The 72,089-nt window shown below is 36.3% G+C and overlaps 1 long non-coding RNA gene across 1 annotated transcript; it reads right to left on the bottom strand.

Annotated features, from left to right (window-relative positions):
• Nucleotides 1–18,462: 18,462 nt before the first annotated feature.
• Nucleotides 18,463–45,504, bottom strand: LOC145663638 (uncharacterized). The gene is made up of 3 exons (XR_014127202.1): nt 45,357–45,504; nt 26,205–26,312; nt 18,463–18,571 (listed from the first exon to the last, which is right to left on the bottom strand). It is a non-coding gene; the product is annotated as an uncharacterized LOC145663638 (long non-coding RNA).
• Between the last annotated feature and the right edge of the window lie 26,585 nt (nt 45,505–72,089).

Genomic DNA, 72,089 nt, shown 5'->3' with positions numbered 1-72,089 from the left:
TTACAATCCGGTTCCAAAACGCATCTGGGGTGTTCTTGGTCCATGCTTGACTTGACCTATATATAAAAAAATGTTCAATACGCAGCGGTGCCCCCCCCCTTATGTCCATGACGCACCCCCCAATTGTCTATCCGTAGGTGTTCTTCCATGAAAAAAATCTTCTTTTCGATTAATTTTTACACCCCCTCAAACATATTTATACAGATTTTAAACCCCCCAAATATTTCAATGACGCAGTTTGCGTCATAGCCCCCCTCTGTGGGCACCCCTGCAATACGTGTTATATGAGCTTAATAAGCGTTTAAACACAACACTACTCTATGGTACCGATTCGTACCATAAATCCCCGAAGGGTTAAACACTAGGCCTACTAAGCAAATACTTTCGAAGTGACGACTGTATCGAAATGATCAAAGATTGCTGTGACATGCTCATACGCTACAAGTCTTTCCTGACTAGTTTTCTACCCCTTCCTGTTAACAAATTTTCTTCAATTTTCTTTTTTATCTGAAAGAAAATGAAACAACAAAGAAAAATGTTTATTTTTATTCCGTCCCTTTTTTGTTCAGTAGGTTGAGGGAAAGTTGCTACTAGCACTAGCTGCCGAGTATTTATTGAAATCAATCGGTCTTTTCTTTGATGTCAATTGAGGCTACAAATGAGCAGTACTAATTCGAGGTTCACTGTTGTAGTGGTATTGGGAACGACGATGAATGCTTCAAACTAGACCGACGATAGGTCATATGTTTTGTTATTTTTGTGGAGGCCAACGATTTCTTGGCGCAAATACATTCATTTAATTTCCCCTTAACTCTTAAAGTAAAGACCACATTTTTTCGGAACCTCCTTCCGTGATTAGAAAGGAACTGGTTCCATCCCATATTGCCTTGCTCAAATTGTATTCAATCGACAGACTTTGAATTTGGAATTTGGAAGGTAGGACAACGCGTGTGACATCTTGAGGAATCACTGCATGTTCAAAGCGCTGTTTCCCATTATAGAAGAGATTCTCAGAAAATTTGATTCCCACGCAGCAAAAACGCAAATATTTTAAAAGAATTTAGACATCGTTCGCGGTAACAGTTTGACGACCAGCTGTTTAGTGAGATTTTTTTTTTTTTTTTAAATAAATGAAGTACATGAAAAGCAGTTGTTTGTTACAATGAAGTGAGTATACTATTGATCGAATGTAGCGTATACCCGCGTACTTCCTAAATTTTTAGGTGGCTATACGATAGCTTCCAAAAATTAGAGGTGGGTATACGCCGTATACCAGCGTATATCCTCCATTACATCCCTGCAAATACCACTGTCAGATGGTGCCTACCACCAGACGCAGCGTATTACATGGATATGAGTAACACCACTCTTACTTTCTGTACCGGCTGATTCACTTCCGCTTGTCTTGTCTGATTGAAAGTTTTTCTTAACTTTATGTTTGCTTATAACTTATGTTTGCTCTTTGAGTGTCCCCCGTGGATGAGTGGGTACGCTCTTCGCCTGGTGATCAAGGAGTCCCGGGTTGGATTCCTACTAGGAGCACAAGTGGTTCGGATCCCACTTTAAACCGTAGATTCCGTCCTGGGACGTCGTTATCATCCCATGGGAGGCAATGACAAATTATCATGACGTTCCCCTTGCCCAGGGACCTACGGGTAAAGACCTGCTTTCGGACAGAATACTGTGAATTATCTGTCATCATAATTATACTTTATGAAGTTAGTAACAATGTTTTATAACATTACAAGACCTCATTTTCGAATAATGTGTCGGGTTCTTTATGTATTTCAATACATCGCATTATTGTGACACTTTCTTCCATTACCACTTTCTCACAAAATTTTCAATGAGTTGGTAACACTATGATTCACATGAGCTTCTACATGTTTTAGACTCAATCGTTAATCACATTTACTACATTGAGCATTTCAATTTTTCCGTTTCTTCTCATACCTTGTCTAGAAAATTGGTCCATTCTTCGTGAACTGTCGCCGCCACTACTTGACTGCTTGGTTTTTCATGGTAACGATTATCACCACTGGACTCAGCGACCTGAAATCAGTTGACTTTAGAAATTTCATCCAATTTCTCCTATTTAAGTTCGCTGGTGTCCCTTGATAGTGTTCTATAATACTTATCATTTTATCTCTTATGCCTCTATTCCAATAGGAAGTGATACAAATCAACAACTTCCGCTTTTAATATTGATCGCTATAGAACAAAAATCGTAATAGATAGCAAGCATCTATGTTTTTGTGATCAATTAAGCGTCCCAAAAATATATTTGATCTCTATTCTAATCTGCCTACTAAAACATGAAGTGACAAAAATCAACCACTTCCGATTTTAACGTTAATCGCCATGAAGTAAAATCGGTAATTGATAGGGATGGTACCGAGACCGAGACGAATTTTATATAACCGAGACAAGACCGAGACCGAGACGGACCTCTAAAAATCGAGACGAGACTTAGGTCAGTCTCGAAAGTCTCGGTCTCGTCTCGAATATTGATAGATATTAAAATTGCCTTTACAAAAAATTAGTTTCGTTGCTGTTTCAGACAGATAGGGGACGGCTGACAGATGTACAGTGGCGTATTTAGGGGGTGGCTATCGGGCTCGAGCCCCTCCTGAAATAAATTTTTGATCATTTTTTGCATTGCACGTTCAACACAAATGTTTCTTACCCGTTCCTCAAGCCTGTCCCGAAACAAAATCCATTGCTGATCTATAACCTCTCTCTCTCTCTCTCTTTATATATATATATATATATATATATATATATATATATATATATATATATACGAGGGCTATCCAGAAAGTAGATTACGTTTTGGAATAAAAAATCAACAAAGTATAGGAAACAAATTTTATTATATACAGATGAAAGCCACACACAAATACTACTTTTCGACATAGTCACCATTCAAATTAAGGCATTTATCGTAGCGATGTACGAGCTTGGAAATTCCTTCGTCGAAAAATTCGGCCGCCTGCGACTTCAACCACTTCGTTACCTCTTCTTGCAGCTGTTCGTCGTCATCAAAACGCTGCATAGCCAGCCACTTCTTCATTGCTGGGAATACGTGGAAGTCGCTCGGTGCCAGGTCGGGACTGTACGGCGGATGAGGAAACAACTCCCACTGAAAAGATTCAAGAACTTCACGCGTGACATTTGCCGTGTGGGGCCGGGCGTTGTCGTGAATCAACAAGATCTTAGAGCTCAACATTCCTCTGCGCTTGTTTTGAATTGCTCTTCTGAGGTTTAGCAGAGTTTGGCAATACCTTTGAGCGTTTATTGTAGTGCCTCTTTCCAGGAAGTCCACCAAAATCACACCTTTTCTGTCCCAAAAAACAGTCGCCATCATCTTCCTTGCCGACATTGTTTGCATGCATTTCTTGGGTTTTTGGGGAGAACCTGTGTGCCCCCACTGCATTGATTGCAATTTCGTTTCACAGTTCACGTGTTTCACCCATGTTTCGTCACCAGTAACGATGCGATCGAGTAAAGAGTCACCATCCTTATTGTAGGCGTCCAAAAAGTGCAACGCTGCAGCCATTCGCTGATTTTTGTGGTCCTCTGTCAAGATTTTTGGAATCCATCTTGCACAAAACTTGTGGTAACCAAGCTTTTCGCTGATGATTTCGTGCAACAAACTTCGCGAAATTTGTGGAAAACTCAAAGAAAGTTCCGTTATTGTGAACTTTCGATTTTCACGGACTTTAACATCGACTTTTTCGACAAGTTCGGCAGTCACTTTGCTGGGTCTCCCACTTCGATCTTCGTCGTGAACATTGGTTCGGCCATTTTTAAATCTTATGACCCACTGTCGCACTCCACCTTCCGTGATAATGTTGTCCCCATACACTTCACACAGCTGCCGATAGATTTCTATCGGTTTATAGTTTTTTGCTGTCAGAAACCTTATTACTGCACGCACCTCGCAGCTCGCGGGATTTTCAATTAACGCAGACATTTCAAACCGTCACAGTATCTTAACGGAGCACAGCACGAACCTCTCACTGGCACGGCTAGATGCCGACTGAGCTGCGCAACGCTCTGACCCCAAGATGGCCGCGCTAGCCCCGCCCCTAGCGGACACAGACGAAAACGTAATCTACTTTCTGGATAGCCCTCGTATATATATATATATATATATATATATATATATATATATATATATATATATATATATATATATATATATAAGGGGGAATATGCTATCTTGATCATCTGCTATAACGGAGAATCCAAAAGAGGTAGAAAAGCAAAACTTTGCATGAAGCAGCTATAAGGAGGGGGACATCTTTGCATGTACAGTATTGAGCAGAAATACCCAACAGTCTTGCCAACCCAGTATAAAGTTATATTTTTTCAAATCGTACTACGTCAGGTTATTACGTAATTCAAATCAACATATTAAACGAAAACTTAAAATACCACATTTATTATTCAGTGTTGCAAACTAAGGATGTTATAGTTTCATAAACATCCAAAACTTGGAAGGCTCTATTGCACATATAACACAACGGAGATGTACAGGACAATGCACATCGGAAGTACCTTTGCATTGGATACTATGGTTATGGTATGACTTCTTTTGAATGAATAGCAAGGAAGTTAAATGGGTTTGATCTTTCCGAAAGATTTTATTTCGAAACATGCTTAGGTAAGTATCATATCTATTTACTTGTGTGATTAGCAATTGGCAAACAAATAATTTTACCGTTTACAGCATTTCAATATCTCAAACCGATCCGGAGATATGATAAACATTGATAAAGTTCGCAACACTAATGAAAATGGCGTATTTCTGGGAAAATATTTAAAATCATTGTTGTTTTCTTTCTTTTTTACAGCATTGCAGGAATAACATTTAGTAGCAGTAATTACAAGTTCTCACAATTACATGATTTAAGCAGTGTTGTAAACTTCAGCAATGCTTTTCATATCTCCGGAATAGTTTAAAATATCAAAATGCTGTAAACGGCAAGATGATTTGGCTGCCAATTGCTAACCATACTAGTAACTAGATATGATAGTTATCTAGGCATGCTTTCGAAATAAAATCTTTCGAAAAAAAATGTTTCAAGCCCTTGTAACTTTGTTACTATTCACTTAAAACAAGTCATACCCTACAAATGTCCTCATGTCATATATATACAAAAATCATCCTTGCCAACACTGGCACTGTGACTACACATGTAACATCGTACACGTCTAGTGATACTGTACTTCCATAGTACAATTCATTTTCCCGACACGGATCGTTGATACATTGACATTTTGATCGGCCATATTGGGTTCAATACGTCAACTTCCGCGAAATTTCAAACCAATAGATGTGTAGTGTTCATACATATATCAATCTGCAAATCAGTAAGTCAATCTGCCCATGGGAAGTGGATGAGAGCTTGCTTGCAAAAGTCGATTGGCATGACCTTCGGGCGGCCATATTGGATTTAACCTTTGCTGTCGGCCAAGCATACTTCACCAGTATTCCATCGTGGCCCTCCTCTATCTAAATATATGCGTAGTTTGCGGGTCCCCGATTCTTGGGAGAGAACCTTTACTTGTGAGTTCAATAGTTTTATACTTGTTTATTTATATTCATTAATATTAATTATCTATGTTCGGTATGCCGCCCAACTTTATACACTCGACTGAATGGTCACGAGACCTTCTCTCGCGAACTTTGTTAAAACGAAAACATCATTATTGAAGGCTATAAGCACCCTTCTGATATCAAACTGGCATTACATACACATACCACTATGCGTTTTATCAATATCTGTTATTACTGTTGTTGAAGTTCAGCATTAATGCTTCTCAGCTCTGAGACGTGGACCTGCAATTGGAGATGAAATTCGAACCAACGTAATTCGTTCAAATTTCAGTTCTTTCGAATCGGGAATCGTAATCAGGACCCCGTGCGTGAAAGGCATGCGCACTGGCCACTAGACCAGCAGGAAGAGTTATTTCCATCTATAGGAATTGCCAACGTTATTTTATGGTGCTTTCATTTTCCTTTAATTATCAGTTTTGTTCGAAAAACCTAATTATTTATAATAATCGATTCATTTCCCCCTGTATGCATTAACTTTTACAGTTCAAAACAATTCTTACAATTGCAAGATAATGAGAATTTACATTTTTAATTTTAAATTTATTCAATTAATTTTGAAATTGACTCTTAATTTTAAACGTTACCTTTTTCTGTATGTTAAGATTTAATTTAATGCATTTTTTTTTACAGAGCTGAGTGAATATAAATAGTAATGATGATGGGTACTGTATGGTTTCTGGATATTTAACAAATTAATTCATAGATGGTGTTATTGTTAAAACTTATGTAAATGTGCGATCTCAGTTAAATTCTATTCTTCATCCCCTGTAAAAACCACTAAATAGGCCGTTGTCAACCATGTTGAGCACCTTCGCCATCCTTGTTCTTTGGCCAATTGATTTACTGTATCTGAGGAATTCTTTTCTATTTTCTTTCAAGTAAACTAAAGTTTTAATGAATGTGATTTTACCGATTTCTTCTTTAAGTCGAATGAAATGTTTCTTTTGCTCTTTCAAACTGAATTTGCGTTACATTATTACTCAAATTAAATTTGATAATTAACTATTTAAATCTTAAATTACAAAATATAAGTTTACAAAGAAACATTCAAATAGATTTGAAGGGGAAACTAAGTCAAACTGCTAAAAATTTCTTTTATTTCAAAGAAAATAAACCACAAGCAATTCGATGGACTAAAAACAGACAGCGCGGGTATTCAAACATCACTAAATATGCCAGAAACATACTGACGAAAATAAAAGAAACATATTGAATTAAGGGCAAAGACATTTATTTCTAAAATATAAGTATATATTTGAGCATTGGTGATGTTCGTGAAATCCAAATTTTGACTTCCTCATTCTGTTAACGATACACTTTTCCATTCACTAGTACTTCTCTGATACTCTTCCCTCTCTTTGGATACCATTCAACTTGGACATTAAATTATGAATCCCTTCCAGCATGATTTATCTTCTCCATTGAAGGATTTTTTCTGCCTTGGGCATTGATCCTTTTACTTTCATCCACTACTTCTTTTTATTATTATTGTTTCCAGTATTCCTTTTTATTAGGCCAGCCATAAAACTATTCGTCCACCAACTTCAATGGGGTGGCTGAAAGAATGGCTGGGTGGGGGGAAGACAGACAAGGGAGCACGAAAACTTCAGGAGAGACATCTGGGCCATAGGACATCGGGTCAGATGAAAATGTAGGCATCAGACTAAGTGTTAGGGCGCTGCTGAAAATGCCATAAGCTATGTAGAAATATACATAACATATGGAGAGCCAGATAAGGTATGTGTCGTGTAAGTGTAATTGTTCATATAACTATCAATCATAGGAGAGGGTACACAAAAGTAATCGGAATTACAACACAGCATGGATACGTTTTGTAATTACAGAATGTGCCACTGGACATTGTAGCTTGTAATTCCCTAGCCAATGTCAGGAGTGGCGTCAGCCTGCAAGTGGTTCCTGCTTAGTGCTCGGTGTCCTGTGATTGTTGTGATGTATGACCACAAGGAATAAGGGGATGTCTGAAATAGTTTTTGTTGGTAACAATTTACGGCCGAGACTGCAGTTATCCGTCAGTAAGCACTTAAGAATAATTCTTTGTGTACATCACAAGTTTAGCATGATTTTCCCCTTTCAAAAATGGCAATATATGAATTGAATACATGTTTTCTTCGAAAAGTATTTGATTTCTTTTTTCGTTAACAAATATATAAGGAACACTCAATAAATAATGAGGTAGAATATATTGCATAAAAACTATGGTATTTAGAAAAATTGGCACAAGCCAGACAAGTGGTTGCTGATGTTAGGAAAAGTATTAAATTATTCTTCCGTTTCGCTCACTAAAAGGCGTTACGTGTCCAGCAAGGAATAAGAAACGATGATAACCGAACAGTAGCCATGTCGTCATTTCTTGTTTAAAGCTATGCATAATGGAGGCGTCAAAAGAAGAGCAGCATGATGTTGTGTGCTTTTAGATAGTGGAAGGTGTCTTAGGTGAAATCCATCGTCGAATGGAAAGAATGATCAAGTCAACCATTAGAGGTGCAATCCAGCACACTTTAGTGCCCGTCCAAAGTCCGGATAAATAGCGAGGGTTAGCGTCAGGAAGGGCTTCCGCTGAGAAAGAAATAATTATAGCATACTTTAATTTTGCTTCGAAAAATGCTAGAGCGTTTCCCGTAAGGGACACGCAATGGCCCGTTGTGAGAAATGAGCGAAAGATACCGAGTAATGGGCGATCTCTATTACAGAAGATAGTCCAGATATCATTCGGAACCTTAAATGTGGGGACAATTACTGGAAAAGAAAACAAATGGTATACATCTAATAACAAGAAGAATGGCTAAATAGAACCATTATGTTAGAAAATAAAGTGGAGAAAAAATAAAGCGAAGAACTTAGGAAGTGGATATAAACTACCGTATAGTGAAACAAATCAACAAGGTAGAAATGGGATGCGAATCGTCCTGAGTAGTGAATAACTTGATATGTAGTCAGTGTAAATAGGAGGAGTGATAGAACAATAGATGTCAAAGTGTATCTTGAAGAAATGTTTAACTCCCGCAAGTTGGATGCGAAGAAAAAGAAAAGGACGCTCTCTCGAATGATTGGAAAGAAAATTAATTAGTATATCAACGGAAGAAAGAGAATTCTGGGTGGATGCCCTAACGTGCATATTGATAATAGAGTAGGAGTTATATTATATGTATTCAAGTTTCCAGAAAGATTGGAATGTCAGAGAAAATAATAGAGAATTGGAAAGAATATTAAGTTCTGCATTGGCATTTGATTATGCTTTGTAACTCGTTCTTCTAAACGAATACAAAGCAATTAGTTACATATAAAATTCGAACAAGGAAAAGCTAAATAAATTTTCTCTCCTGCAGAAGGCAACACTCGAAAGAGATTTTTAAAAAATGCAAAAGTAAAAGAGAATTTTAAATGCAAAAGAAAGGGATTTTAAAAATGCAAAAATGAGAGAAAACTTTTACAGATAATCAGGGCATGGCACAAACAATAAAATATTTCTCTCAATATTATGCAAATAAGATACGAAAAAGGAGAAGTACTACATGAAGAGCATAAAACCAAAAGATGTTTGGAAAACTACTATAGAAAGCTGTTAAATGAAGAAAAGTTAGAGAGAAATAATGGAGAACTGTGTATCAAAGCAAGGAGTTACAGATAACATAAATAAATGAGTAATAGAATATTAACGGTAGCATAATGAAAAATAGGCAAAACAACTGGGCCGGATGAAATACCTTTGGAAGTATGGAAATGCTTGGGCGAAGAAGGAATAGATCTATTGTTAAATCTGATGCAAGAGTTATTTGCCGAAGAAAGAATATCCAAAGAATGAAGAGATCATATAGTACTACTAATTTTAAGAAGGATGATATCCAAAATAGCAATAATTATAGAGCTAATGTCCCAGGAACAATTCGAATTTCGGATTCATGCCAGGTCGGGGAACAACAGATGCCATTTTTGCAATTAGATAAATAATGGGAAAATATCAAGAAAATAAGAAATAGATATATATGTAGTGTTTATCGACCTGGAGAAAGCTTATGACAAAGTATCATATCAAAAGATCTGAAGACTCATGAGAAGTAGCGTACCAGGAAAAAAATGATCGCCTCGTCCTTGATATATATGAAGAAGCTTAGAACAAGGATCAAGGGCAGCGTAATCTACACAGATTGGATACCTGTCAATCGAATTATATCAAGGATCTTCCTTCAGCCCATACATTTTCAATCTGGTTACGGATGTCCTATGTGAAAAGTATCAAAGACACACCACATTAGTGTATGCCGTTTGTAGTATGCAATATTGTTTTGTATAATACCAAGAGAAAAGAGTCAGAAGAGAAACTAGAAAAGTGGAGAAGACTTTGAGGAACAGGATTAGAAATTAGTAGGAAGAAAACTCAATATATGAACTTTGGAGGAGATAGAGAAGATACCGTACTGATGGAAGGACAGAGCATAAAGTAAGTAAGTACATTTAAGTATTTAGGTTCCATGGTGAATAAGCATGGGAATTTAGATGCGGAAATAGAGCACAGAATTAAGGTGGGATGGATGAAATGGTAGATCTTAGGTTTCTTTGTGATCAAAGAGTAACTGTCAAAGGAAAAGGAAGAGCCTACAAGACCGCAATGAAATCTGCATGCTGTACGGAGTAACTTGGGAAATCAAGAAGACACAAGAGTAGAAACTAGACGGTAGACGTGGACAAAATAAAAATGCTCAGATGGATGTATGATGTTACCAGATTGGATTAGAAGCTAAAGAATATAAGAGAACGTTAAATTGAATGATGTGTCGAAGGAAGTGTGAGAGAAGATTAAAAATAGTATGGTGATGTTATGAGAAAAATGGTAATTATTTCGCAAGAGTGTGGGGAAGATGGAAGTAGAAGGCAAAAGAGGAAGAGGAAGACGAAAAAGATGGACAAACTATGTGACTACCTACTTGGAAGAAAAGAGGTTAATCTATATATATAAAAGAGAACGTACAAATCCTTTGTTAGCTCATCACGCTAATACGGCTGAACCAATTTCTTTCATTTTTGGGGGGTTATTAAGATTTGGACCCTAGATGGTTTTTATCATATCACTTTAATTTTCAATTACCAGTGTCTTGAGATAATTGACCATTCAAGTGTCCATAACGTAGAAATCTTTTGTTAGCTCATCATAGCTAAATCTAACCGTATTTATATGCAACCCACATGACCGTGTCACTCGGCGGGTTAACATAAATGACAGGCGATATAATGTTAACATTTACTGCAATCTTCTATGGTTTTTATCATATCACTTGAAAGCGAAAAAGTAAAAATTATCTAAGTAACAAAGTTTATTGCGTTCCGGGGTGACCCCAGCGAAGCGGGGTGAACGCTGCTAGTAGTGCATATGTTTGGGACCGATCAAGATGGCTGCAAATCATAAAATATGTCAACCCAGTATAAGTGGGAAAAGAGATTAAAAGAAAGCTGTATGTTATTGTCAAGAGAAGATGCGACGGACAACCTGCCCGTAATCCCGGAAAACGCGTTACAACGCTGCTCCCAGTAATTTAAGATCCGTTTAGAGAAATATTTGGCAGCCCAAGGAGAACTACGTTGAATACACAATGAATAAAATACGGATATCTTTTCAACAAACCTCGTACCTGCCACTACCTAATAATCTTGAAATAAAAAGTCATTGAAAAAAATTCTATAGGCTATTAAGTAGATAGTCAAAAGACTACTGAACAAATTTGCCATGGAGTGCCTGCCAGAGAATTCTATAAGATGTTGGATTAAGACGGGAGTCAGTCACAGTTGGGTTTCTGATGCTTATACAGGCATAGAAAGAGCTCAATTTGTTTGAAATCTTCAGTTGAACCGGGAAACACTTGCAAACTTGTGATTTATTCAAAGAATTCTGCTTACTGGATAACACAGCTCGGCTGCAGTTTTCTCCAACAAAAAGTAAAATTTCAATCACTCTCTTCACTACTCGTAATTATACATCATAATAATTACTGGACGCTATAAGCAGGAACACATACAAAGCAGCACCAAAAATAAACAACTCCAGCCCCACACAGAGATGACGCAACTCGGCTAGTGACGTGCGTTCCATAACTATAAAGCGCGTACATATTGTGTTGCAATTCTGGATAGTTTGGGTATTCCCTCTTACTTGCGATCTAAAGAGTTAGAGTGCGCGTAGTTGGAAATATCAGTGTAATGTATTTGTGTAAATGTATGCTAAAAAAAGACCACTGTGGCTCAGTGGTAGGGAACGCTCACCTCAGGCACAGGAGTACCTAGTTCAATTCCAAATCCCGCCATATAAGTGTTGTGGTAGACAGACAACGTGCGCATGGATTTCTCGGGTTGTTCCCGTTTTCTATCATTTTCATGGTTCCACCATTATCTTCCGTCTTATTATCACCTTCTCCCTTAGCCTCGGTGCATAGTTATGAGACGTTAAACTAATAAATAATTATAATAAAATAAATAAATAAATAAACTGTAGAAAACGTTTCTCTGTATGAATAATATTTACTGTGTTTGGTACGAGAGATTCCGATTCTGTTATCGGTGGGAGATCATGTGATTTCGATTCTTTGTTAAGCTATAGATCCACATTTCATATAGTATCAGTCATTTAAAGAAAGAAAGAAAAGAAAAATTGAGAACAATAAAATGCTTCTATATGTATATAACACAAACGTTTGTTCATGGAAGATGTGTCAATATGCGTAGTACACAAGTAGATGTGTAGAGACATATGAAATCAAAATCATGATATATGAGATGATTGAGGCATTGATCGACTTGGGGCGGTGTGAATCGGTACGGCGTACTGGTAATAAATTAGAAAACAATAAATCTTAGTAGTTATAAAAATTTAAAAACAAACTCCACAATGTTGAAGTATATGAAAGATATATTTATGCATTTAATCATATCTTCACTACTTTATTTCCAATACGACTACTGAATTATGGTGAATGTTGGAGTAAAGAAAACGAATAGAACATTGGGAATGAATGAGGATCGGGAAAGGAAAGTATAATGGAAATTTGAGGATAAAAAGAACTGGAAAATAAATTATAGAAGAGCAATTTTCGAAGGAAGTGAACCAATAGAAGACAACACCAAGTAGCGAATTCTTTAGGGGTGAAAGTTGCAGATAAAGGAGAGTGAAGAAAATAATTATAGGTATAATAAAGTATATGATTAAAAAAGGGGGAGAATTGAACATTAAAAATATAGGAATAACATAGCAAGTTTGGTGACGAGTGTAATTACGGTTGTCACTTTGTTTCCGAAGTTCAAATCAGGGTCAAAATGGTTACGAATTAAATCATGATTTGTGGGATTTGGTGGGTGGAGATGAACAATAATTTACACCATTTCTGTCTGTTGAGTAAATTGATTGATATCGTTGTACCGTTTTAGGAATGTTAGAAGTCGAGTGGAGAAAGAAATGCGGAGACAATGAAGTAGATTTTCTTAATAATAATATTAACTATTTGTAGATACGATTAAAATGATGTTTATGTTTGATAATAGTTGGCAATAAATGTAAAGTACACTAAAAAATCAAAATATTTTATTTGGAAGTCCTTAGGAATCAGTTAACAAGTATCTTCTAATAATTTTGATTTTTATCAGTGAATATAGTTGTCTACAAGTGACATAATGGACGTTTCTATCGCAGTGTCAAATGTGTGTGTGTGTTGAATTTTTTTATTTTTTGAGTTGAGCGTCCCTTTCAGCAGCGAAGCTATATGAGATGTGGATCTACAGCTTAACAAGGGATTCGAACCACATATGCTCTAGCCGAGTATTGGACTCGGTTCTCCCGCGCCAAAATATGTATTTGTCAATATATATGAGTGTGTGTGTGTGAGAGAGAGAGTTTGTATGGGTGTCTGGAGTCCTAGCAGTGTAGATGGGGTGCGTGTAGTTTAATATATTTATACGTATGTACTTGTGTATGCGTGCATGGAAGTGGTGTCGTACGTGTATATGTCTGCGTATAGATGTGTGTGTGTTCAGAGTAAAACCTTTCTGCCTCTTAATTGGGATATCTCTAGACTTGACTGGCATTGACTCTGTAAGACATCCCACGCACCCAATCCGACGCCACCCAAGAGAAAAAAAAAAGATCAATATGTAAAGCGCAGATTTAAAAAAAAAGACGTAACTACATCCAACCGTCTGCCCAGCGGCCCAAACGCCCTCCTTCCACTGCCTGTTCCCCTGTCTGTTAATCCAACCACCATCAATCTTTACCTTTGACCCTTTCAAGTCTCTGAAGATTGATGGTACACTATCCCCACCCACCCATTGATCCAACCACCCCATTTAATTGAAGCTACGTACCATAAAATCGATTCTGCATACCCTTTGTGATCTGAAAATTGAAAACAAGGAGATTTAGTGCAAATAGACTAACTGCAAAGTAAGGACAGTATTTCGTTACCAATTACAAACTATCATCAGAAGGGTCAAAGAACTAATGCTAATGTAGTATTTCAAACGTGCTGGAGAAAACTAAAACTCGTTGTAAGAAAAGTGAGGGTGAAAGATATATATATATATATTTTTTCCCAAACAAATCTTGTTCATACTAGAAGAGTAAATGACAGGATGTTTTAAAACATCTGTAGTTTCAATACATGGGCAATTCACTATATTCACTAGACCTTGCCCTTTATGATGATTACATATTTAGTAACATAGATTTTGTTTTTTTCAAAGAACTCAAACGTAATAAGTACAAAGAGCAATTTTAAGTGTGTCAGATCTTTTTTTTTTTAAGTTATTAAGCAACGACGCCCTAAGGACGTTGAACTTTGTAATAAATATGCGGAATAAATAAATAAATAAATAAAATTTGGTGTATGTGAGTAATTCTCTTCTTCGTTACATCTCAATTTCTTTCGCACTCTCTAATACGTATTTTGCTTTAACATTTTGTTTTGAATATTTGATATATGTATATTTAAATATATATATATATATATATATATATATATATATATATATATATATATATATATATATATATATATATATATATATAAAATAAAAAAAACATCTAATTTAGTTCAAAGTTGATCAGCTCATGAAAGTGAACCATCACGTAATTGAGATGTTGAATTCAGACTTTTCACGGGAAGATTTCGTAAATTGAGAGTAACAGAACCTACTTCAGAAGTCAGGGGCAGTAGTAATACAGTATTATGAATGTATTTCTTTTTTGACGTTTAAAACCTTTAGAACAGAGAAGATGATGAGAAATTATGATTATGATGATAAAATCAACTGTAATATTTCACAGAATTGAACTAATGACTTCTACCACAGTATACAAAAGTATGCTAGGACGTACTTAGTAATATTAGTTAACATATTGACTTACATGCAAAGTATGTTAAACTAAAGGAAAAAAGATATGCCTCAGCTCAGAATAACATTTATATTTTCTGGCAGCACTGAATGAATGTTTTATACAAAGAAAACTTGTTTCTGACTGAAGTGGTTCACAGAATGTACTCTGTATCACACGGTCCGCAGAATTTATCAAGTCCTCTGGTTCTCAAATACGTAATGAGCTGTTTAGCCCGGTGCAAAGAGTGTATAAGATAGCACAATTTCTGGATGACTTTAAAAACTGTTACGCAAAAAAAAAAAAAAAAAAAAAAAAAAGCCATTTAATTTGAAGATTTAGAACTCTGTTCTTAGTAATTCAGGCAATCGTTCTACGGGGAATCACAGGAAAAGTAGAATCTATCCTTACAGATGATCAATTTGGATCCTGAAGAGGAGGAGTTAGTTGAAGCTGAGCAAGAGATGGAAGCTGCGCTTAATATAATGGATCTAGTACTCAAAAAGTATAGTATGAAGATCAATCGCTCTAAGACAAAAATAATGGCAGCAAATAAAAACAAAACAAAGGCAAGATATTTGATTGGTGGAGAGAAGTTAAAAAATGTATCTACTTTCACGTACCTCGGTTGTAAGATAACACTGCATGGAAGATTTAAGGAGAGATTGCTATCGAATAAACCAAGCTAATGCCACCTTAAACAGCAAATGGAATATACTTATTCCTAGAATATTTATACGAGGATTCGCAAGCGCTTGCTAACTATCTTTGTCTAGAAGCGAGAGCTGGACGCCTGGCCAAACAAATAAAAAACGCGTAACTGCCTATGAAATCTGGCGGTACAAACGTGTTTTGAAAATTCCTAGAGTGGACAAAGAAATAAACCAAGAAGTACTGAAAATAATCAAAGAGAAAACAACTTTCTTGTTAAAAGTGTTGTAAAAAGTAGAGATATTTGGATGGAGCAAACATACGAGGGCTGATCAACCAAGACTGAGAATGATTATTGTACCGCAGTTTCCATTGTTACCGAATGCCGGCACGTTTGATAGTTGAAAGAATTGTGTTTCATATATACTCTCACTAGGTGGCAGCATAGTCGTATCCGTAGGTTGGGAGTAATCCACTGTGTTTTAGACACTGCTTTCATTTCGCCTCACAACGTGCTGTCTACATGCATACAATGAAGGTTATACGAGAAGAACAGTATGGAGTAATAAAAGCTTGTTTTCGCTTCAACCATACAGCTTCTGAAACATATGAAAAGCTCAAGCAAGCTTACGGTGAAAGTGCATTACCTAGAGCAACAGTGCTTCGGTAGCTCAAAGAATTCAAAGAAGGACGAGTTTCATGTGTTAAGCAAGGTGAACCTGGTGTTTCAGTCTGTGCTGTGACAGAAAGAAACATCAATTCCGCTGCTGTGATTGTCCTTGAGGATCGAGGGATAACATTACGTAAACTAAGTAAAGTGTTTGAAATTTCATATGGCAGTATGTTTATTTATTTATTTATTTATTTATTTATTAAATAATGCAAGATCATCTCCATATGTCTTGTATTTGTGCCCGTTGAGTATCATGACTATTCACTCCGGAACAAGCTTGCTTGAGCTTTTCGTATATTTCAGGAGAATATGGTCAAGCGAAAACAAAACGTTATTGCTCCATACTGTTCTTCTCGTGCAACCTTATTGTATACATATACAGAGCACGTTGTGAGGTGAAATAGAAGCAGTGTCTAAAACACAGCGGATTACTCCCAACCTAATGATACGAGAATGCTGGCACCTAGTGAGAGTATATATGAAACACAACTCTTATCAACTATCAAACATGCTGGCATTCGGCAACAAAGTTAACTGCGTTACAATAATCAGTTTCAGTCTTTGTTTATCAGCCCTCGTATCTTACGTCATGATGAGCTAATAAAAAGTTGCTAGACTAACTTATGGACGGAAAAAATGCTAGGGAAAGGCCTAGCTTCCAGTATATACACTAGGTAATGGAGGATGCCAGTTGCAAACCAGCAAACACTGTAGAGACTTGTAGACGACTGTGCATTATAGATTGCTCCACTCCTATCATTTGATTAAATACTAAGATGATAATTCATTTAATATATTACTCGAGGTGTTTTCCATTAGACGAACTGTATTTCAGAAAGAAAATGAAATAAAAAATTGCTGATAGATTGAAGTGAATGAGTTTGGAAAAATGTGGTGAGAAAGTAGAAGAAAATGGGAGAATCCACTGGCATAATGTAATCAACGTTCACACATATGGCTCATAGCTGAAGTGCGACACTTCCAATCAGAAGAGAGCACTATACCACCGAGTTGCTATCCTCACAATTATGTGGAAGAAAAGAAAACTAGAACTTAAAATATAAAGCAAAATTAATTACTGACTAAAACTAGAAAATCTGTATTTCTTTTGTTTCCCCATAGGTAAATTCGTTAAGGCATGAGAACCTATTTTACAATCAACCAAAAAATTTCAAACAAGGTTAATTCTTTGCAATGTTATAAATCATATTTAAGCACTTAAATATGGAAACAACGCCAATATGCTGTTTTAAAGATGATACAAATAAAATTTAAAATGTAAATACTTCATTCTTACCAGATGTCATGAGAGACATACACATACTTACATATATTTGTATTGGGTTGGTGCAATAGAAATATCCATTAACGTGTAATTATCAAAGGAAAAAAATACCTGGTTAGAGTTTGATTTTAGCTTCAGCAACACATTCATGATGAGATGATGAGACAAATCTGGAGTCTACGATGCGAAGTTTTCCACTGTACGTTGCACTGCTCGCTGATTAGGAACGTTCACTGCAAAGAAATGATCAAGATGCCGGAAGAGGCGGTAGTCGGTAGAAGAAATGAAAGTAGAATATGGTGGCTCGTGTGGTTCGAATTCCAAGTTAAGTTGCAGGTCCATCCCTCATATAGCCACGATGCTGGCAGAGACGCTAAACCCCAATGCAACCAATTAATAATATAGCTAAATGGATTGTAACCACTACTTTTTCTTTCTAACGTTTCAACCCACGAAGTATTATGGCTAACTAGATGGATTTTAGTCGGTGTGTGGCCAGTCCTTCGCATCCCTTCTTTGTTGTCATTCTGTATAGACTGGAGTTCGTTACCGCTTAATCCAATGACCCCAATTGTTTCATTATGGTGGGAAAATACCAGAATTCTATGCATTCGAGGAATCGAACCCGAGACCACATTTTATGAAGTACATGCGAGATGGCACTTTGGTTAGATGGGAGTATGGCAAATTACTAAACCGTTAATCGTACTGTATAAAGCACTGAAATCTACGAGAATATTTGTATTATTTTAAAAGTATACATAAAAATTATGCTCCTTGTAATCGAAAACAAGGTTCCACGTTTAGTGAGAGTAGAAGGAATGTCTATAATTATACAAAAATATAGAGAAAACTTACTTTCTTGAGAGGGAAGAGATACATCTTGCTCTTCTTTATGTAGAATTTCAAGATAATTGGCCAGATGATGTAACCATAGTTTCTTCTTTGGCAGAATATTTCTGACACCTGAAAACAATGAACGATGTTAAAGTTTTGTTCACTTTAATAGATGATTCAATGTTATATACTTCAATTGTTTATGTTATGTGTGATAGTTAATTTATTTATTATCAGTACTTAAGTTGGAATTAAATATTCTCAATATCTACAGAGTGATCACAAAGTTTTGTTACTCCCTATCACGTGTCCATATATTCATAGATGATCACATTGTATTAATGTGGGATCACGGCAGAGGACAACTTCGAAGTAGTATGACTATTCTTTACTATTTATTCCAAAGTGTCTGTATGTACACCATCGTTTTCATAACAGAGTATGATTCTCCTTCATGTACGATGTGAAATTTCCCTCAACATTGTTGGTGTGATGGCAGTAAATGCATGTCGGACGGCATCCGTAAGTTCATCAACTGTCTCGTAATGTGTAGCATCAACCTTTTGTTTAACGAACTTCCGTAATGAATTGTCTTAAGATGAGAAATCAAGACTTCGTGGTGGCCACTACACGGGTACAGGCAAATGTTCAGAACTACATCCAATCCATTTACCAGGAAATACCTAATTGATATATTCTCTAACGGCAATAGGATAATGGGCTGGTGCTCCATCCTGCTGGAACTATACACGACCGAGCAACCCCCGATCTTGCAGATATGGAATACACCAATCACGTAACATGGTGAGATACGCAATGCAATTCACAGCACCGTCAAATAAATATGAACCTACGAAGTGAGTTGCAGGCATTGCAGCCCAGATCATATGTGGTGGCTTGTGTTCAAGTTCTTCATTTTAAAAAAATGTGGGCTTTCTTTACTCCAGAAATAAACGTTTATGGCTTTCGCACTACGATATATTGCACACACGTCCGAGAAAACAGTTTTTCCTTTGAAAGAAGAGCTGTAAAGACATCAAGCATTCGCTCACAAGGCTGTTGACTTTTTTGCATGTCACTATCACTTATTTCGTTTACAAATCAAATCCTTTCACTGCAAATCCTTCGTCGTATGATTTCGCAATGTCGAGTATGGAATTCCAATTTCTGTGATCGCTTACAAATGGACTTTTCTGCAAACATTCGACAGACACTCCAGCCTCCACACAAGTTACCAGTCGTGTTAGTGGCCGTCCTTAGTTCGGCTTATCTCTTACGCAACCAGTTGCAAAAAGCTTTTCCTTCCACCGTGAAATTGTTGGTTTTGAAGGGAAATTGTTCTGACACCTTACAGTGATATCATGCTGAATATATCTCATTAATTCTCCTGTTTGGGGTCGTTCATGAGCCCAAGTGCGTCCGTCCATTCCTCCATGATGTAAGTGGACTCATCAGCCATGATTTAGATGTATATCAGCACATGCCACAATAAGAACTAACAATTCATTAACATCTATGTAATGCATAGGGGATAACGGGACTTTGTGATCACTCTGTACTATTTAGAAATCAACAGTTAGCGTTTGTCAACGTGTATTTTATAGTAATTATTTTCATTGGAATCGGATACATCTCTCACTTGTGTAGGAGAATGGGAAAAATGTTGATGAGAAAAAACACTTTTGAGAAGGGTACGTCATAATTCTTTCTCATGGAAATTAGCATTTCCCTCATAGTAGAACAGTATCAAAACAATGACTTTGTAATGGGGCGGGCCACTCTCAGTGATTAAACGTTATGCGCAGCATGCTCCTCTACAACTCACATCTCCTACGAAATCGCATCCAAAGAGGACCTTACTGAAACACAAGATCTGTGGTAGAGAAGATCCATCCTCAACGTATCCGTCAATAATACGCCTGTGAGAATTCATTACCTCAACGTATTATAGTCAATTACATATGGCCCAATCACAGTGAGTCGTACGATCCATCACATATTGAGGCTGTAATCTGTCTGCAAGTCAGGTGCATGCATTAACATTACAAAACGAAAGAGAAAGGGCACAAACCCGTATCTATGGGGACCTGGGAGGCCGTACCCCCACTAAATTTTTACTGGTCCCCTCAAAATTTTATTGTAGGCTTGTAAATGAACTATATGGTGATGAACTATATGGTTGGATCGGCCCTCCCCTAACTTCTACCGCCTCCCCTACATTTTTGGGCTGGTTACGGACCTGCAAAGGCAGGAAGCTGTACGAGCGCCACCTGTCTGGTAAAACTGGAAATTGGTTGTGACAATACAGGAAATATATATTTACTTAAACGACTGTGTAAAAGGTCGGCCATCATCAACAGAGGCATTCGTCAAAGAGAGACCTGTGTAACTTGGTGCGTCAATGCAAACAACGTTTTCGAAAGGTATTTTGAGTGTTACTTTCTTTTGCTATAGAGTAAAGGGCGAAACAAAAGTCAAAATCAATGCTGTTTATTACCAACATATCCTATCCCCAATTTACACAGAGAAATACTACCATTGTATGGCGACAACATCCATCGTGTGGAACTGCACCAGGACCAAGCCTCCCGCAGGGAGAGGGGTAAACGCTAGATAAAAGCAACATTGCAAATACTATCTGCTTCTCCAAACATCTCATCTAATTACTGGCAAGATCCAGCGATGATCACACAGAAATCGGTATATCAGAGAAGTTATAGCGTTGGCCTGTGCTATTGTTGACAGATTTTAAGGAAACTTTTTCTGGTGAATACAAGATGGGTGCAAAGAGATTAATAACTTTTAATTTTTTTCTCCTAAATTCTTTCTTTTGGTTGCCTAACAGTTTGCACCAAATGGGATGAATTCATACTTTCCGGGTAAGACAAATCGATTTAACAAAGTCTGGGAAAAGTCATTTCCAAGGAATTTGGTGAGAATTCGGAACTGCGGTAAATTTCAATTTGCTCAGCGAGTTTCCTAAGTCATAAGTCAAATGGACAAATGTAATGTTCAACTTTTGTAATGTTCAACTTCCATGTTGTCCAGAAAAGAAAGAGAATGATACTACTGCAAAGTAATGTTTAGATGTAACATTATACTCACTAACCTCCATTGGATTTAAACAAGGCATGGACAGCAGTTCCAACGTAGAAGCTGGATATAAAGTCGACAATCAGTAACACAATTGCAGATGTTGGATGTTTCGGCTCTTTGAAGATGTAGTAACAGGTATCTGCTGCTTATTACACGGAAATATTGACTGTAATAATCTCAGATGCGCCAGAATGAGTAACTAAGTCTTGATGTGGTTAAAAACCGTTGAATAAGAAAACATAAGCGCTGAAATATTATAGTTTCCTTCTTGGAGTAATCTGTGGGAATTGTTCGATGGCTCTACAGTCATTGAGTAAGAAACTTTGAACTTTACACTCTTCTTTGGAAGAACACTGATTACTAGTTAAAACTTGAAGTTCTTTGTTGCTTCTCATTTTAAATCTTAATAATTTCTGAGTCTTCTTCTTCTTCTTCTTCTTTTTTTTGTGTGTGTACACTGTTCACATTCAACTAGTCGTAAAATATTTTGTACAAAATCTTGTGTCTTGACGTAAGCGTGTTATGACCTTTTCATCTCGAATTTTGCTGTTTACATAATTTGTAATTGACTGAGCATACATTTTTCCATCTTCAACAATGTATGTCCATAGAAGAACCAAGAAACATATTGTGGTGACGAAGGCTATATCACTTGTATATTCTTTCAATATCACTTTGTTTCTATTCTTCTGCTTATTTATACGTATTGACTTTTTTCCCACTTTGTACCGGTATTTATTGACAAACTTGATTTCGTAAAAAAATATATATTGATGTGTGATAGAATCACTTTATACAGTTTGATTGACTACTGTATATTTAAAACCTAATACACTCCTTTGAAATTACAGGAACAACTGTTTTTGCGAATAATAGTTTTATATTGAATGCTTTTCTCCAAAATTTAGCTCCATTATAATCTTCTTCTGATTAACATATCACAAAATTTCTGGACGTCGTCTTAAATAGAACCAAGATTAAAGAAAAAATACATTGGAAGTACATAAGATCACTGTATTCTAAAAGCGAAGAATTATTATATCTACTTATACTCCACATATATGTCCGTTATATTGTTCATGATCATGTCGAAAACGTCTGCTTTATTGAACTATATTTTTCAATATCTCATACCAAACTCTTCCAATAATTTGAAGTTATACTGTGTATTAATCCCTTAATCCAATCGAAGTATTTCTTGAAGACGTAATTAAGGACTATGTGTACACAGTTTCCCTTTGAATCACAAGTCATCTCTGCAGGTTTTGTACTTATGGCACAAAGGATATCAGTTTTTATTTAATTCCATACTACTGAGAATGTAATCAAGTTAAGTTTAGATCCATTATTCCTTAAAAACACATGCAACTTCTTCTTCCGTCTTGATTCCTTAAGGAATTTTCATTTATTTTTGGATCAAAACAAAGACCTTTAATTGGTAGATCTGACGAATGAGAATCTGCCTGTAAACACAAAAAGCTTTAAAGAACCTACACATCTTAAAATATTAGATATTTCAATCATTGTCTATCAATCAATGGTACCATCATATTTTGGAAGGAATTGAGTTACTAGCTGGGGTTATTCTTTAGTTTATTATACTTAAGATTACATGGCTCACTAATAAGTATAACATAAACGTGGTTCTGTCGATGACTATGCAACAGAGATATTTTTCTTATCTAGAATACCCCTTGACAAGAAAACACGCTTGCTGCTAATATTTGAGAAACTCTTCACAAATTCAAGTTCCTAAAATTTAACATCATTTGGTTGAATTATTTTGTATATTCATAATTTCAGGCTAAGTATCTAATGAAAACGAACAACAGCAATAATTTACATTTAGCAAGTTAATGTTATGCGAAATGTCTGATAGCAAGACAGAAAGCATGAATCGCCCACCAAAAATCTCTTGCATTCAAATACAGTAGTCGGAAGTAAATACAAAGTTATCAAAGTGCACTAATTAATTATAAACAAATATTAGTGTCATAATTTTAAAAGGAGATTAAAACCTCTGTTTGCAGGATAAAAGTTTCTTTAAGTTACGACACCCAGTATTGTAGTTGCGCTAGTACGTAGCATGGAAAAAATAGAAAAACCAAGATTATTCCTCCTGTTGGCCTGGGCACCCGCAGCGGGAGACAATTGTCCCCTCTGGATTTTTTAAAGGGGTTCGGTTCTTCGTAATACATGTAAAAATATATTAGATATGGTTATCCTTACAGTTTAATATTTAATATATTTACTTTAGTTAATAAAGCTATATAATGTGTTTGTATACAATAATAATTGTTTTACATGAAATGCCATATGCATCAAGGTGTTTATATTCACGACTTTGCTTGTGTCACTCTCTTGCCTCCCCCTGCATCTCGGAAAAAGTCCTGCAGGCGCTCTTGTCTCTCGATAATCTCCATTTCCTAGTTACTTTATACTATATACAATAGATAGACATATGTATGCCTCACTTGGGAAAATATAACAGAAGTGTAGCAAAAATTACCATACTAATTCCGCAGAAGTAGAAACTGTTTTAGATCGTACAGTAGAAGATTGATTCCCCAAATAGAAACGAAATTTGAGCAGAGAATTCTATTATAGAAGACTGTTATTTGTGAACATATATTGAATGTGAAGTTGAAAGATTTTCTTTTGCTTCGGAGTCTCTCTTGTTTTAGTTTTCCAAAAGGAGTTTGATGAAATTATTGGAACGTAAGACTCCGAAAGAAGGAAACAATAAAACAATACAATGATAACGTTACTAAAGACTCCCAGATTAGACTCAGACGAAATAATGTGTGGGAGAAGTTGCTAGGGACAGAGGCATTGCACCTACAGTCCTCCTGAAATTCCTAGGCAATTCTTTCTTCTTCCAGTGAAGTCATTTTCCGAAGGATGATTTGTATTTTATGAAATAATTATACACAGCATCAAAACAAGTTAACCGGAAGGTAATTCATGTTTTTCGTGTATAAAAGTAATTTCTGTATTCGATATTTGGAACTATTTTTCTTGCCGCACAAAACTTAAAGTAACAAGCAAATATCTAGGTATTTAAGATGGTCTGTAGTCAATCTTGTTTCCTAGAGGAGGCAGAAGTGAACACTGAGGGGACAATGATAAAGGCATTAAGAAACCCACAAAACTATTTATTATTTTTTTTATTTATGAAATCTATAACAAAGAGCTGTAGCTCCTTTTACGAGTGATATACAAATGACAAATATTATGGTATAAAACTCCAAGACTACGATGGTTGCTGTGAGATATTTGCTAGTCTAGCACGAAGTAAGTAAAATGCACTAAACGGAATATAAGTTGATAAATAAAATTGCAAGAATTTCTTATCTTGTGAGCCATTTTAAAAAGTTCTCTACAAGTTCTGTTTCAAAGGGAGCAAGAAATAATTTAGAGCAGACAGTGCCCGCTATAGCCTCTCCCCTGCTACGGGTCTGATTTAAGACTCCACCCATTGTTTCTACATGTTTGGGCACATGGAAGAAATTTGTGATGTGCGATTCCGAACAGAAAAAAAAAAAAAAAAAAAAAAAAACAGGACTTTCACCGGGATCGGGCTTGCCTGGCCTTTTTGGGTCTTGTAGATCCAGGTGACATCCAATGGGATGACTTAGCTCGATTTTCCGTACCTGTAAACCCATGATTCATCCTGCATGTTGATACTGGTCAGAATTGTCGGATGATTGGTGACTGTTTTCTTGGGTAGCGACTACTAATGGTAACATGAATGTTCTTCTGGTTCTATATGGCAATGTATTTCGCCAATATACGTCTAAATCTTCGTGCGTGGTAAAATTTGGAAGCAATGGAAATATTTAACTTACCCACAGTTTCACGGATAGTCAGTCTCCGACCGACTCTCTCATATTGAAAGTGCGTACGCTAATCATATAACCAAGGAGCTTTGCACTGATTCGAACTTCATCAAACTCGGTACATGACTTTATATAGACTCAATGCTGAAAAGAGACATTAAACTAGAAATAAATTCTATTAGTTAGAATCATGTGAATTGAAATTTTGTATTCATGTTTTCGATTTGCTAATGTAAGATAATGCCTTAATGCCATAATCACAGCCAGAAGCACAAATTTGTCTTCAAATTGGAAGGGGGAGGGGCGGATAAGACCGTTCCCATATATATATATATATATATATATATATATATATATATATATATATATATATATATATATATATATATATTAAAGCGATATTTAAAATATTTATGAAGCTGATAAACAATGCAGGCTTGCAGTTTTGAGGACCAGGGGAGTTGTTTTCCACATTGGGAGGCTGGCAGTTTGGAGGCTTGTTCTGGGGGAAAGGAGATGAGACTCATATTACGGTAGATGAATCTAGTTTCTGAGGTGAACCTGTTGTATGTTGTACCGTACAGCAAGGGACATCAATTTCATTTCACTTTTCTTTGTGGCAGTCGGGCACAAATTATCACATTTTCCCCCAAAGAACACATTTCAAATCAGATTATTGGGAGAACAGTCCCACCCAGTTCCAAAATTGGAAGGAACGTGTGTCCCCCTCATCCTCCCGGGGATTTGCGCCGTGATCACTGCTAACCTGCAAATAAAGGTCAATAGAAGAAACACACTTATTTTATTCTACTTGATAAAGAGCTTACCAAAGCTGCCAAAGCAGTGCACGTGACCCACTCGGATCAAGACAGATTCTTTCGTCCGTTGAAGGAAGCACATTCCTTACATGTGTAGGCTGAATACCTCAGTAAAATCTGGAATTAAAATGAAACAAATAAATAAATGGCATGCAGTTTAAAGCAATTTATTTGCTGTTTTTAAAACTCCGAATAATACAGACTGCCCAAATTGTAACTGATAGCTTTTAAATAGTTATTACAACCAACGGACTAAGGTTATGGCTAGCTAAGCTTTCGAAAGCAGAAATTTATAAATCTGTGAATTTGGTGGTGGTGGTGCTAGTGTTGCTTAAAAAAAAAAAAAAAACCCTGATTTAAGATAAAGCACAATCTATGTGTAGTATGAAGTATTGTGCAAATACAACGGAACTTTCAACGTGCGTCTTACAAGGATTCTTTGTCACATACCATATTATGTTGCAGTACACTGGTTTAGCAGCAGAAATGTTCTAACGAGATTTCTTTGACACGTATGTTTGTCGCGATTGTCTCCATTGTCTTTTCGTATGATTATCTTCTGTTTTCTCTCATGCATCACTGTTTTCGGAATATGCTTTGCACTTGCCAAATTTCACAGTATATGAGCTTTTCTTTCCGTAGGAAGACCATGAGGCTCAATTCGAACACAGTACATCAATGCATTGAGTCCTCCAACGTCGATGAGACATAGTGACACTTACCCATATTTTTTCTGTTCTCTTGTCTATGCTCTACTCTCTGAGCTTTGTGTTAACCGTCATTCCACGATGCTGTTCCTCATATATAACTAAAGCATGCTTTCCTGGCATAAATTATACTTTTTAAAATATATTATCTCGAAGTTTCTTAAGACCTTCAACTTATTTTATCCCAACTTCCTCAAATCCTATTGAAGCAAGTTGAAGCATAACCACGGAACTATTAACATTCCTGGATATTTACACAACCAAAGCTAGAAAACCAATTATAGTGATATCTTAAATGATTGTTTAACGATTTCGACATCTTTAAATTTTAAATCATGTTTGATTAAATTGCTGTAGAAAATTATAGTAGTCGCACTCATAATTTCTCCAATCGCCTCATTTTAATAAAAAATGAAATGAAATCTTTTAAGTTTTACGTCCCAATGTTAGGCAGGTTAGGCTAAAGGAGACGGTGAAGATGAGAAATGAATGGAACGGTGGAATGAAGAAAGTGGAAGGAAACGGGAAAACCCCGAGGAAACCCACGAACACGATGTTCGTCCACCACAAAGTCCACACGGCGCGAGCTGGAATCGAACCAGGGACCCAAAGCACCGGTGAACCTCTACCACTGAGCCACCGCGCCCTCTCATTTTAATAATAACTTAAAGAAAATGAAGATTTGGTTACTAGTGTATGTGCCAGTAACGCGACCTGATTTCGTTACAGTTTCTTTTCATTAATTTTATTTGTTAATTTTATTTAATTATTCCCTGAATTAGTCAAATGGTGTTATAATTTATAATTTTGCAATTTTAAATAATTTTCATAATGCTTTTAGAGTGCCGATAGTTTCTCTATCTGCACCACATAATAACACTATGACTCTAGACTATGACTTTAGTAGTAATTTTGTCCTTTTTCTTTTAACTATGATTTGTATGTAAAATGTACACAACTTTGATAAAATAATAAGATTTCCTTAATATATTTTTCTCAGGATAATTACAGTTCTTAATCTGAATTATTTAGCACAAAGAACACTGGAAAATGGTCATATAGTGTGCTCAGAGCATTATTTGTTTGTTTGTTTGTTTTTTAATGGAGTTAAAGTTAATTTTGCCTTATTAGTCGACGTATATAGTAAAGTGAACAGTTCCCGCACTTACACTGAGAAAAAAATTGTATGTGGCACACGGAAAATCGAATGTTACATTTATAAATCCTGTATTTTCTGGTCTTAACGTTCAGCAAACGTATAACTGAAAACGCAGGTTTCATAATACTTTCTTACGATAAACGTTCCATCTGTACGTACTTTTCGTATGAAACGATCGGCGGTCAGGATCCCACATACAAATGGACGTATATGACATATAGCTGACGAAGATGATATATGTATGTAATATAGGGAAGACTGTTAGATATCAGACATCCTGCAACGGTATGATGTAACATCTAAGGGCAGTGCCTATGTAGCATACCGATAACGCATACTCCGTACTGATTTCTGTAGTAAGCAAGAGTATTCCATATATTTGTACAATATACCATTGTCCGGAGAACGGAGTTTTCTCAGTGTAAGTTCCTTGGGCCAACTACCTTATATTTAGTATCCATCAGGTCGTTTTTTTTTTTTTTTTTTTCAAAATATTAGATTTCAAGGAAACAAAAGGTGGCTTACGAACAGCTGGAGATTTTGTTCTTCTTAAGGAAACGACCGTATCATCAAGTTGCCGTACATACTGGCTAAGTTTTAGGCCGGCCGTGTAAGGTGAGCGGGGATGAGGTGGAGTTCGCCGAAGACCACTTGAAGGAATATTAACAGAAACACGTGGAGTTTGCGGGGGTTCGCTAGTTGATGTGACTGGGGTCGGAATTTCTGGGTTTTAGTCGGAAACAAGATATGTTTGAGTGGAGACGTGGGACATCTGGGTTGCGACAGATTTACAAGAAGTAGCTGCACAGTAGCTAAGTTCACAGAAAGCGAGAAAGGTATGCTTTCTTTGAAACGACGCTTATCATCGGCGGGAGAAATCTCGACAACCATTATAGTCTTAAGGGCAAATCATGTAACAATTTGGCATCCGATATTTTTTGAATATATACCCATCACTCATCACAAAAATGCCGGATGCCAGAAGAAACACCTTACAGCAGGAGAGGAGGAGGGGGAGAAAGCCGAAATTTTAGCCGTTTCTATTATTCACTGTATCTCCGTAACCATTGGACCTAGAGCATCCAAACTTTTTTCATTTTGTTTGTCTAATTATCTTCTACAATTTAATTGCAGTGCATTTTTTGAGCTAAATATATTGGCTTTCTTGTTATTTTCATTTTACACAGTATTGGTTGCGTGTGACGTCAGTTTTTTAGCAACAGATTCTTTAAAGATCGAATTCGGAAAATTTTTTCCGCCAAAAGTTTTTCGTCATTTTATGCTCTTTCAAAAAATGTATACTTATATTAGTTTGGACTAATAGTGCCTGAGTTATAAGCGACTTTATTCAGTCGAGTACGAAACTGATCACGGCGCGGTCCAAGCGTTGCCTTCCCACAAACGGTAGATATTAGCAGCTGATGATGATTAATATATACATAATCTTGTCTGCCTGCAAGTATATAGTCCTGATGATTAAGACTGTCTATAATCTAACTAAAAATATCTATTTTTAATATCAATTGAGGGGCTTTCCGGAAAATAGCTCTTGTCAAAATACAAAATTTCTGAGAAACTCTGCAAATCTATTTCTTTATACGTGTCTCTGATACCTTCTAAAACATGCAGAAACATGCAGCTTTCTATACATTTTTCTGAAATAATCATGTTCTGTATCGGGCTGTTTTTGCTACAAGTTCATCGATTTATGTACTACAACGGTACTGAGCGAAATAGAGCAGGAACCAGATTTTAAAATTAGAGCAGGTCTCTCGGCACATGGTGTTTTGTGTTTTGACAAGGGCTATTTTCTGGAAAACCCCTAAATTGATATTAAAAATGGATATTTTTAGTTAGATTATAGACTGTCTTAATCATCAGGACTATATACTTGCAGGCAGACAAGATTATGTATATATTAATCATCATCAGCTGCTAATATCTACCGTTTGTGGGAAGGTAATGCTTGAGCCGTGTCGTGATCAGTTTCGTACTCGACTGAATAAAGTCGCTTATAACTCAGGCACTATCAATCCTACACGAATATAAGTATACATTTTTTGAAAGAGTATGAAATGACGAAAAACTTTTGGCGGAAATTTTTTTCCGAATTCGATCTTGTAAAGAATCTATGGCTAGAACAACTGACGTCATGCGCAACCAATACTGAGTAAAAATGAAAATAACAATATATATATATATATCAAAAATGCACTAGAATTAAATTGCAGAAGACAATTAGGCAAACAAAATGAAAAAGTTTGGATGCTTTAGCTCCAGTGGTTACGGAGATATAGTGAATAATAGAAACGGCTAAAATTTCGTCTTTCTCCCCTTCCCCCTTCCCTCCCGTGAGGTGTTTCTTCTGGCATTCGGCATTTTTGTGATCAGTGATGGGTATATATTCAAAAAATATCGGATGCTAGATTGTTACATGATTTGCCCGTAAACTAGGAAAGAAGAGCACTTTTGTTAAGTTGATGCCTAGACTATTTGTTCTCGCATACGTTTCTTGTTGAAAGGCTGGACAGTCCCGGGACCAAGCAGAATGCTCTTTCGTGCAGTTGACACAAAAGGGCTTGGTCGCTGTACAAGGCTCAAATACAAATAAAAATATCAAATTTTAAATTTTAAATGTAGATAAACATTTTGAAAATAGCAAAATATAATTATTGCAATGTAATTTAGCTATAGTATGTGTGTATATAGAACACCTACGGTAATATAGACCTATTCACAAACAAACTGGAAAAAATTGTAAGATATTACCAAGAAAGAATATAAAATGGCAGTAATAGATGATATAAACGTTGACTTTTTGATAACCTAAAAGGTTGATTTCAAATTAAATGCCATGTTAGAAACACATGGTCTAAAAGCAATCATAGAACACCTACTATAATAACTGAAAATAACAAAACGGCAATAGATCAACTTCTGCTAAATGAGTTAACATTAAATAGTCATGCTAGGGTAATAGACATTGGGTTCTCTGACCATCTTGGTCAACGTTTCACTATTGATGTATCAATAAACAAAAATACATCTTTAAAACGGGAACAAGAAAAAATATACATATATAAACGAGATTTTAATATAAATAATATTATGCATTTTAAAATGCTAATTAAAGGTGGAAATTTGGAAGAAGTATTTTTATACAATGGCGTAAAAGAAACTTGGAAGAGTAGTATAAACTTATCTTACAACTTTAGTTGCTATTTCAATGTAGCTTCCCCCCCCCCTTCCAAAAGAAAAGTGTTACTTTACAAACAAACACTTCCAAACAACGGTGTACTTAGGGCATTAAAATTTCCAATCAAAAAATGAAAACACTAAACTTGTTAACGAAGGTAGGAAATACTACAGAAACATTCGAAAACAATTATACAAAATTTAAGAATATATTTGGTCTAGGAATTAATTCGTGCGGGTGGACAAGAGATGGCGCAACGAACGGAGCGTCCCACAGTTCCGTGTATCCACACATGTGTTGCAAACCCCTGTCATCGCGTATCGTTCGTAGTATAAGGCAGTGTATTAAAGCGTCAACAACACCAGTTTGTAGTTAAGTGAACATGGCGCAATTTGTGCCTGATAAAGTGTTTTTGCGGGGTGTCCTGCTGCATTACTTTAACATGCAGAAAAGTGCGACTGAAAGTCATCGTATTTTGGTGGAAGTGTATGGTGACCATGCTCTAGCTGAGCGAACGTGTCAGAAGTGGTTTGCACGGTTTAGAAGTGGTGATTTCGGCTTGGCAGACCAAGAGCGAGCTGGACAGCCAAAAAAATTTCAAGACGAAGAATTGACAGCATTGCTCGAGCAGGATTCGTGTCAAACGCAGGAACAACTTGCAGCAGCATTAGGCGTTGATCAAACAACAGTCTCCAAACGCTTGAAAGCCATGGGAATGATTCAAAAGATGTCACATTGGGTTCCACATGAATTGAAAGACAGAGACGTTGAAAGACGAAAAACCATTTGCGAATTGCTGCTTCAACGACAGAGCAGAAAGGGGTTTCTGCATCGAATTATTACGGGTGATGAGAAGTGGATCCATTACGAGAACCCTAAATGAAAAAAGGCCTGGGTGAAACCAGGTGAACCACGTCCATCACAACCAAAACGAGATATTCACTGTGCAAAGGTTATGCTGTGCATATGGTGGGATATGAAAGGTGTGGTGTACTATGAGCTGCTGCAACCGGGTGAAACTATGAATGGAGAACGTTATCGACGACAATTAATGCGTTTGAAGCAAGCTCTGGCCAGAACACGACCAGAATGGGAGAACAGACATGATAAACTTATTGTTCAACATGATAACGCTCGCCCACATGTCGCAAAACCGGTCAAAACCTATTTAGAAAATGTCGGATGGGAAGTTTTACCCCACCCGCCGTATTCACCAGACGTTGCTCCTTCGGACTACTACTTGTTCGATTGCATGAACAACGATTTGATTGGACAGCGGTTTACTTCTTCAGAAGATATCGAAACATGGGTCTCTGACTGGATCGCTTCCAAGGATGAGGACTTCTTTCGCCACGGAATCCGTACATTGCCTGACAGATGGGCGAAAGTGGTGGCTAGCGATGGACAATATTTTTCTTAAGGTATTTATGTATTTTGTGTTTGTACTACAGCTTCAATGTGTGCGTACCAACCGCACGAATTAATTCCTAGACCAAATATATAAACGTGTTATTATAGCACAACGAAACTATAGTACAGCATTCAGCTAATAAGACCAAAGCGATGTGAACATCAGTTAATAATGAACTAAAAATCAATAAAACAAGAGAAAATATCACTGAAATAAAACATAATGATGAAGTAATTCATAATCCACAAATGATTTCAGACACTTTCAATTATTATAAAGGTAAGCAAGAAAGTTCTGTCACTTTATCAACCACCATCTTTGAACATCGATATGTCACCATCAGCATCGACGACCTTCTGCCAACGTTTTGGAGGGTTATGGATTCCATAGCAGAAGAACTTGCTGGGCGTAAAGCGAAGAAGTTATCAAGTGCATTTTGCATCTCTACTAGGGATTTGAACTGATGTGCTTCCAGGTGATAGTCCAAGGAATGGAACAGGTGATAATTGGATGGTGCAATGTCTAGGGAGTATGGCGGATGCAATAGTGTTTTCCATCCTAGGCATAGAATGGTGTACATCAAGGAGGGTGTCATCATAGCAACGTGGGGCTTAGCGTTGTCCTGTAACAGAAGGACCCTATTGCGATTCAGAAGTGCTGGCTCCAGAGTTTTAAGTTTTTCTTCAACAATGCACAATTGTTGAAAGTACACAGTTGAATTGATGCTCTGACCACCTGGTATTAGTATCCGAAGCACGATACCGCGAGCAGTTCACTAAATACACAGGAGGACATTCTTCTAGTTCAATGCTGGTTTCGGCTGTTTTGGATCCGGTTCATGGGATACTAACCAATGATGACGGTGCCGGGAAGCTTTGTACAGGATCCACTTCTCATCACATGTCAACACCCTCTCGAGAAATGGCTCCTTTCTGAGACGAGACTGCAAAGAAACTCAGGTGTCTGCTCGTGTTGCCTTTTGACCCGGAGTCAAATCATGTGGGACTCGTCGACCCAACTTGTAGTGCTTACCAAGTTGATGGAGGTACTGCCGAATGGTTTCTCCACTCACACTGAATTGTAGTCCCAGTTCCTCACATGTCTGGTCAGTGTTCACCTCAATTGCTGCCTGAAGATCTTCATTTTTTACGTGTGTTGGTCTTTTGGCACGTGATGCGTCTTCGAATGTTTCATCACCGTTCTTAAACTTGTTAAACCACCGCTGCACTGTCCGCGTAGTTACGACACCCTCACCAAAGATCTGGCATATCTTCCGCCTCGCTACAGCGGCGTTTGACCCCAGTTAAAACTCGTACAGCATACACGCTCTTACGACACTCTGTGGAGGTCCCATGTTCACTCTTCTTGCTCAAGTTCACGCTGTAACTAAACTGCCACAACCAGGTAGTATGTTGTATATACCCACACCAACAACTGGCCTTCGCTTTATCTCCATTCGCATTCAACTCATGGTGTCAGGGTCAATTGAACACAGACCTCCACAAAAAGCGACAGAGCTTTCTTGGTTACCTTTATATTATTCAAATTCATGTAGAATATGCGACAAACACAAAAATAGCAACCAATTTGGGAAAATAAACATAAACAATAATCTGAATTCAATGTACATAGCTATATTCTATAAACATGACTGACGTAATTTAAATTATCAATCAAATGAAAAATAAACGGTTAGCAAATATTGATGAAATACCATCTGCACTTATCAAAGTTGTAAATAACTCTCTAGCTGAAGTTTTGTGCTATTTAATAAACCTTTCTTTCCAAACAGGGGTATTTCCTGATAAACTAAAAGTTACCAAAGTTAAACCAATTTATATATATATATATATATATATATATATATATATATATATATATATATATATATATATAAAAGGAATAAAATGGATACCGGGAACTACAGACCGATTTCTCTCATTACAACATTCGCGAAAGTGTTAGACAGGGACGTACGCAGGAATTTATTTCGGAGGGGGTCTAAAGCATTTCGGGGGGTCCAAATATAATTTGATGCTAAATTATATGAAAATTTGTAAAATTGCCCCTAAAAGTAGACTATATTTACAAAAAGGCCGGGATTTCGTGGGATGGGGGATCCGTACCCCCAAGACCCACCCCCTGCGTACGCCCTTGGTATTAGAATTAGTAATGAACAAACAGGTTACACAATATTTACAAAGTACTGGAACAATTTCAAAAGAACATCATGCATTGATTGAAGGGAAATCAACGGAAACCGCTATTTACCAATATTTAATTATGTAAGTGAACTAAAGAAATAAGTGCATAGGATTGTTTTCAGACCTTGGTAAAGCGTTTGATTTAGTGTCTCATAGAGAACTTTTATATAAAATAGAGAAATGTGAAATAAGAGGAATAATAAGAAACTCATTTCATTCATATTTGACAGATAGCATGCAAGTCGTGGAAATAACTAAAATATAACATATTGAAAATACTGTATGCGCTTTTATTCTATAAGAATCAATTCTGAAAACTTTAATATAAATTTTGCAAATGAACTACCAAAATATTTACAAGAAAAATATCAACTCACCTCATGTCCATCTTCTATTTCTACTTATAATCAATTTAATCTGATGTGATTATGGTAACAAATAATTAAATTATTACAACAAATAAAATAAGTTAAAATTTTTATAATTTAAACAAACTTCTATTGTTTGACCAGCTAGTACTTTTTATTTATTTTTTTTATTATTACTATTATTATTTTTTAATTTAACTTCCAACGTTAAGCATCGACACTAAGACAGACAGTGATAATGAAATGGATGATGATAAGCTGAAATGAAAGAAGTAGGAGAAAAATAAGGAAACTCCAAGAAAACCCACGTACATGGTGTTTGTCAATCACGATGTTCACTTGGCAACAGCTGGAATCAAACCAGTGACCCACGCACTCTACCATTGATGAAGTGCAGTCCAGTACTTTTTATGTTAAGAATATACTACTGTATTATCCCCAAAATGCCATTTGTGACAGAACAAAATGGGGAAGAACTTTTTATAAATATTTATTAATTGCGGCATACTAAAATTGACAGTGGCACGCGCAGGGGGACGCATGCATATATATAAATAGAGAGAGAGAGAGAGGGAGAGAGAGACCTATATCAATATAGTTACTGTTTATTTTTTCATAATATTTTGCTCGAGCAGGTTCGGGGTTTAAACCCCTCCTTGAGGAATAGTAAACATTTGCTATGACCTAATTATTGAGAAGCTACTATGGCCTGACAATGTTAGAAATATGGCAATCGAAACTACGTCACTGGCTGAAATGTAAGGCAAGTTTCCGGCCAGTGTCCTTCATGGGTTCTTGCGACACGAAGTTTGGTATTTTATTTCAGTATACAGAGGTGAGGCGAAATGCAGGAGAGATAGATAATAAATTATTTATTTTCACGATATTGAAGTACTGATGGCATGCTAACTCATAGAAGCACTAAACTAACTCTGAAGAGCTATGGCAAGCCAAATGGCGTACAGCGGCGTACTGACAAGGGAACATCTTATTTTGATAGTAGCATTGCCCAATCAAACAATGTGCAATCGATAGAGGAGTGAAGAAAAGTGAGAAATTCAAATTTCACGCGCCGACACCCAAAAACATAGGAAATACAGAGGAAAGAAGGATCTAGAATCATGTGAAAATAGCAATGCCAAAGATACACTGACACAGAAAGAACTTCAAAACTATTAAAGTAAACAAAATGACATTTACCCAATACTATAGTAAGCAAATATTGTACCCACAGACAAGCACAATAACATCATATGTAATGCAGTGTTGAGAACTGAGCACAAAATGAAGTTTTATTAAATAGCACGGAACACAAATTATAACACGTATAAAATCTAATTATGTGTAGAACCATGCCTGTCAAGTCATGATGTACAGTGTTGCCAACGTTTGAAGATAGGCCTATATAAATTCCTATATGAATCTCGGATGTAGAAGAGAACTTACTGTACACGATTCAAACTAGTTAAAACCAAAATATGATACCACAAACAAGAATATAATTACTGAAGCATGAAAATAAGGGACGAAGCATAGTGTCGAAGCAGGTTTCCCAAGTGGAAAATCAGAATAGTATCAAACACAACACACAAAACTGAAATGATACATACTCTTGGATTGATTAGCAGGCTCATATTTTTTATGTACGTAATATCGTATCACGTCACACATTATTGTTAGTCAATTTTTCAGTGTTGCTGTTGATAAAGCGTTCCACAGTGTGTTGGTACTGTACGTACTCTTCTACGTCCGAGATTTATGTAGAAATTCATATAGGCCTATGTTCAAATGTTGGCAACACTGTACATCATGACTTCACAAGTTGGCATTTAACAAAACTTCATTTTGTGCTCAAATGGCAACACTGCATCACATATGATGTTATTGAGCATGTCTGTTGGTACAATGTTTGCTTACTAGAGTGTTGGGTAAATGTCATTTTGATTACTTTAACCGTTTTGAAGTTCTTTGGCGTGTCAGTGTATCTTTGGCATTTCTATCTTCACATGATTCTAGATTCTTCTTTCCTCTGTATCTCCTGTGTTTCTGGGTGTCGGCCCTTAAAACCTCGGATTTCTCACTTTTCTTCACTCCTCTATCGATTGCACATTGTTTGATTGGGCATTGCTACTATCAATATAAGATATTCCCTTGAAGGTGAAGCCTGATCAGTGCATCGGCTCCCAGACACCGTTATTTCTGGGTTTCTGGAACAAAGTTCGCTGCCTCTTAATTCAGAAATCTGATAAATGTACTGACTATAAGCAGAATTCATTTGCGACATCACTGTACTAATGGGGAAGAAGACTTGAGCTAGAAGACTGAGTCAGCTGGCTGTGTAATTGCCTTCTGCGAAGTCAATCAGAATGTACTTTCTATACCATTAAATCCTAATCTGTTAATTATTTCCAATGATATGATTGTACTCTTACCGTTTCCAGTGCCTCTCATTAGTTTATCATTCTAATCAGATAGTTTATCATTCTAGCCTACACAAATTTTCGAGAACTTAAGTACATCTTGTTGTCTTCTACACTTCTACTTCGTACAATTTAATACTCATCTGAGTACTTTTGTACTTCATTCAGCATTCACAGAGTATGCTTCTTTTCATTATCCTCACAATCATCCATCATTATTCCGTTACTTTCTAGTTACCATTTACATTTCATATCTTATTTAATAATGCTACCTAGGTATTGAAAACTATTCAACTATATTTAAAAATAGTTCTATCGGATGCAGCATAATCAAATTAGTATAAGATGCGCACTGGAATGTATTCAAGTGTAGGCAGTTTTCACTAGTGACATAATCTTTAGTTCTTTGACATGAAGATAAACCTCGAGGAGCTTAGCAAACATATGGCATATTATGTTGCACGAATCTTTGGTTCCCGAGTTATTGGCGATCAAATTTTGGTTTGAATTCCGTAAAATCAAGAAGATTCACTAAACACGATCAATCCAATATTGACCTAACTTTGTGTAGTAGACTTTTACGAGTCTAGAACGTATGTGAGCAGTATGAAATATTATGAATTGTGGCACGAGATATTATGGTGTGCATATCTTTGGTTTCGGACTTTTTGGCCACCATTGGTATTATTCATCAATGAAATCAAGAAATTTCACTAAAACGCCATTGATGGAACTCCTCATTTCGGGGTTAGATTTAACAAGCCTGTTACGGGAAGTAAGTACAGTGTGTGTTTATATTGAAGATTTATTAATAATCTATGAAGGACAATTTTATCCTATTACAGGAAACTTTACTAGTTTAATTTTTGTATTTGATATTTTTTAAATCCAGTTTTATTCTATATTTGAACGAAGTTTACTTTCCTTTTATCTATTTTTGGAAATCATTCGTTTGTTCATTGTTTCTATATTGGAAGTTGCTTTTGTTTACGACATGTGTCGGTTATTAGCCTTTTCCTGATGGGAACATATAGTTTTGCCGGTGATGTTTCCATTATACAATAATCGATCAATTCAAACTACTTCGCACTATTCACAAGTTATAAATTACAAATGTAATTTTCACAAGTCGTTGTAGTTTCTGTTTATATATATATATATATATATATATAAAATGCAAGAACTTGTAAACAGCACAATGATTTCAAAAGTCATGTAATCAAATCAACAAGTTAACTTCTAAATGAGGTCTAGTTTGATCCAAAGTTACCAGTAAGTTCATAGTATCTGACATATTTCTAGTATTACTATTTTCTATAGTGTTATATTTAACGTTTTCCGAATAACAATGGAATCGAAATTATTATTTTGGACATGATAAGAGGATAAGAATATAGACTATTTTGTGAATATTTAGAGAAAGATATTATCATTTTGCATTTATACGTTTCTTCGTTACTAAACTCGAAGCCTCTCAATCGCTTAAAAACATAATAAATTGTTGCATGTTTCAATCTGAGACTTTCTGTTCTCATTACGCAGTTTCATGAATAGTAAATAGGTTATTTATTCGAAGGCATATTCAATGAGTACTAGTTTTCATAAGCCAGCCTTCCCTGAATTGAAAGTTGGAACAGGAATTCCCTGAATTGATTCTGTTGTGGGAAATATATTTATTCCTGTGTTTGTTCATATTTAAAATATTAACAAGTAACACAGTGTGAAACAAAAACGTTTAAACTACTGCGAATTCAATACTCAAACTTGAAACAGTAAATCTACAATTATTGGTTGCCAAAGAGTAATAAGCAGGAGTGTCATTTCAGATTTTGCTTTGGGGGGGGGGGGGGGGGGGCAAAATTCTTTGCTATAAGCAAAATTTCGCGTTTTTCACTGATTTACTACTATTTTATTGAAAAAATCTATATAAATCTCAAACCCTGCCCCCTAAATAACGCCCCTGGAAATAAAGTTAAATCTGTTCATCGGACGCTGAATCCGTACCAAAAAGCCATTAATCGCTATCCCTTACTTTTTTTGCCTATGACAATAAAATTTGAAATCTGAAGTAGTTACTTTGAACAACTTCCGGTTTGAATGAGAGGTTAAGGAAGAATATATAAAATATTCTTACAAAATCGTAGGTTTAAATCGATTGCAAAAAAACTACCTCTCGATATCTCTTACAATTTTTGTTCTATGGAAATCAGTATTTATACCGGAAGCAGTAGTAAATTTGAACCCCTTCCGATTTTGATTCTTATGAGTTGTGATGATATGCCTTATTAAGACCCTGAATTGATTTCAGAAAGTAACGTCTGGTTATCTGTCACCATTTTTGTTCAATGGTGGTAAGTATTGAAACCGAAAATGATTAATTTGAACTACTTCTGATTTGAAAAGAGCCTTAACGTAAGGAGCGGAAATGATTTTTGGGACAATGAATCGATTGCAGTACACCGCATCTCGATATAGCCTACCGTTTTTACTATGTGAGAATCCGTATTTAAACCAGAAGTAATAGTAAATTTGAACCATTTCCGATTTTGGCACACTGTTGTGGGTTGCGATTATATACACTTTTGGGACTCTGAATCGTTAGCAAAATCCACTTCCAGCTGTTTGTCACTGCTTTCATTATACGCCCACAAAAGTTGAAATCTGATATGGTTAATTTGAACCATTTCTGGGTTTAATAGACGGTTAATGGAGGAGATGGATTCAACTTGACACGCTGAATCGATTGCAAGAAACCTCTCGATATCTCGTACCGTTTTGGCTCTGACACCTGTCGACAGATGGGGTACGCACAGAAAGACCCGTTCTATAAAACCGACATTTATGCATAGCATAATGTGGAAGTTTCACAAGTATAGGCAGTTTAGCTACCGTTCCTACTATATACTATTAATGCTAATAATTTAAAAGAAACAAATTGAACTTCCTCATATAACTGACACTAAGTAAATCCAAATAAAATAATCTTATATACAAAACATACAATAGCACTAGGAACGCCATAATCGGAACCTAGAGTCAAGAGCGGTGAGTGGGGTTTTACTAAAGGAAAATTTTACAAAATTTTAGAGGTGGGAATCAAAAATTTAAACCAAATTAGATAAAAAAAGAAGAACTTAAGCAAAGAAAATTCAGAGACGTGAAAAACACTCGAAACTACTTAAAAAGGGAATGGTGGGCGGAGTTAAATTTTCTACTACTTGTAAAAGTGGGAGGTTAAAATTTTGATGCAGCGAGAGAACCTCAGAAAAACAAAACCTAAAGCGCCATCCAATGTGGTACGAGATAACTTCAAGGTCGAGATCGTAATGTGACGCCCACCTTTGGTGTAAGATAATTGAGATAAATTTGTTTGACATGAAACATGTTTGTGATGATAATGAATGTAGTAATAAGGGTGTAAAAGGTTTAGTTGGCAGAGCAAAGGAAAGCAACTAATTTTGAACACTCTCACCCTAATTCGATGAAGTTCCATTCTCCTGCCTCTTATTCATTTGTGAAGTCAGGCCCTGTTATCGATGTTCCAGGGACTTCCAGGTCGGAACAAGGTTATATATTACGACGCCTGTGTAGTACTTCCCGAGTAGGTAGAAGTGCACTTTCTATGTAGATATGTTGTCAATTTAATATGGCTGGTAACGAAGATTGCAGGTTATCTATAAGTAGCTTTAAATTTAATTTAAAAATTACAAAAGGTCTTGCGTAATAAAATTTGACGGATGGAAGCCATGTTGATTGTTTGCATTGTAGTGAGTGAATGTGTGCGTGCGCATGTAGTGGAAGTTGTATTTCTGGAGTGTGGCGGAACACTTAAACTGGTAATTAGTTTGTTGGTTCATGCAGAAAATTATAATACATTGATTACTTTTCGTTGAATTTTTAAATATTAAATGTTAGTGCTTGTTGTGAAGTATGATATCCTTATTTCATTAAAATGATTTTTAAACAGTAATTGCATTCAATGCTTGGAGTAGCCTTGTCGTGTGTATATGTGGCCGCTGATCGAGCTTAATCAGTGTATTAACCCGAAGTGTATTAAGTAGGAAAGAACATTCAAGAACTATTTAGTGTGACGAGTAGGCGTGGTAAATTGAGATCGAAAATTGCACGGGGGGATTCTTATGCGTATTCCAGTTTGTGACGGGTGCGAAATCAGTAAGTATAGCCTTGTGGAGGTCGGTAGACTATACCCACGTACAATGAGAGATAAGTTAAGCGTTGTAATGTTTAGTGCAGGGTAAGGTTGCTTAAGTATAAGTAGTAGTAGTAGGAACGGGTTAGAAGGCCCGCAGGGGTTGGTTGGGCTCTGTTCTCAACACGAGTAGTAGTAGTAATAGTAGTACGAACGGGTTAGAAGCCCCGCAGGGGTTGGTTGGGTTCTGTTCTCGACGTAAGTAGTAGTAGTGCTAGTAGCAGTAGTAGTAGTAGTAGTAGTAGTAGTAGCAGTAGTAGTAGTAGCAGCAGCAGTAGTAATAGTAGTAGGAACGGGTTAGAAGCCCCGCAGGGGTTGGTTGGGTTCTGTTCTCAAGGTAAGTATAAGTAGTAGTAGTAGTAGTATGATTATGATGATGTATGTATGGTGATTCCATATCGTTGATATATTTATATTCTTGGTTCTTTATTTTGTGGGAGGGGGTAACTTGGTACATTGTTGATTGCCAACATATCATGTTACCACTTTTTCATAATAAGGTACCGATAATACATTACCACAACGATATGGGATCTCCACATTTGCTAGAATAGCCACACCAGCCGGTGCAACTCGATGATATCCATTGGTGAAGACTTTTCTGTCAATCGACCGTACCGAAAGACGGACCGAAGACAGAATGACCAGGAAGTGACCAACGGCAAAAATGTATAACGAATGACCATCCGAGAAATGACCAAGATCGAGCTCTCAACTGCCTTTGATCCGACTGTTCCTCTGACGTCATGAATGAGCAGATGGAGTTGTCACCTAGTAGTAGTTAACAGGGAATTTTGACAAGGCTATAATTAATTTACACCGTTGCTACATATATCGGAAGAAACATTGGTTATCAAAACCCGGATTGGGTTCTAAGAATTCACTTCGTAATGTTTAAACACATAACATCAAGTCAACACATACGAAAAGGCTTAACGATGTCAAATTATTTATTTCCTATGACCAATTGTTGTTTTTCCACTCTAATTACGATTAAAAATTCAATATTTTACCTTGAATGTACTAACCAAACTTATACATTTTACTTTAGAACTAATATTTGTTAAAAGATAGAATTTTAAAATCTTCAACTGCATTTTTCATTCCATGGTTATATATTTCTTCTTCTTCTTCATGCAACATTAGCTTTTCTGGCTCGGAATTATAAGTTTTTATTTGCCACCAAATTAGCAAATCGTTTAATAATTATGACTGGAACTGAAATTTAATTATGAAGATGTAGTAACAAATTAATGGGCATTACTCGAGCAGACGGCTCTACCAAATTTTCACACATCTATTGCATTTTCCGGTTTCTTCTTGCACAGCATGCACTAAATGAGGAGCTAATGCATAAACTACGATAATATTACGCTCTTTATCGCACAATTCTTTGTAATAGAATCGTATATTGCATCACAATTCTTTGTAATAGAATCGTATATTGCATTACATGCATCGCAAACGTCCATTGCTAACACAAACAGAATATTCCCGCCGTTTATTTCCACCTTTTAACTTAAAAATAACTAATTAATAATGTTAATAAAATAATGTAATAATGATATTGTGGTTTTGTATGATGTTCCCTTTCCTTGAGACTACAGGCTATGCTGAAAGTATCACTGACTAGTGACACCGAACCTACTGGGCCCGTATGGGTTCGTCATCAACAGTCACTGATACACTCACCAAGCCAATCATCTACGGAAAATAGAACTCAAATCTTGCCCGAAAATGTAAAGATTCCAAACTCTCTTCCATCCCAACTCACAGTCCGGTATCCAGGCCTGCAGTTCGTTATCCACATCCCATCCGGAAATAGGTTGTGAACCACGACTACAGACACAGGACATCGACCTACGAGTGGAGCTGGCAATGAGCACAATGAAGATCTTAATGTTGTCTGTAAAAGCCCTATCTGAATAAAAAAAAATCTTACAAATCTCGAAAACAGCATTTTGCAACTTAAAAAAAAAAAACTGAGATTTTGATACTGATAAAATGAGAAAAATTCTACAGATTCGGTTGTTTTCAACCCCGGTCACACTAAGGAAAGTCTTTTCCCTTGATTCACAGCTATTTCATTTCCCTAGTCAACTTATTGTGTACGTACTGCTCTTTGCTTTGATCATGTTTCACATTAAATATCCAAAACATAACTGTAACTCAAGATTTCTACTACTTCTTAAAACTACAAGATAATTATATTCTGTGCTTGAAAAGAAAGATGTTTTCACGGCTAGTAAATTTTATTCGACAATATTCATGAAAAGGATTGGACAAGAAATTTAAGAAAAATCTTTACACTTGACTGACATACCCATCTGAGAAACTAACATTATCGATTTCTTTAACTTTCAGAGCCAAACATTATTTAATTTTCCACAGATATTCCTAAAATATTCATATTCATTTAATATTCTTGACTCTCAAAAACATTCACATTAAATCGACACAAAAACAAATGAAAATGACACATTATAAATACACTACATTATTGGAAAAATAAAACTTCACTGCATAAGGTTGTGGTTAGCTACTTTCACTTTCTTTATCTATTCTTTGGTGCTCAAAATCCGCTGTGCATTGAGATTGTGGCCGGCAAAGAGGATTTACGCTCTTCGCTACCTCTCTTACAGCTCGGACCCACTGGACAATCTAGCACAGGTAGACACTCATGTAATATATTGACACAACTTAAACCTAAAATCCCTATTCTAACCTAGCTACACTAACTTAACCTAAACAAGAAAGAAAAGTCACACATATATTTTATGAAGCACCATCCTCATTTACGTATTTATATTTTGTTTCGCTACCACATCATAACCAAAGACGCAGTGGTTACTTACTTCAGTGTCGCTCTGAAATTCTGAGTTTTCTTTAAAAAAAAAGGATCGACTATTAATCATTAAAACTGAAATTTCTAAAACTTGATGGGTATCAGAATAGAATATCACGGAGGTTTAGCCTATTGACGAAAGTTTCCTGTTACCGGTACGCAAAATTCATGTACCCTTGCACTTGACTGTAGCCGTGAATCTGACACTTACTTCCAAAAATTATCATTTAGAATCATTTTTCTTAAAACCAAAGAAAACATGCCAAAATATAAAATTTAAATTTCGAGCAGTATTACCGAAAAACGAATAATTTCAAGATTTCAGGGAATCTAAACATCTTTTCCTCACTGGGGGAAAATGTGCGTGTGGTACACACATTTTCTTGTTATTACGACAATCGCTCTGTGCTGAGATAATCTAGCTTTCTTCCCCCCCCCCCCATTGAATGAAATCACGATGTCACATTGACCAAATCTGCATGTGTGCGGCGTTGAGGGAAAACTTAATGCACTTAACACACCATGTTGTAAATTTCACACATGCACAAGAAAAGAAAAATCACACACACTTGTTCTGCCAAGACAAGGAATTTTGAAGTTGCCAATACCTGGATTAATTTTTACACTGGTTTCCTACTTACTTGAATCCATTCCTTCGACCGCTGAATAAACTGATATATATTAAAAAAAGGTTTTGTGATAAAGTTATGCCACGAGAATCTCCTTGGAGATTCTTAACTCGTGGGTTAAAAAAAGTTTACAGATTCCGATAACTGTAGCATCGTTCTAAGTGGCCATTGAGCGTCACTCAACTTCTTCTTCTCCGATGCTAACACGCCAACTCAAGATTTACGTTTTTGTCACCGTCTCCTTCACCTTCTCCTACGTTCTCTCGCTGATCGAGAACATCAAACTTTCAATAAGCTCATTCCATACCAATAAGCACATTCCATAAGAATATCACTGATACAAGACGTAAGTCACCTCACAGTTTAGAATAATACTGATTTAACAATTTCGTTCAAACACCAAACACAGCACGTCTATCTCCGCTGGTAATTTCTGATACAAGACAAAACGAAGAATTAATCACAGTTTTAAAATAAGGACTAATTATTTCTCAATTTCTTCAGACGCCGAACACTGCACGTCCTTATCCGATAATGGCTGAAGATGCAAGACAATGAATAAATCACTGTTTTAAATTATTTTAACAAATTAATACAGACGCCAAACACTGCACGTCCATATTCTATAGCTGTTGTTGATGCAAGACAATGAATAAATCACTGTTTTAAATTATTTTAACAAATTAATACAGACGCCAAACACTGCACGTCCATATCCTATAGCTGTTGTTGATGCAAGACAAAGAATAACAGGAAGATGATCCCTAATTGGAAGATAATCGTGACGTAACTATCGGATGATAGGCTTCTGTGCGAAGATCAAAGAAAGCCGAAATCTCAGCCGCAGCTGTGATTGCGGATTATCCAATCAAATAATTTACTCCGAAAACAAAGAGATGCACCAAGAAGAAATTATGGCTGACTTTCTTAATTTGGAATTTTGAAGAAGATTTACGAAATTAAAATTTTAGCTTTCTTGTGAAGATTCCCTATGCCGAAATATCTATAAAAATAAACTGAAAATCATTGAAAAAGCTAGAATATACACTTATTTTCTAAAATAATGTTATATTTTTGGATAAATACGTAAAATATACAAAATATAATTACTAATCATATATTCTTCATGTAATATTCGTTGAAACGATTTACTTTAATGAAATTACGCAAAATTTGCGACCTACAGTTTCCTACTACAAAATAAAACAGTTTTTCTAACATTCTAAATAAAATTAAAATTTCCCTTCCAATATACAAGGTGCTCAAAAGCACCGGGCCATGTTACGTTATGCCGAGCATAAGGTAACATCCTCCGGGAGCTTCGGAGAAAAAAAATCTGAACTTATGAGTTCTTCTTAAGTTTTTTTTTGTGACTACAAAAATACTGAAGATTATACAAGACAAAACATTTTTTTTCTGAATAAATTCTCGATTCTGATCACAACTATACATACACCCTATACAATATAATATCCTAACCTAATCTTAACCTATGAACTAAGTTGTTTTCCTTTTTTTTTCATCCTTCTAATAATTCCTTTCTTTTCTCTTCAGAACAGCGGAACAGTTTCAGATTGTCAAAACTCTGGACTCCTATGTTTTCTCCCTTCAGAGTTTGCAATCTCGCTGAATTTCGAGTTAAAGATACCACTTTATACGTCCAACATATGTATGCATAAATTTAGCGAATACCTTTTTTGGTATTGACGACACATGGTGAGTTTTCACCATCACCAAAGAACCTTCTGTGATGATATCTTGTTGTTTCCGCAGCTTTCTTTCCTTCTTCGGTTCCGCTGCCGGAATAGAAACTACAAATTTCTTGTCTTCATTTACTTGCACAGTCTCTTTGGGCCAAATGAAGTTTTCTTTGAAGCTCTTAGATGCTGAATACGATAAGAAACGCTCCGCTGGAATACATCCGAGAGCATCACACCAAGAGTGATTGCACAAGTCTTGGGCGGCTTTTAGAAAATTTACTCCCGATTTTTGGAATCTGCCAAAACATTGAATTTTGAATTTGGAGGGTTTGTATCAAAATCGAATGAGGTTGTAACCAAATCGAAATTTTGACTACTCGCTAACTGATCTTGTTCTTTCTGGGGAGTTGAGGAATCCACATCGCAGTCCACACTCTCCCCTAATGAGGGCTGCGGTATGCATTTCCCAAACTATTCCCGTTCGTTTCCGGTGGCTGAGCCATCGTAGGTACAAATGTCGAATATTGCGGAGGCCATCCAGTGGACATCGCCATGTTCACTCCTGGGGAAGGAGTGGACGCGGGAGTCGCCACTCCCCCTCCAGGAAGTAAATTCGGCGCATATCCCGGATAGGCTTGCGCTCCTGCTGAGTTCATCGCGTTTGGCGCGCATGTCTGAGATGTACCCCGCGGATACCCGTAACTCATCGCTTCTGGTTGGTAGCGTTGGTTGTACCCATACGGAGCATTCCGATTTCCATGACCATCTCTTACCCAATTCGGTCTTCCATTATTGGGTCAAGGTCTTCGGGACTGAAAGTTCCTTCTTCGACCCCTGTTTCTAGAAAATCGGTCATCTCCTCCTTTTCCATTGGAATTTCCTTCCTTCCTCTTGCCATCGTCTTCCTCCGTCTGAGACGAAGTATCCTTGGTGGTTTGTTTTCCTGACTTTTCGGCCTTTTTGACTACTTTTGCCTGACGCACCTGAAAACGTTTAAACCTCTTGTCAGTAACCGGTTCACTCGGCTCCGGATGTCCCTCAATCTCGGCTATTTTAACCATAAGGTGGATATTTTTCGGCTCAACAGCCCGCAACAACTTGGCATCACCAGCTGGTAAGCAGTCCAAGACAATTTCGATGAGTTCGGTTTCATCCGGGTGCTGTGCCACCGCATAATATTCCGCTACAATTTTCCATGCAAAATCTGTCAATCGGTTGTACTTCGCTCGATCATACTTCATCCCTTGAATGAACTTCTTTTGCAATCTTTCCATCCTTGCCGAAAAATAGTGTTCCCGCAATAGACGCACAAAGTCTGCATAACTATTGATGTCTTGACAAACAGTCTGAAACCACGTCTTGGCCCCAGCTGTTAAGCAACAAGGTACCAAGGTTAGACGTTCGTGTTCTGATGCCGAAATTACCTTAAACGTTTGTTCTAAATTTTCTAAGAATGATCTAGCCAAACCATATTCACCAGAGAATGTAGGTAAATAATTTGGTTCAGAAAGTCTTAAATTTAGAGTTCGCTTACCAAAGCCTTCCTCGCTTCTACTGGGGTTCACGGGAGAATTGTGGCCAACGACGGGGCTCTTTGCACCCGAGTGATTTTGACCGAAAATTGAATAATGTTGGTAATTTTGTCCAGAAGTTAAGTTGTCTGGCATCGATACCACCGCGTGACCACACATTCCCTCCTGAACTCCAGCACACGAAGGAGTCATGTCTGCTACATTACTAGAGGACACCACATGGTTCAACCGACACCTAGTATCTGAAGATCCTAACACCTGAGGTGAACCTAACAAAGGATTCGACCTCCTGGACAAAACCTGACAACCTATTGTCTCAACACAGGATGTATTCGACTTGCTTAAGTTCAACGTATGTGAGGATAATTCAAACGGAAGGACATTTGTGCCGTGAATGCTGGTCGGCTGACAGACAGAGACAGTCACCGTGGGAATAGTACGAGTCTCCCCAACTGAAGAGACTGGTACATCCACGTGGATGTCTGACTCGGTCCCATCACAGACCACAAAGTCTCGCGATCGTTTACGTCCACACCGTTTATCTTTTCTTTGGTTTTGGTTCTCTTCCAGCGTCTGAATCTTGGCTTCAAGTGCCTGATACGACCTTTGGATACTTAGTTCGAGATGTGAGAACTCCTTAGTCAAGTCATCACATCGTCGATTCTGCGCCTCAACCGATAACCGGAGACCTTCCTCAACGGCATCTACCCGCGCGTCCATCTTAGTCTGATAATTCCCAACAGATGTATACAAATCGCGAACTTCCGACCTAACAGCCTCTACGTCTTCGTTTACATGGGCCACCTTCTCATTAATTATTCGCAACATTTCGAATTTAACATTGTCGAACTTTTCATTCATAGCCTGAAATTTACTGTCTACCTTTTCAAACTTTTCGTTTAGCGTTAAAGTTAAAGTTTGACTGAAACGTTCCATCATGGCTGCAAAGTCAGTTAACTGTACATTGGAACCGGAAGCTACATTTCCTCGATTTCCTTCCTCCTTGTCAGATTCGTTCGGGCTACCCCGCGTTCCATGTTCACCTTCCTCGCTATCGGTTTCCGATGACTTCGGAAGTGGCAACACTGTCACCTGTTTCGCCATGCAAGGCTTACATAGCCACGGCTCACTATTTTGTCTAATTCCTGGACTTGTTCATCAGACAAACCATAACATTGGGCATGTACCCATCTGAAGCAACTGTCACAATATACACTGAACCCTGCAATTTCGTCACTACAACATATATATTCGTTCGGATGACGAGATTCGTTACTCGATCTGCTACCAGCAGACATCTTCACTTTCATTAAATTTGTTTCCCTCAACATCACGCACATACAGATCCAGAAGTGACCATGAATCATTCAATGAGTCGATTGTCATAATGATCCCCATTACAAATACTTTGCTGTGATTGTTTGTTTTCCTTAGCACTCGCGTAGGATTCAAACAACAGAAATCCTGGCTAAGGGTCGCCATTTTTACTTAAAAATAACTAATTAATAATGTTAATAAAATAATGTAATAATGATATTGTGGTTTTGTATGATGTTCCCTTTCCTTGAGACTACAGGCTATGCTGAAAGTATCACTGACTAGTGACACCGAACCTACTGGGCCCGTATGGGTTCGTCATCAACAGTCACTGATACACTCACCAAGCCAATCATCTACGGAAAATAGAACTCAAATCTTGCCCGAAAATGTAAAGATTCCAAACTCTCTTCCATCCCAACTCACAGTCCGGTATCCAGGCCTGCAGTTCGTTATCCACATCCCATCCGGAAATAGGTTGTGAACCACGACTACAGACACAGGACATCGACCTACGAGTGGAGCTGGCAATGAGCACAATGAAGATCTTAATGTTGTTTGTAAAAGCCCTATCTGAATAAAAAAAAATCTTACAAATCTCGAAAACAGCATTTTGCAACTTAAAAAAAAACTGAGATTTTGATACTGATAAAATGAGAAAAATTCTACAGATTCGGTTGTTTTCAACCCCGGTCACACTAAGGAAAGTCTCTTCCCTTGATTCACAGCTATTTCATTTCCCTAGTCAACTTATTGTGTACGTACTGCTCTTTGCTTTGATCATGTTTCACATTAAATATCCAAAACATAACTGTAACTCAAGATTTCTACTACTTCTTAAAACTACAAGATAATTATATTCTGTGCTTAAAAAGAAAGATGTTTTCACGGCTAGTAAATTTTATTCGACAATATTCATGAAAAGGATTGGACAAGAAATTTAAGAAAAATCTTTACACTTGACTGACATACCCATCTGAGAAACTAACATTATCGATTTCTTTAACTTTCAGAGCCAAACATTATTTAATTTTCCACAGATATTCCTAAAATATTCATATTCATTTAATATTCTTGACTCTCAAAAACATTCACATTAAATCGACACAAAAACAAATGAAAATGACACATTATAAATACACTACATTATTGGAAAAATAAAACTTCACTGCATAAGGTTGTGGTTAGCTACTTTCACTTTCTTTATCTATTCTTTGGTGCTCAAAATCCGCTGTGCATTGAGATTGTGGCCGGCAAAGAGGATTTACGCTCTTCGCTACCTCTCTTACAGCTCGGACCCACTGGACAATCTAGCACAGGTAGACACTCATGTAATATATTGACACAACTTAAACCTAAAATCCCTATTCTAACCTAGCTACACTAACTTAACCTAAACAAGAAAGAAAAGTCACACATATATTTTATGAAGCACCATCCTCATTTACGTATTTATATTTTGTTTCGCTACCACATCATAACCAAAGACGCAGTGGTTACTTACTTCAGTGTCGCTCTGAAATTCTGAGTTTTCTTAAAAAAAAAGGATCGACTATTAATCATTAAAACTGAAATTTCTAAAACTTGATGGGTATCAGAATAGAATATCACGGAGGTTTAGCCTATTGACGAAAGTTTCCTGTTACCGGTACGCAAAATTCATGTACCCTTGCACTTGACTGTAGCCGTGAATCTGACACTTACTTCCAAAAATTATCATTTAGAATCATTTTTCTTAAAACCAAAGAAAACATGCCAAAATATAAAATTTAAATTTCGAGCAGTATTACCGAAAAACGAATAATTTCAAGATTTCAGGGAATCTAAACATCTTTTCCTCACTGGGGGAAAATGTGCGTGTGGTACACACATTTTCTTGTTATTACGACAATCGCTCTGTGCTGAGATAATCTAGCTTTCTTCCCCCCCCCCCATTGAATGAAATCACGATGTCACATTGACCAAATCTGCATGTGTGCGGCGTTGAGGGAAAACTTAATGCACTTAACACATCATGTTGTAAATTTCACACATGCACAAGAAAAGAAAAATCACACACACTTGTTCTGCCAAGACAAGGAATTTTGAAGTTGCCAATACCTGGATTAATTTTTACACTGGTTTCCTACTTACTTGAATCCATTCCTTCGACCGCTGAATAAACTGATATATATTAAAAAAAGGTTTTGTGATAAAGTTATGCCACGAGAATCTCCTTGGAGATTCTTAACTCGTGGGTTAAAAAAAAGTTTACAGATTCCGATAACTGTAGCATCGTTCTAAGTGGCCATTGAGCGTCACTCAACTTCTTCTTCTCCGATGCTAACACGCCAACTCAAGATTTACGTTTTTGTCACCGTCTCCTTCACCTTCTCCTACGTTCTCTCGCTGATCGAGAACATCAAACTTTCAATAAGCTCATTCCATACCAATAAGCACATTCCATAAGAATATCACTGATACAAGACGTAAGTCACCTCACAGTTTAGAATAATACTGATTTAACAATTTCGTTCAAACACCAAACACAGCACGTCTATCTCCGCTGGTAATTTCTGATACAAGACAAAACGAAGAATTAATCACAGTTTTAAAATAAGGACTAATTATTTCTCAATTTCTTCAGACGCCGAACACTGCACGTCCTTATCCGATAATGGCTGAAGATGCAAGACAATGAATAAATCACTGTTTTAAATTATTTTAACAAATTAATACAGACGCCAAACACTGCACGTCCATATTCTATAGCTGTTGTTGATGCAAGACAATGAATAAATCACTGTTTTAAATTATTTTAACAAATTAATACAGACGCCAAACACTGCACGTCCATATCCTATAGCTGTTGTTGATGCAAGACAAAGAATAACAGGAAGATGATCCCTAATTGGAAGATAATCGTGACGTAACTATCGGATGATAGGCTTCTGTGCGAAGATCAAAGAAAGCCGAAATCTCAGCCGCAGCTGTGATTGCTGATTATCCAATCAAATAATTTACTCCGAAAACAAAGAGATGCACCAAGAAGAAATTATGGCTGACTTTCTTAATTTGGAATTTTGAAGAAGATTTACGAAATTAAAATTTTAGCTTTCTTGTGAAGATTCCCTATGCCGAAATATCTATAAAAATAAACTGAAAATCATTGAAAAAGCTAGAATATACACTTATTTTCTAAAATAATGTTATATTTTTGGATAAATACGTAAAATATACAAAATATAATTACTAATCATATATTCTTCATGTAATATTCGTTGAAACGATTTACTTTAATGAAATTACGCAAAATTTGCGACCTACAGTTTCCTACTACAAAATAAAACAGTTTTTCTAACATTCTAAATAAAATTAAAATTTCCCTTCCAATATACAAGGTGCTCAAAAGCACCGGGCCATGTTACGTTATGCCGAGCATAAGGTAACAACCTTTTTCGCGCCCTTGTACTCTTCCGCTTCAGTAAATAATTACACTTGGAATACGTTCATTACCATTCAAAATATATTTCAATATGATATCTACTGACTGAAATTACGTATATTCACAGTCCTCTTCTTTTACGAGAAGTGTTTGATATCGTATTTTACCCATAAATTTTGTTTTTGGTAGAGCCGTCTACTCGAGTGAACCCAATTAATGGCTATTTGGAAATTAAGAAAACAAAGAAATTATGTATTTGTAATACCATCATGTCAGATGATGGAGCGACAATTGTACCAAATTCAGCCCTTTTTGTCATTCATCGGCTCGTTGGTACCACGCTGGCATTTTCAGCCCCTTTTGTGAAAAAGTTGGTACAATTCTACCCAATTCAGCACCATTTAACAAATACTTGTCATAATTTCAAAAGTGTTAGTAAGAATTCCCCTACACGTCATGTTACTCATACTATGTGTTGGACTCTTAAAAAATGCTGTTGAACATTCATTCTGTAACATTGCACCATATAACGCTACGAACTTCGTGTGGAAAATTCGTAATTCGAACTATACCGGTAAACAAATTACGCTAGATGGACGCATTCGCGTCGCGCACAAAGGAGACAAGAAAGAAGCAATGTAGTGGAAATTTTAGCTTGAAATCTAAAAAAAAAAAAAAAAAAAAAAACGTTGAATCAAGTATTGAATATTCTGAAGAAGAACCATAAAACCGTTTTGGTTTATTGGTCGCTTTTAAATAAAGGGGCGTTTGGTTTTCTTACAATACATACCGAAGGTGATAACTGTTTTCCCTTTTTTTACGGCCTCTGTTATGCTTCCCACGTGCGAGAAAAGTTTCATCTACTTACACGGTTCTTTAGGGTCCTCCTATTTTGATCTTTTTAAAAAGTACTTATAAAAAGACCACTTTCTTGATTTGGACTCTTGGAAGAGGGGGAGGAGTGTTCTAGAACTTCATCTCCTTTAGTTTCGTGTTATAGAACCATGTATCATACTGGTTTCAATTTGCTACTATTTTTCAGCCCACTCCAGAGCTAGGACTGTGGTAACACTGAGCATTACACAATTCTTACCTCAATATGAGGGAAAGGTCGTCTAGCCAGAACATACAGGCTACTTCCCCACGAGTAGTTATTTTGGATGATTTTGTAGATCTAGAAGTCAAAATCCAGAATGGAATCTTTATTTCTGCTTGGTGTGTGATATTGGTGCTCTCCTCCTCTTCAATTTTTTTTTTTTTTTTTTTTTTTTTTTTTTTTTTTTTAGTTCTGATAATTTGGTCCAAGAACTCCTGCTCTACCATAACCTGCTTCGTTCTTCTACACGAATATTCATGATATTTCTGGAGAAATGTATCAAGATTTACTTGCAATAATTAAGTGTTAATTCCTAAGTTTGTAATTAGTTTTCTTTTCCTTAGAGTATGTGATATGGAAATCATAGCTGGAAGTTGAATATTTGCATAAGGATGTGCAAGATTTCTTTCAGTTGCTTTGATTAGTTTTCTTTTGAAATTATAGAAAGTTTTGTATCTTCGGGTTAGAAAATGAGTAAGAAATGCAAATATTCTTTTTGTGAGATACTTTAGAGCATCAGAGATGAGTTTCTGAACAGTATTAAGCGTGAAGTGCTGGTCCGTGGGATTATGATCTATCGCAGGATTGTGATCTTGCAATAGTGTCTTGCAAGATTGAAGGCTATTGGTGGCAGAAGACTCCTTCAATGTAGTAGGTTCTTTCTTGGTGGTGATGGGTCGTCATGTGAATGGGTCGTATAAGGGTGAAAACAGGCTTCTGACTACGGTTTTTACGTTCTATGGTGAGAATCCGAGGTTATTTCTGATCTTCGATTTAGTTGGCCTTTGTGGACAAGAACTAGCCCCAGTTCGATGTCCTAACTTTTTGTGTGTAGCGCAAAAGTTCTTATTTAGTCAATAAACACATCGTTTGTCATGAACTTCGCAGCATTTGTAATATACACTGCGCTTGTGACAGATTCTTGTTGAATGATCATAGCAGCAACAATTTTAATATGGTGTTGAGAGAGGTTAACTTGTTGATTCGGTTACTTTTTGGTGGGTGCCATTTAGGACCACACTGTCTGCAGATAAGCGTGAAATAGTAGTACGGCTTTACGATAAGAGCTGAATTAAACTACTAGCTTTGTGAGAGTTGCAGATCCTAGATCCTAGTGACATTATGAACTTGAATGTTCTGATGGCGAAGACCCTCGAGAATAGAAGTAATCGTGCTCTATCTAAAGCGTTTTTCACAGTCCTTTGCACCTTTCAAAAACAAACCGCGTAACTTGATGTTGTATCACTGCGCGCACGACTATTTGCTGATTGGTGAAGAGGAAATTGTTTCGTCTGTTTCCCGCAATATTTCTGCTGCAGCACGTGCATGAATTTCTGCTACTGCGGTGTGCATTACTCGTCTCACTCTCACACCATTTCCGTGATATAAGGCAAAATACCCAATACTATATAATCCCCCCCTCCTTTAAGAGCAACTGAACATTGTCATTTTTCTCCAAACTGTAATTATAGATGAAATTACAATGAATTATGTCAAATTATCAACAGAACGATAAAGAGATGGTGCTGGTATGTAACAGCAAGCATATTTATCATTATGGGAGATTATTTCTTTTTCATCAATTACCTAAATCATTATGCATATCCATGAGAAACAGATAGCACTTTTTCCCCTTAAGTTCAATTTATTGATGTGCTTTCTTACATTGTATAGCATGCGAATGTACAAATACTAACTTCAGTACTACAAAGTAAATAAATATTCTATGAGAACATGAAAATTAGCTATTATAGGTCTTAATTTTCTTCAAGTGAATTGAAAAACGTTGATATCGTTTGATAAAGTATTTGCTTTTCTTCTGCACTTACGGGTTTGCCTTGTTTATGTTTAACAGAATAACTCGGAGCAGCAGGTAATCTGCTGGCTTCCTTGGGCGACATCTTTAAATTGTGGCGCGCACTTCGTGTGTTTTGTCATTTGTTGTAACAGTCTTCTCTTACAAATTCGATTTTGGTTCAAGATTTCGATTCCATATAGATACATACTTTGAGTCGAAACCTAAATGTTCTTACTGTGCCTTAACAATACATTAATTACCATAATACATTGCATTTGTTGTGTACTATTTGCTCATGGAAGAATAAACTGTTATTAGTCTCATTTTCAATGTTGCTAACTCATAGTTATTTTTCAGTTTTTCACAAAGAATGATTGTCAAACAGCTGTGTCATTTCACGAAAATGGGCTAAGAAAATGAGAAAGAGAAATCAAGTGAACTGGCTGTTCTTATTGAAGATAATAAGTTCCTTATAGTATTTCAAATCTTCGTTTGACCTTTCATTAGAGATGAGGAAATAGTCATTAAAAAGAGAAAGAGAGAGAGAGAGAGACTGAGAGTGAGGGGGATAGAGAGAAGTTAAAGAGGATAAAACCTGTTTTAGTGATTCATTACGAAGTAATATGAGGCTAATTTTTTCAGTTATAATTTATATATCACGCTTTTGAAATGCGATCAGAATAAATGACCATTTAAAAGATGCAAAAACCGAATATTCGATGCCAGAAATGAAATAATGTACATAGGAATCTTCAACATTTAAGAATTTTTATAATATTGGGTAGGAATGTTCATAACTTTTGAGTCTTATTTTTTTCTGGCTGCAGTGAAATCAAGAGGAGGTACTATGTGCATGTTAAATAATGTGTCTTTATTCCTATGTAGAATCTAAAAAGTTTCTTGGAATTTGTTGAATAAGATGTCGATAGAGTCTTCATGCTCTCATGACTGATATTAGTTTATGGCGTAATTTTTCTGTTAGATATCAAATGAAAGGATAAGTCACGAGGATTCAAAATATATTTTATAGGTATTTTATTACATATAACAAAGGAAATGAAATAATAAATTCTCTATTCAATAAACAAGTAAACTCAGTAGTTTTCAAGTTCTTGCAGAATGAAGAATTGCTTGTTCCGAACACTCGCTCGCCTATAATGGAAACGTACAAGGAGCTCAATTTTGAAATGAAATTTTTCGAGTTTTACGTCCCACGTTTATGCAGGTTAGGCTAAAGGAGGCGGTGATGGAAACATGAATGAAATGTTGGAATGAAGAAAGTGGGAGGAAACTGAAGGACCCAGAGGAAACCCACGCACACGGTGTTTGTCTACCACAAGGTTCACTTGGCGCGAACTGGGATCGAACCAGGAACCCCATGTGCCAGACGTTAATGCTCTACTACTGAGCCACTGCGGCCCCCCAAGAGCTCAATTTTGAATAATAGAAGTCGTGAGTACAACTGCACATGTTTCTAGATCTGATAATTAACTCCTTTGCGGCTATATGATCCGCGTACTCGTCGTCGGGCGGGAGACCCGCGTTCGATTTCCGGAGGAAATTCATCTAGTTCGGATTACTCGTTCTGCTGTAGGTCCAAATCTTATAGAACCTTGTTGTTGAAGGGGACGATAAACTTTAATCGATCCATCCAACCATAGATCTGCTAGTAGGAAAACTAAGTCATCATGTAATAGTGGCTCTGAATCCTAACATTTTAGGTATATTCTCAGCTAGAGAAACGTTAGGAATAAGGATAGTAAGTTTTAGTTGTAATTTACACTGGTAGAAGAAATTCAACTTTCTGCTCTTCTTCCTCCTGATGCGTGTCTGCGTTTACATAGTAGTTCAAAGATTCAGGAGAGCAGTGTGTACGCCACTGCAAACGAGAGAAAATAGTACCTGAAGCCCATGCCATTTTATTTTTAATCTCATTGTTTTTCCCCCTTCAGTTTGTTTATTCATTTCTTAGCACAAATTTGCATTTAACATTTTTTGTTTAATTAGTTGGCAACATTTCAGCACTGTAGTCTGCATTGTTTACAAGGGGTGCAAAGCTTCCTGAAAATCAGAGTAGAAACATTGAAGACGACACAGTTGTAGGTAAGACGAAGTCTTGTTGTTGGGTGAGATTTCTGCTGTAAAATTTCTGCGCTAGGTATTGTAGATTTGGAAGGTATTCTTGATTCTGAGTCCTGAGGTAGCCTGCTGTGAAAATATGTTGTATGGTGGAGGTGCGTGAGTTTCCTCGATCCATTTCTTCCACATCACTTTCAAGATGAGTATGTATCTCAACTACCGTTCCGTGTGGGAGAGAGACAGTGTGTGTGGGTGATTCATATTTGCTTTCTCGTGAAGAGCAAACCGTAGAATTCAGATTAGATGAAAATTCGCCAAAAATTTACGAGACGACACGAGAAATACTTATTTCCCGTCTCATGGGGAACACTAGATGAGATCTACTCAAAATCTGGAAGGGGTAGCGGTTGGCTAACTTCGGGAGGAACCTTACCCCGGAAGGATACCTAAAAGAGCTCCTTCGTGGCAAAGCGGTTAGCGTACGCGCCTTTGGCATGGGAGACTCGGGTTCGATTTCCGGCAGGAGCTCATGTTCGGATTCCACATCAATCAGTAGATCCCGTCTCATATAGCGTCGCTGCTGAAAGGGACGTTAAACTCAAAATCAACACATCAACATCTAGGCTAGGGCGCCGATCCTGAGGGGCCAGGGCCCTCCTATTGTATTTATGAATATACAATATTTGGCATAATTTGAATGCAATTTGTCTTAAAATCCTCATATATATACCTAGGTACCTTCTGCATCTGAAAGGTTCCCCCCAAATTTACAGAAAAATCGGCGCCCTTGCATCTAGGTATTTTTGCTGGTAGCAATCAACTCTTGAAACTTTTTTAATGAAAAAATGTCGCTGTTTCTTTTCAGTGTGTTACTTATTTTAGCAACTATTCGATTGGAACATATGTATTAAAGAACATAATAATAATAATAATAATAATAATAATAATAATAATAATAATAATAATAATAATAATAATAATAATAATAATAATAATAAGAAGAAGAAGAAGAAGAAGAAGAAGAAGAAGAATATAAAGACCATAAGAATAAATTATTTTTGTTCGTATTCTATGAAAAACCTGTAGCTATACAATTAAATCTTTTAAGTTGACACAGCCTAGTACAAAATGATTAGTTGAATCATAGAGTCTTACCTTTCAAACAGACGGTTTGCTTTTTCTAAGACGTTGCCGTCGATTATAAGACGACAATCAAACTCAGTTCTGTTACCAAGACCGAGGTGCAAGAATGAATTTCAGCTTCACAATTGATTGATATTTTTTTTTTTAAATTGCTAACAATGCTAACCTATATTTATAGAAAACAAAACGAAGACGAACTTTTTAATATTAAACTCTTGAAAATTTTCTATTAATGCAGATTGTTAAAATATTGAAATGATTTAGAAATAAAGTTGAAGTCAATAAATATTAATCAAGATAAGTTTGATGGAATATTAATAAGAAAAATTATTACAGAAATAAAAAGAACGTAAGAGAAAAGTAGAAAATGAAAAGGTCAGGCATATCAGAAAGTATAATAATAATAATAATAATAATAATAATAATAATAATAATAATAATAATAATAATAATAATAATAATAATAATAATAATAATAATAATAATAAAGAAACCTGTCTAGTGGAACATTGAATGTCAAAAATAGGATAATCTTTGTCAATCAAGCTTCTGGAGTTTTTTAGTAAAATAAAATGAAATATTTTTAAAAATATCAACATAATAAAGTCAAATCTAAAATAGTTATTTAAAAAAATATAAAAGCCAGTTGGGAATTATTTTGTAAAAAGTTATCAGAAATGCATCAAAATACCAAATCTAGAAATTTTGTAAAAATTACTTTGAGAAAGCAACAGATGATAACATACTAATTATTTAACAGAGACTTACATTAGGTTGATAAATTTCATCAGTATTACCCCTGCTTCCTTAAACAATAAATGAACTTACCCTCAAAAATTCTTAAGTTTAAATATTTGAAGAAATAGAGTTCATCTTTTGTATTAAGTACAACCCTTTCTCGAACTTCAAATTAAAAAAAAAAAAAAAAAAAAACACTCCAGAAGTAAATGAAATAAGGCATAATTACTTTAAACTCTTCTGGGTGCACTGCTACATCTTCTGACAGTATAGTATTATTTATTATAATTAAGTGTGATCAATTAGTAAAACTCAATCACATTCCTAGACGGAAACGAAGAAAAAAAACTGTGGTGTAGCTTTGGATTTAAGGTCAATTTAACTCATTCCGTGTGCCTATAAAATTATCGAACATTTAACAGGAAATAGGTTATCCTGGTATCATAAAATAAGCAATTCTTTCCTTCCTAAATTACTGAATTAGAGAAGAGCATTAACATAAAATACCTTAGGACCAATAATTTTAGATATTCAAAAAGCATTTTACACAAGAGTATATTTAGTTCTTACTTGTATTGGTATAGGTGAAGTATTGAAGTATATGATTCAATGGTATTTGATTTACTTGTTCAAAAAATTCTCCAAATTAAAATTCCAAGTAAAATTATTCGTTCTATTCATAACTCTCTTATTAACAGAAAATTATATATTAACACTGTAACAATGAATTACGTAACACTTCATTAAGCCTTCCATAAGGCACCAAATAAGCCGCATTTTATTTAATATACATGTAGATCTGTAGACATGTAATATATATACATGTAGACATGTAATATTCATGTGTATATAGATGTAGATCTAGGGGCGAATCTAGAATGTAAAAACTGGGGAGAGCAGTCAGAACCCAGACTATAATAGGTATTATCATGAGTTTATTATAAATTTCCAAAAATATATATATAATAGCTTAAATTATTTTTGTCACTCAAAATCTAGGGTGACCTGGGATCCCCGGACCCAGGCTAGATCTTCTTCTGCAACTAGGTCTATAAAAATGTTTTGGATATTAACTAAAAAAAATCCGTAATTAATTCTGGAAAAGAAAATATTTGTTGAGAATCATATAAGGCAGGGATGCAAATAAGCAACAAAATTTTACTGGCCCCCAAAATAGCTACTAGCCCACATCCCACAATAGAAATCTTTTACATGCCTCCGACATTATATTAAATACTCGCCCGCACCGATGACCCACTCGCCTCGGGCGAGTGGTTATTTACATCTCTAATTGGCTTAAATATCGATAATAAATCACTTTGGAAATCTATTTAAGTTATTTATATAGCGATGTTAATAAATACAGTTTAACCGCCCTAATCCGACTATTTGCCTGCACGGACAGATCGGATTATCAAAAAATTCGGATTACTAAGAAATGCTTTAAAAAAACGTCCGAAACAAACTTAAAATACATTTACTGACAGTAGTTAGCATCATCCATCAATCTCTGTAAAAAAAAGAAAAAAAAATCTTGCCTTTTCTGCGATAGTGTCGCCACTTAGCATGTTATTTTTGGCCGTCTGCTCCACTATCTATGTGTAAAATGTTTGTTCAACATCCACATTTTCAGCCGTTCTCAAAGTTTATCGCTTTCCCGGGCCACACTCCGTATGAGAACAGTGACAGATTGTCTTATATCTCTTACTTTTAATGTCAAGCACGGTCGATTTTTCAACACCGTATTCTGAAGCAAGTTTTTCTAAATTCCCTCAATTGTCCAGTCGCTCGATAATCTTGCACTTGTCTTTTAAAGTTAGAGTAAAATGTTTCCTTTCTGACGATATCTTGGCAATGCACGCCTGATTGCACGCAATTACAGTATGTATTATATACATACTGTACACCCCTGAAAATGGACTGACCTGACTAATCCCGACAACTTTGTACAAGTACATAGCACATGAATTAAAATTTAAATAAATTGTCAAGAGAATTTTGAAACAGAATGTTGTATTCGGTCCAAAATAAATTGCACTAACAACATGCAGCTGTAGCATTGAGATCCAACAACATGTGTATACGACAAATAAATAATCCCAATTAACCTAACTTGGATTGATTAGCTTTTAGTCAAGTTAAAGCACCGTATGCAGAAGTTCAAAGTATGCATAGGATTGTTGCAAGGTTATTTTAGAGCAAACAAAATGATGGAAGTAAAGGCAAGCATTGTTTACTTTTAACAACATTCATATGATTTTCATATAGCTTAATTCATTATCACTTATTCTCATTAATAATAACAATAGCTAATACACTTTACATAAATCGTTTCACTGGACATTACTTTCGAAGAACTACAATTCCTTTTACTGGTACATATTAATTGTGGTTTCTTTAGTTTCAGGTTATCATGCCTCAGCTGTTCCAGAAATGACGTACCAAACCATCGTACCTTACTTATATACATGTAACAACATTAAAGACTTCCTCTGTGGCAACTTTGCTCTTTATTCTCATTTATTTAGGAATTCGCATACTTTACTTCTTAATATGCTAATATAGTGCTAGAATAAATTTTCTTATTGTACATATAAGTGTATGAACTTTTACTGAACAAACTAGTTAACACTTTAACCACAAAATGGAAAATCAGCTAAACAAGCAGCTTGCTTAATTTATTTTGTCACCATTAATTTTGAAATTTAAATGCAAAAGTAAAATGCTACATGAATTTGGTGTTTTGTCGCTGTCCCGGATTATTGGAGAAAGGGGGACGGAGCCCCTAAACTTACATTTAGAGATACATAATTGCTGGTATTTCTCTCCGTCATAAAATTAACAGAATAATACACATAATTATCTCACAGTAAGTTCTTACGTAAATACTATTAAAATATTGTGCTTTTTCTTCTTCTATCAGCATTTATTTCTGTTATGGTCCAGACTATATTCCAAGTCCTCTTAACGCAGCTTCTGTAACTAGATTGAAAACAAGGTATCTTCAGCAAAATTAACATGAACTTCATTAAACATTTCAGAATAATAACAAGATTGTAATGCCATACCGAAAGAGGCATCACAAGCCGCTAGACCAAATGATGTCCTCACATTCTCAGATTCGAAGGTGAAAAAGTAGCGTGTCTGTGCTCCAGAAGTAGCATATTTAAACTATTTGTAGCCCAAATATGTAGAAATGAATTATTTGACAACTAATGGCTGGTACTAATGAAATCATTTTTAACATGGGCTGGAAAATGTGCTGGACGTATTGCAAGAAATTGTGATCAATGGACGAAAACAATTTTAGACTGGATACAACGAGATAAAAACAGCCTAGGAAACGTCCTTATACAAGGAGGTTTGACGAAATCACGAATAACTGAGGAGTAATCTGAAAAAGAATTGCTGAAGATAGATAGTTGTGAAGAAGACTTGGAGAGACCTTCATCCAGCAGTGGATTGATAATGGTTGATTATGGTTATGATTTTATTATATCTGGATCTCAGAGGTAAACTAAACCAAGTCATAATTTCGTAATTTTACAGGAGAAGCGAAAATCTGGTTCCTTTAAGAATTCCTATAATACTGTTTTTCAAACTATACTAACAAGGGACATCACCCAATTGTCCGGCTCCGATTTCAATGATTTTTTTCCAGCTGATAGAGGACATATATATATTATTTGCGATGACAAATTTTTGCCATGATGCATGTTTTCTATTTTTTTATATATAATTTTTAAGAGTTGTGATGTGGTTATTAGAGATTACTGGAGAAGTCCCTTACTAACCTTTGTAAACGGAGTGTTAATGAAAGAACAACCATGTAGGTAGATACATATAAGACCTAGGGAGAAGTTGTATGGTAGGTATGACTTTGACGGCAGTCATCTTAAAATCCGCCATTTTGAATTAAGGTCAAGTTTTTTAAATGGGAATAGGGTAAAATGATACATAATTTCGGACTAGAATTTAATCAGGAAGACAATGGTGAAGCTAGTTTTGAGATTCACCCATTTCGGGAGAAGTTACAGGCATTTAATTGTTCACTTACTACGTGTGAAAGTCACCTCGCAAGACGTTGACTATGATTGTGTGTCAAGTGTTCCATGTGTACGTACTTTCCGTATGAAACAATATGGGCGGTCAGGATCTCACACAAATGGACGTATATAACATACATATATGTACAGGGCCGGATTTAGGGGTGAACCGGTGCACCTGCACCGCCTTCGTTGTAAATATACACTATCTAAAATGAGAAACTAGCAGTGAAAATACCAACATTTTCCGAAACTTTCTGCCGTCATGTTTCCGTTTGGGGATTAAAAGAAAGAGAAGTTTTGCAAAAGCAATAGTTTAAGTTGATTTTCTGAATGTTCAAGGAAACGGATTCACCAAGGAAAGCAATATAACATTTGTCAAGTAGGGAAGAAACAAGCCAGGAAGAGAGAATAATTTTTCCTGCATACCGTTTGCGACCCTCTTTAAATGTCGCGGACATAAGCTCACCTACGTTAATGCAAAAGTGGACATAAGCTCACCACTAATAATATAATTGTGTTATAAGATAATTAATGCAATAAAGAATACCGGTACAATAATGATAACTAACTACATTTATAGGTTAATTAATTTAATTGCAAAGGAAAATAAACCTGAATAAAATAAATACAAGCAAGCAATGGAAAAATGGCAAACGGAAAAGATGACAAAAATGAAAACTAAACTTAGAATATTAATATGAAGTAGATTTTGAGTATTAAAATATAAATTGAAAACGGAATTGGACAGACTGAAGAAAGCAATCCAACCCCCTCCCCTACGCTGAAACTTTCGGTGCAAGAAATTTTGCAACATAGAAATATCGGAAAACGATTTTGGGGAAAGGGTGTCTTCTTCTTCTTTTTTTCGCTATGGCTGAAAGTATCTGATATATATTTCATTTCGCTTTAGAAAACGTATGATGGGTATAAAGAGGTATTAAAATCTAGACTTTGACTAGCAGTAGGCCTAATTCAATAGAAAATAGAGCTATTAATGCTATATATCAGTTGTCAGATATAAAAATAAAATAATAAGGATGTTGCAGGGTCTAATGTATTAAACGTGGGCGAACTTTAAGGAACTTGAAATAAAATGCTCCTGATATTTAAATCTGGGCTTTGACTACTTGTAGGCCTAGTTCCTCAATAGAAAATAGGCTATATGACTAACGTCATATAGGAGTTATCAGACATCAGAATAAAATATTAAGAGTGTTGCAGAGTTCAAGTTTAAGGCTGTCATCACACTTGCAGACCAATACTCATCAAATGAATCTCTTTCTTATTTACTTAGCTCAAAACAACTTATGAACCAAAAAAAAAGCTTAGTGTTAGTAAATAAGAAAGATATTTGTTTGAGTGTTGGTCTGCAAGCACGACGACAGCACTAAGAAGCAAGGCCTAAATATATATCTGAGTTAGATGAATTCGTGAAAAAAAAGTCCTGTTAGCAAGCAAACTCTATTATGTAAGTATTCATGCCTAATCATGAAATTATTTTAATGCAGTTGATGAATTGTCAGGCTTATAAGAAAAATTTGGTTCGATAATTTCTAGGGCCAAAATTAGGCTTACTGTCGCCTATGCTCCACATATTAAACTTGCAACATCCCTATTTTATTCTGATATCTGATAACTGCTATACGGCATTAGTAGCTCTACTTTCTACCGAGTTATTTGGCCTATTTGTAATTGTAGTCAAAATCTAGATTTTAATATCGAGGGCATTTTATTACAAATTCCTTAAGGTCTGCCCAAGTTTAATACAACGCAACTCCGCAACGTCCTTATTATTTTTTTATACCTGATAGATAAGTCATATAAGATAGTACCTCCATTTTCTGCTTAGGAAGTAACTAACACCTGAATTTCAATATTCGGTGAGTTTTATTACAAGTCCCTCAAGGCAGCTTATGTTTGCTATCGGTGAGCTTTTGTTTATTGGGATTTAAAGAAGCTACAATTAAATAATATACAATTATTGCGCTCGACTTTTCTATGAACGCACAGCTTCATTAGTTGCTAGTAAATAAATTTCCTACTTCGCAAGGTCAAGTAGTTTTCTTACTCTATGATCTCACAAAAAAAGAAGCTTAGGTCATGGAAGTTGTTACTAAAACAACAAAAACAAATATCTGCCTCAAACAAATACCATCCTCTCATAATAACCATGAAAAAGTCGGTTCTCTATCGAAAGGTGTTTGAAGTCCTCTGGACCAGAGTTGGCGTGGGTCAATGAAAACTTGACCCACGACCCACTGACAAACCACCCACCGTGACCCACTGTGACCCACCACCCACCATGACCCATTGTGACCCACGACCCACCGTGACCCACTCTGACACACGACCCACCATGACCCACCACCCACCATGACCCACTGTAACCCACCATGACACACCACCCACGGTGACCCACCGTGACCCACCACCCACCATGAACCAATCTCATCCACTGTGACTTACTCTGACTCACCAAAATCCTTCGTCATCAACTCTGAACACGATTCACGGCCTCTTCTGTACTGACTAAAGAGTTTACACATGTAATACAACAAGACTGTGAAACTGTCACTAATCGGAGTTTGAATTTCTAGTCTATCGCTCAAGCACAACTCTTACAATAACGATGGATTTTACCTTTACGATATAATATGGCAAAGTGTTTGCCAGTGAGGAAATTGAAACAGTCCGAGGTGGGGGAAAATTAGTGTGTGCCTAAAATATACTTGTACTAAGAGAGTATTCTTGCAAGTGTTAATTTCTGAACACATTCCAAAAGAAACTTCTATTCGCAGGAAAATACCCCTGCACAATATGGAAAAGGTTATGGTTTCTCAGTTCAGAGTATTTTTCTCACAAAAGACTTGAAAATCAGTTTTTCATAGTGTATAAAGGTGCTCGGGTACCCTATGTAAGAGCATCTCCATAAAGTATGCTCATAATTGTAATTTCTGTAATCACTAAAACACCACATTAAATTTAAGTTACAAATATACATAATTGCAATTATTATAAATATTTATTCAAAGTAGTTTACCTAAAGCGAAGAAGAGACTTACTAAAAATTAGGTACAAAGTTGAATAACACAAATAAGCCATTAGTAATTCAAGTATACATTTTCCAGAACTCGTAATTTTCCACCTTAAAACAAATCTGAAATTTGGTTTATTTCCTGTTGGTAACTTTTTCGTGGTAAATCATCCGAAGCGGAATGATGTCCATCCTTCAGCCAAGAAATACTAGCTCGTCTACTTTGAGCTTGTCTAGCGGTGGGCCATTAACATTGATGGGCAACAAGTTACACAATGTTTGAGCACTTAATCTATTTCTAATAGCAGTCATCTGAAAATTCATAAGGGGAAATCCCCGTTCGCACTCTGTCGTGGAAATTGATAATACTTCTACCCGATTTCTGCAACTCCTCATCGACAATCTGCTTGTTAGACTTAAGTCTGATAACGATTTTTCTTGGTCAGTTTTGAAGTACTCAGCAAGACGTATCATCTCTCTATTACCATACATCTTTTCCATGTCAGTTGGCAATGTCGACGGAGAACAGAAACTTCATCTACCACGCCTTAGGGAATCTTGTGAATAAATTATCAATTAAAGCCTGATAAACTGATGATTTCTTATTTGTTTATAAATTTATTTTTTGTAATTACACATGAAGGTTTGATGCCATTACCAAGTTCCCTCCCCCGTCTAGAAAGCGAAAGGGAGCGAGGTTCCTGGAAAGTGTTCAGAGGTGAATGAGAATTTCCCTCCTTCTTCCCCTTCTATTACCACACTGATGTTTGCCATGTGCCAAATGACGAGGAATTTCAATTAAATTATCATAGTATAATTATTTCCTTGTTGAATTATCGATACTTTTCAGTGGAAAAAGGGATGAAATTTGAAAGTTCCATATCAAGGTAAGTAGACCAACGTAAAGGGAAAAAGAGTGTAAAATTTTCCATATAATTATGTACAATCCAAACTTAAAATTTCCGTGTAACTAAGCTTACAGTACAAATTTTATGTCTATTTTTTCATAACTTTATGAGTTGATTGTCCTGTGCTGTAAGAGCTCAATATAATAAACATAAACTTCAGCAATTATTATAGTAGAAAGCAATGAATATATGAAGCCAAGCACTGTATTTTTTGTTTCTGATTTTTTTCTTAAATAACATCGATCGTTTTCGATCATTTTTACATACCAACTCTCTACAAATTTTCCATATATAGAAAGTGCATCCCCCATAAAGAAGAATTTTTAAAAATGCTAGGATACATTCTGTTTATTTTCAATAAAAAGTTAATACACTGAATTTCAGCTCCGTAAGTAACGGCGTGCGAGATACTTTTTTTTTTTTTTTTTTTTTTGCAAAAATTCGGATTCCCACTACCTCCTTAGGATATTATGTATTATAATGAAAGCAATATAACATCCCAGTTTGGATTAAGGCCTAACTACCATATATACCAAAAGTAATTTCATTTGACTTCGCAATTTGACCGTGATGATCAGACACACATAGTTACATTCAATTTTTTATATAATAATTTATATATTACAGTGATTCAAAAACGTATTTTTTCCAGTAGTTAGCTCCTCTAAAAACTCACAGGTCTCGAAAGCCAAGTAGTAGTAAAAGTCCTATTGCTATTATTACAATTATAAATATCAGTATCCATAAGTGCCTGAAGTTCATTTTAAACTTGGTTAGATATACTCACCTTAGGTAAGCAGACAGAAACAAATAGAAAAGGAAGGGAAATGAAGGTCTTGAAAGTGAAACGAAGACAAATTTACCAGTCTTCAGAAATTACTTTCTACAATGCAGTGAGCAGAGTTCGTCGGTAAATCATACTGAGTCGGTGGGTCGCAGTGGGTCATGGTGGGTGGTGGGTCGCAGTGGGTCACGGTGGGTGGTGGGTCGCAATGGGTCATGGTGGGTGGTGGGTCACAGTGGGTCACGGTGGGTGGTGGGTCGCAGTGGGTCACGATGGGTGGTGGGTCGCAGTGGGCCACGGTGGGTGGTGGGTCACAGTGGGTCACATGCTGTCGACCCACGACCCACTGATCCACTCAGAAAACTTGACCCACTTAACCCACTGACCCACCGACCTACTGACCCACTTCATCTCTGCTCTGGACAAAGAAATGACAGCTCAGACCTCAAGAATGTGTTTTTTCTTTTTGTAAAGTCGTTTCATTCTTCCATTACAATTCTGCACATGGAATGAGTTTCTTATTTTTTTTACTCTAAAGCAAATGAGTCCACGTGAGTGGGAAGTGAGCGCGGGCTCGCACTCAATTTAACTCGCGCTCGCTCGGGCTCACGTTCACTTCTCTCAACTGAACTTGCACTCACTTGGGCTCGCGCTCACTTCCCTCAACTGGACTTGCGCTCACTTGAGCTCGCGATCACTTCTCCCAACTGGGTTCACGCTCATTCGCACTCGCGCTCATTTCTCTTAACTGGGCTCGCGATCACTCGGGCTCGCACTTACTTCTCTCGATTGGGCTCGCGCTCACTCGGGCTCGCGATCACTTCTCTGAACTGGACTCGCGCTCATTCGCACTCGCGCTCATTTCTCTTAACTGGGTTCGCGATCACTTTTGTTAACTGGGCTCGCGATCACTTCTCTCGATTGGGTTCGCGCCCACTGGGGCTCGCGCTCACTTATTTCATTGGAGCTCGGGCTCACTCGGGTTCGCGCTCAATTATTGAGCTGGAGCCCGGTTGAGCGTGAATGCCGAGCTCACGAGCGTCGGGCTCGCGAGTTTGGACACCTATGTTTAGGACTGCTTCTAATGTGCACCAAACGTCCATTATTCGATCTTTCAAATTGGCAACACTCCTAATTTTCACCGCATGTTTTAAGATTCCCACTGGCACTTTGCAATTGTTGCCATGGCTCATGTTTTCTAAATTTATTACATTATTAAGAGTTGCAATTTGTCAGTTCGTGAATAGTGTTGGGATAAGAATCCAGCAATCTTTCTGAATTTTGAAGACTTGCAATGTAATTATTTATTTTAAAGGAGAATACTTGAAGAACCTATGGACCTATGTGACGTAAAAAAATACAAATGAAATTATAACAAATTGGTGTTATACGAAAAAAACGTATCGAAAAAAATGTAGCCTACATGTTGCACAAATGACAAACCATACAATATTTTTAATAAATACAACTTTAAAGGAACAGTAGCAATGATAGAAAATATCAAAGAGGCATAATATGACTCTTCCCAAAACATTGTTTGTACCATGAACATAATATGAAAACAGGTAAATTGTTTATAAAGAGGTGTAACTTAATTGCGTTCCCGATCAATACTGAATATAAATCTTACAAACATGAATCATCGACAACAATCGCTAGAAAACGAATGACTTTTTTGTCTGACTAGCTAAAAAACTGTCATAGAAAATAAATAAATAAATAAATATACAATAAAGAAATAAGTATAAAACAAAACAAAAGACCCTTGATTTACACAACAATCATATTTCGTTTTCCTTTTTGAAGTTAATTTTCATTTGATTTTTCGTCTCATCTATTATATAAGCTACTACGTCTTCGGTATTACCTGATTACAAAGTTGGAGTTGTTTCGTTGATCGATGATTCATGTCAGTAAACGAGTTTTTGAAGGGCAGGGATAGGAAATAAATAATTACATGGCAAGTCTTAAAAATTCAGAAACATTGCTGGATGCTTATCCCAACACTATTCATGAACTGACAAATCGCAACTCTTAAAAAAAATGTAATAAATTTAGAAAACATGAGCCATGGCAAATATTGCAAAGTGCCAGTTGGAATCTTAAAACATACGGTGAAAATTAGGAGTGTTGCCAATTTGAAAGATCGAATAATGGACGTTTGGTGCACATTAGAAGCAGTCCTAAATTCATACTGGTTAACCATAGAACAAAAGTAAGCATACCATTGGCTTTTTGATAAAATTTGATATTAAAATGAGGTATCATATGATATGGTTTTCATTTTTCAAACTTCACTTTAATTCAAAATGGCGGATTTTAAGATGGTTGCCGTCAAGGATACCCTTACCGTATCACTTCCATCTAGGCACAATATGTATTACCGAAGCTCTTACCCACATATTATCATTAATACGCGGGTTAGAAGCGGAGGTAAGGGACTTTCACACGTAGTAAGTGAACAATTAAATGCCTGTAACTTCTCCCGAAATGGGTGTATCTCAAAACTAGCTTCACCATTGTCTTGCTGATTAAATTTTAGTCCGAAATTATGTATCATATTACCCTATTCCCATTTAAAAAACTTGACCTTAATTCAAAATGGCGTATTTCAAGATGGCTGCCGTCAAGGTCATACCAACCATACAACTTCTCATATCAACCATTAATATATCTTTTATTAGGTAAGATAGGGTAAAAATGGATCCAAAATTTAACGAAAGTCGTACAGCGAAAAAAAAAAAGAAAGAAATTTATCCTTAAATTAACACAAAAGAAAACTAAAACGTTAACAATCATTTGTTTGGGGAGAGAGAAAGTAGATACAAATAGCTCAAATTAACTTGTAATGAACGCACGATTAGTTTTCTCGAATAAAGATCACATGCACCGCTGAGAGCTCAGGAATAAGCTTAATCTATGTTACGGCACTGCTATACTTATGTAATACATTACGAGTTATGAACTTGTACAAGAAACAGAATGTACTTTAAGTGAGACTCGAACTATACGAAATATCGGACTTTGAATCTAACTTGTTTGGTGATCCAACCCGAGACTAGAGGAAAGCAAAAATGAGTGCCGTAGCTCCCACCATAGGTTAGCAAGTTCCTGTTTTAAAGTGACAATTAAACACTGAGATG

This window comes from Thermobia domestica, chromosome 11, assembly GCF_964235325.1.
Source record: "Thermobia domestica chromosome 11, izTheDome1.hap1.1, whole genome shotgun sequence".
Classification (NCBI taxonomy): Eukaryota; Metazoa; Arthropoda; class Insecta; order Zygentoma; family Lepismatidae; genus Thermobia; species Thermobia domestica.
The sequence above is the reverse complement of the archived record's forward strand: the minus strand, read 5'-3'. Positions and strand labels throughout refer to the sequence as shown.